Genomic DNA, 60,948 nt, shown 5'->3' on the forward strand with positions numbered 1-60,948 from the left:
TGACTTTGGCTGGTCAAAAAATGGATTCTTTTTCGGAATTTTCAAGCATCTTCTTTTGCGTATTGAACCCACAAGCTGTGAGATAACCATTACATATATCGGGTGCATATTGGAGAAATACAATTGGTGATAAAAAAAACAACAAAAAAGTAATTGACGAGCAAAGGTTTAGAGGCATGAAATATTATCGTGCTTAGGCAATATTTGCTTTGACTAAAATTGATGCTAAAGAGGGAGTTATTGCAAATTTATCTTTAAAATACAACTAAGTAAAAAAATTTACGAATAACAATCTTGCCACTTCGAATTTTTTGTTGTTGAATTTCCATAAAAATGGTGAAAAGTAACATCACTATTCACTCAAAATACACATTTGGAGACACAACCTGGTTATATTTAATACTAAAAAAAATGTTTACAAGATTTTACTAGCTGTTTAAGACACTTTAAAATAGTTGTATAGTTGTATGCAACTTTCTACAAAGTAACTTTTTTTCAGACTTACAATCAATTGACCTTCAATGATTCGATGGATTGCCTACTATCGAGGCAAGGATCTAGCAAACAAAAAGGTTAGAAGATACAAAGGCTCTGATCAATTGACTATAATTGAGATGGCTTGATTGTTTAGGGTATATAGGAGTCAAGAGCCTTAAACAAAAATATGACAAGTTGTAAATGTCCAATGATAAAGTTACATTTGTCAACTCAGTACTTTTTATATTTATTAGACAAACAGTTGTGTGAATTAAAAATAACATATCAACTTAGTAATTGTGAAATTTATCATAAAAATGGTTATGTATATGGTAGACTGTGAGTGGTGAAAAAAAAGTGCTACAATTATTGCAAATCAGAAAGTCTGTAATCCTATCTTGTATTAATTTGGGCATCAAGGATAATGAGCACTCAATTATCAAAAATTTTGTTTGGGCATTTCTTTTTGTTTCTATTGAGATTGCTCTTGAAATTTTCTTTCACGTCTAAGTCTTAGAAGAATGTAAGCCTATAAATTTTTTCAAGGTATGATAGAACATAGGGGTGAATATTGATGAATAATGTGGGGGTTAGTTGTTTTTCAGTGAGAATTTTATATGGTATGCGTTTTCAAGAAGATTCTTAATGGAATTTTCAACAACTAGTTTTTACTTCTACACTGATCCTGATAATGTTTATAAGCATTGTTCTTGTATAGAACTAACTGAGATTTTGCTCGTTGTGTGGTACAATTTATTATTAGTTTTCTCTAATATTTCAATAATTTTTGTCAAAAATCTTCTAGTTTAATTAGTTGTCATCTCATAATATTTCCAACAAAGATATCCAAGGTTTAAATCCCCGGCCCGGCCCGAACTATTGATGTATTAAAAAAAATATTTCAATAATTTTCCTTGTAAAAAATTGCAATATTTGGTTATTTTATAGACAAAATAGAAAAATACTAAGAGTAATGTAGTAATTTTATCATACTATATATGTGTGTGTTTACAAATTTAAAATTGCATGATATAGTGGCTAGTATTGGTAGGCATGTTTCATGCCTACTAAAAAAATGCAAATATCTTTCAATTATTATTATTATTTTTACATTCTTGATTGTGTATTACTAAATTTATTTTTCTTTTTCTTTTTTGTTGGACATTGTTTCAATTGTTGTAAAAACAACTAAATTTGAGTAAGAATACCATATTTTAAATAAATTGTTTCTCACATAAAGAAATTTTAAAAAGGAATTGTTTCTAATATTGTAGGGACACGTTTCGCGACGAACCGCAGTAGAGTTGGGTTCGCACGTGAAAGGGCCCAAACAATATCATTTGTAGAGAGTGGATTCGAAAGGCTAGGCCTTAGTTACCCAGTGGTGGTTCTGGTGGTGTTCATATGTGATTTAAGCGCTTTCACCCTTGGAGCCTTTCTTCTGGAGGTAGACTGGGAGCCTTTTTTTTCTTGGCCAGTCGTCCCCGCCCCCCCTCTATATTATTTATTTTTTCTTTTATACTAGTCTGCATTCATTTTCCTTCGTCCACGTGTAGGGTCGACATTTCCAAGACTGATACTTGTCCTGTCAATCCCAACCCAAAGTTGTTGGGAGTGGTTAATAAAGTTAAAGGATAAGGCTCTGTTAGGCGCAGAGATATGCATAGGGAAGATGGTCAAGGCAGCCTTTCCTAGATATTTTAGATTTCCCTTCAAACATGTCCCTTTACCGTTTTGCCCCTCTTCTTGGTGGATCTTTGGGTCAGCCGAGGACTGCACTGTCCTCGGCTGCTTCTCCGGGCCAATTGGGCCTTATTATTCTTGAGCTCGGGCCATGACCTATTTCGGCTTAGGCCTTTGAACTCTCCATCAGCAAGTGGGCCTAGCCCATCAATTATTGGACCCCACAATAGCCCCTCAAAACCCTGCTGTCCGACATCATGGTTGGAGAGGGGGGTTTTGGTAATACCGAGTCTTTATTATGGCTCATTTAATTCATCCCTTGACTGGTGCTGGCGAATCTTCACCTGCCCAGGGAATGTACCGGCCTACAAGACGTTTCCCTTGATTTGCGCACGATGCGTTTATGCCGTTTGGTTATCTGAAGCGCGTCTTTAATGTCTTCCCTTTACGAGGCCTCCCAGATTCAACGGTTTTTGATGGCGTGGGGGAATGAAACGGACGCATTCATGTTTGCAGATTTCCTTGGAGATCTGAACGTATTATGTACTCTTTTCCTCGTCCCCTATATAAAGAGAGAAGACAAAAGCTTACTTTCTCATACCTGAGTCCTTCAGATTCCTCCCAGAGTCCACTTCTTCTCTCTGGTTATACCTTATTCGATAGAAAGTTCACCACAGTAGTCAGCCATGAATAGACCACTTCATTCCCAAAAACACCATGTCCTAATAAAGCTCGAGATGGCTCGGTCAGGACAAGGATGGCGGAGACTCAAGATTTGTCTCCCCTTCCTTTTAGCCAAAATCCGAAGCAGGGACTCGTCACATCTCACTTTCGGTGTGACCGAGTCAAAGACATCCATTATCACCACCCTCCGCTCTGCCATGAGCATATCTAACATGGCACCAGTGTGTTAGGAGTCAGGACTGGGGCAGGGACTAAGTGCCCCTGCTTCTTCCTCTCTTCGTTCACTGGCGCCTCCTTCTGCCTCTCTTTCTTCTTCTTTCTACCACCAGATCCATCCTGGTGCTTTTCATTTTCCCTCTTTTGCTCCTTTTTCTTTCTTTTCATCTCTTCCCTCTTCTTCTCCTCCTTCTTCTGCTCATGTCCTCCATCTTCCTCATTCATCTCCTCCATCCTCTTCTTCCTTTGCGCTCCTTGATGACAAGAGCTTACTGAAGTGCTTCCATGTGTTCCAATTCTTCTTCCTTCTCCTTCATCTTTTTCCTAAAAAGGTTCTTCTCCTGATATGAGCAGTACTGAGGCAGAGATTGTAGAGACTTTGAAGGCGAGTTTAAAAGACACCTGACTGTTTACTTATCTGTATTGCGGATGCTATTGTTGCTTTGGCAGTTCATCTTTTGTATAGGCTTGTTTAAGCCCTTCTTTGTACGTTGTAATAATTTTTCATATTAATAAAAGTTGCTGTTACCTTATTTCGCATGTTAAGTTTTTATGTTTTTACGAGTTTACAAACGCTGCTCGGCACCATAATATAGCATTTGACTCAATGATAACTAAGGCTAAAATGTTTGCTAATAAAAAGGTGTCACCATAACTTTAATAAAATTATTTAAAATAGCAAAGCCGACCAGTGAGGAACGAAACTCATCTTAAAATTAGCCAAGATGAGGACTAAGTGCTCGATACGGTGTAGGAAGTAACTATCCGAGGACATGTCACTCGCCAAATGGACAGTTTCCTTAGGTTAATGAAAGTTGGGTCGTTTCGCCATCTTCTTGACACACTGGCTTTAACCTTTACAGTATTTGAGCCGAGGACCTTCCCCATTCGAGTAGTCGGTTTCCCACAAGGCTTGAGTCCGAGGACTTCGTAACGCCTGGGTTCTGTCTAAAACTTAGATTTTTTCTCAGTACTTGGTTTCCCCATAGGCTTGAGTCCGAGGACTATGCAAGTCCTAGATTCTGTCCAAAACTTTTTGGGTTCAGTTTCTCCCTTTCCTCAGATATTTCACGAGGTGCCGAGCAGGAAGTTGTCCTCGGCAACGGTTATTCCTCGGCGTGGGCCATTGCCCCTGGGCCCCCATGCAGAACAGGCCTGGGCCGCGAATTCACTTGGCCCACAACTTAAAGGGTATTTATGTAGTTTTTGGTTACTCAGTACTTTTTGGTGTCCCAATGTTCGAGGTGCACCTTCCAGAGACTCCTTTAATCCCCTGGTTGCAAGTGGCGTTGGAGATTGAGCCAAAGCCATCTTGTCTGTAGCGTTCCTTGGGACGCTGCGTGAATTAAATGCCACCACCTTATCTCTTTAAATAAATAGGAGAGAAAGTTACTTCACCTTCGCACCAATTCTTCAGTTTTCTCCCAAATCACAGCTCCTATACTCAGTGCTGTCCCCCCTTAGCACAACATGTTTGAGGCGAGGGTTGGGAAGAAGGAACTCTCTCCGCCACGGAAGCGCCATGCCCTCATGAGACTCAAAATAGTGAGGTATGGGCACAGGAAGCATAAGTTCAAGAGAATACTCCATTTCGATCGAGGGGAAAGGATGTCTCTCCTCCTTTTAGTCAAAATCCGAAGCAGGTTCTGTTCATGCCAGAATTTTGGTGTGTCAGAAGAAAGATTCTCCGTCATCAGCGCCTCTGCCTTGTGGCGGGCAAATATTTAGAGAAAGCCCCTCAACTTCCAACTCCCTGCACCTTTCCTTCAGCGGTGTCAGGCTCAAGTTGGGTCTCTTTTGCTGTTTGAGTTGTGGGCATGTGAAAGCATTGAGGAAGAACAAGGTCTTGGAGCTGTAGCCAACCTCTCCTCTGATCTACTTCCTCGGCTTTATCTTATTCTCTTGTATCTTCCTTTCTTTTTGGTTATGTAGTGAGCTTTGACACAAATTGATTCCAGCTTTTCATTGTACGCTGTACTATTTCTTTGTTTTAGTAAAAAGAAAAAAATGGAAATTTCTTTGCTTGTTTTGAATACTGTTCCTTTGACAACACTACTTTGTGAATGGGTGTGCTCCATGTGTGTGTTTCTCCTCGGCGGTATTTAAAGCAAGAACTCTTGAAACACAATCCAACTAATTCTAATTTACCGACACTATCAAGCATAATAATAATACCTCATAGTAAGTTAAACTTAGGAAACTAACCGAGATAACGGTTGAACGTTCTGTAATAAGTGCGAGAACACTGTCTGAGAACGACAAATTCTAAATAATTCACCGAGAGAGTGACCGAGCATTGCATGACTTCGATTATGCTTTTGGAAACACGTTACTCCATTCCGTACTGGTCCCTTTGGTGTTGAGGATCCGAGGGCAAACTAGAGAATCCATGTAACATAGTTTTTCCTTTTAAGTAGTTGGTTTCCCCAGAGGCTTGGGTCCGAGGACCATACAAGGCCTTGGTTCTGTCCAAAACTTGTATTCTCTTTTTAAGTAGTTGGTTTCCCCAGAGGCTTGGGTCCGAGGACCATACAAGGCCTTGGTTCTGTCCAAAACTTGTATTGTCTTTGTAAGTAGTTGGTTTCCCCAGAGGCTTGGGTCCGAGGACCATACAAGGCCTTGGTTCTGTCCAAAACTTGTATTCTCTTTTTAAGTAGTTGGTTTCCCCAGAGGCTTGGGTCCGAGGACCATACAAGGCCTTGGTTCTGTCCAAAACTTGTATTGTCTTTGTAAGTAGTTGGTTTCCCCAGAGGCTTGGGTCCGAGGACCATACAAGGCCTTGGTTCTGTCCAAAACTTGTATTGTCTTTGTAAGTAGTTGGTTTCCCCAGAGGCTTGGGTCCGAGGACCATACAAGGCCTTGGTTCTGTCCAAAACTTGTATTCTCTTTTTAAGTAGTTGGTTTCCCCAGAGGCTTGGGTCTGAGGACCATACAAGGCCTTGGTTCTGTCCAAAACTTGTATTCTCTTTTTAAGTAGTTGGTTTCCCCAGAGGCTTGGGTCCGAGGACCATACAAGGCCTTGGTTCTGTCCAAAACTTGTATTGTCTTTGTAAGTAGTTGGTTTCCCCAGAGGCTTGGGTCCGAGGACCATACAAGGCCTTAGTTCTGTCCAAAACTTGTATTCTCTTTTTAAGTAGTTGGTTTCCCCAAAGGCTTGGGTCCGAGGACCATACAAGGCCTTGGTTCTGTCCAAAACTTGTATTGTCTTTGTAAGTAGTTGGTTTCCCTAGAGGCTTGGGTCCGAGGACCATACAAGGCCTTGGTTCTGTCCAAAACTTGTATTGTTCTTTATTTATTTATCTTCCGGAGGTTTAGCTCCTCGAACAAGGTGGGGGAAGCCAGCCTGATGTTTGAAGCCCCTAGACTTGCCCATGCCATTGACACTGTGAGACGTAGCCCCTAGTGGGAACTTATGTTGGAATAGCAACAATGTGTCGCCGGTCATAAAGGCACCCTCATAGACCCTTGTTCGACAGAAGCTCAACTTCACCACCGCTCGAGCTAACGCGCAAGCCTTCCCCACAGACGGCGCCAATTGTAGGGACACGTTTCGCGACGAACCGCAGTAGAGTTGGGTTCGCACGTGAAAGGGCCCAAACAATATCATTTGTAGAGAGTGGATTCGAAAGGCTAGGCCTTAGTTACCCAGTGGTGGTTCTGGTGGTGTTCATATGTGATTTAAGCGCTTTCACCCTTGGAGCCTTTCTTCTGGAGGTAGACTGGGAGCCTTTTTTTTCTTGGCCAGTTGTCCCCGCCCCCCCTCTATATTATTTATTTTTTCTTTTATACTAGTCTGCATTCATTTTCCTTCGTTCACGTGTAGGGTCGACATTTCCAAGACTGATACTTGTCCTGTCAATCCCAACCCAAAGTTGTTGGGAGTGGTTAATAAAGTTAAAGGATAAGACTCTGTTAGGCGCAGAGATATGCATGGGGAAGATGGTCAAGGCAGCCTTTCCTAGATATTTTAGATTTCCCTTCAAGCATGTCCCTTTACCGTTTTGCCCCTCTTCTTGGTGGATCTTTGGGTCAGCCGAGGACTGCACTGTCCTCGGCTGCTTCTCCGGGCCAATTGGGCCTTATTATTCTTCAGCTCGGGCCATGACCTTTTTCGGCTTAGGCCTTTGAACTCTCCATCAGCAAGTGGGCCTGGCCCATCAATTATTGGACCCCACAAATATAAATCTTAGAAAAATGATATTAAAATTTCATTATATTACACATGCACACACATATATTACATATCACTGAAAGGGGCTAGGAAATTTAAAAAATTAAGATTAATTTTAGTGAATTTACAAATATTTCATTTTACTTGTTGTCTAAGAAATTAATTATGAGGAAGAATGTTATAATCTAAATTTATTATTATTATTCCAACTAAAAATTATTTCTTATATAGATTTTGTAAAAATAATAATATAAATTCATTTAATATAAATAATTAATGCACAACTATAAGTAATTAATATATAAATTTACTCTATTAGCTATTCAATGAACTAATACTTTGATATAAATGCAAAAATTGTTGAAGTAAAAGCCTAAATAAAGAGAATATCAAGAAATGCGCCACATTGCACAACCTCATGCTCTCCAACATGAGGTTTCTGCTTTTACATACTTACATACATACATACATACATACATATATACATATATATATATATATATATGTAAGAACCAAGTACAAGAACTCTGGGCCTTAGATCCCTTGGGCTCACAATTTATTTGTAGTGGGTTTAAAGATTTCCTACAATGGGTCGTTCTCGGCAGAGAGACTCAAAGCAACACTCAGTTGAAAATGCTCTCTCCTTGACTATTTTCTCTCAATCTTTCTGAACCCCTTCTTCTCCCAACTTTCCTCTATTTATAGCCAAGGTTAGTGGGGAGACCATGATTATGTTCATCGTTAGTGCTATTGAAGGTCCAGTATTATCTGGTTAAAGTGGCTGTTTTAGGTGAGAGGGCGGTGCAGCATTTATGATCTTGGAACTTGGCTCCATTTTCACCGATTATATTCGGCGACTCACGTTCCCGTGCATATCATGACCTTCCCGGGTATTGACTCATGCGCTCTACCGAGAAATGTTAACCGGTCAACCTCGGGAGCTTAATAACCAAAACTTGTTTTTGGCCCTAAGGCAGTTTTAAGAAAGGCATAAGGTAACGGGAACTATCTGCTGGGCCTGCGCCCAAGGCTGGTATGGGCTTGGGCCCGGGGCCTAGATGGGTCTGGGCCCAAGGCCTGTATGGGCTTTGGGAGCTCGGTGCCGTACAATAGCCCCCCCTTGATTCATACTCGGTTGCCGAGGAGAATCAAGGAACTGCCTGGGCTTCTTGACCTCGGGAATCTTTTAGTCTGGGACTTCTGGCTGTCATTTCTCATTAATAGCCATCTCAAAAGACGCGCCGTTTCGCGGCGCCAGGCGCAGACGTCATTATTGCCTGACGGTTCGTGAACCGAAGCGGTGCGCAAATCGGTTACGCTTGGCATTTGCTGGGTCGCTCGTTCGCTGTGCCCATTTATTGTTTGATCAAGCGTTTCATCTTTCCCCATTTCTTCTGGCTCTATAAATAGTTCTTCTCCAAACGTCACTCCATTTTTCCTTTGCCTCTGATTTTTAGCGCCTACTCTCTGCCGACCACATTTCTGTGTGCTTGCTTGCTCAGCGTTCTTTCCCTCCTTAGAACCCAACGTAAGTCTCTTTTTCCCTTCCTTTTCCTTCAGCTTTGTTTCTTTGATTTTATTCTTGTAGTTTTAGGCTTTGTAGATGGGTTATTCTTACCTTCTAGATACCCCGGCTGCTTTGGCCAACTTTAAGAGTAAATTTAGTATCCCCCGTGACGTGGACGTGGCTTACTGCCACGAGAGTGATATGGAACTCCACCGAGGGCATGGTACAGCCTTCTTTCCTTTGATGTCTATCTTAGAAGGTGGGGTTAGGTTCCCGGTAGATCCCCTCCTGATAAGCACACTTACCTACTATGGGCTGTGCCCCGACCAGCTTCCCCCCAATTTTTACCGGGTAGTTAGTTGTGTCGGCCAGTTAAACCATACCTTTAACTTACAACTAGATCACCATGATATTAACCAAATGTACAGCCTTTGTGGGAGCAAGTCCACAAATTACTACTTAAAGACAAGGGATGCTCGGGTACGGCTGATATCGTGCCTACCCGATTCGAACAGGAACTCCGCCGGGGAGTTTGTCAGGGTGCGCGGCAATTGGTTTGCCGGGGAGATCCCTTGCCCCCTCACACGGCGTGAAGTGGGTTCGTACCTTCCCCTTCTTGTAGTTGTTTAAGTAAAAGAAAATCTTTTATCGTTAGAAGCTAACGTGTTATTTGTTCTTCTGCAGACGGCAAAGTGTTTACTCAGGACCTTAGAGCCGTCCACGTCAAGGACTTAAACTTCGTCCTTCGTTCCGAGATCTTCGTGCACTGGGACGGGCAACTCCGGGCCTCACACCTGATCCTCGGCGTGGAACCGGTTTACTCCACTTGGCAATCATTCAAGCAGGCGTTGTTAGTTGACAGCCCCCTGCTCTCGTACATAGATGTCCGGTACGTGAACTTCTTGCCGCCGAAGCTTACAACCGGGGAAGCGAGGGAATTTGGTAGGCGGTTCACTACCGCGGACGAATTAGTTCCCCTTCGAGACGATTCCGCGGAGCAAGTATCCCGGCGCCTTAGAGAGAGAGCCCACGAAGCTATACAACAAGGGGACCAAGCCCAAGAGCAGGCCCATCCCGAGGATCCACCCGCCGAGCATCAACAGCAAGTGACAGACGCGGCTAACCTGCTAGCTGAAGCGATCCAGCCCGGTGCAAGCATGGTGGCAAGGCGAATAATGACCCTAGACAGGTTCGTGCCTGGTGCCCGGCCGACCAACCAGCCCCCGCCTACCCAAGGTCGGGGTCCAGTTTCTCAACCTCCTCCAACCTCGCAGTCCGGACGTGCCCGGAAAAAACAGAAAGTGGCCGAGCCACATTCCACGGCTCCGGGGGACGCCGCTGTCCGGACTCCTCCCCGACCAACAGGGGGGATTGTCATCCGTGAGCCGCAGACCGAAGCCGGCACGGGGGGCGCATCCTCCTCCCAAGTGGCTCCGGCGTGGGAGCCGAAGTTCCTTCTGGATGGCAAACCATTGCCCTCAACGGCCTCTGTTCGGATATGGGATAAGGGCGAGGGCGGCCGCATTGCCCAAACCTTGGCCGGAGCTCTCCAACTTCCCGAGGACGTGCACGCTTTTGAGGACGGGTCCGAGGAGTCCGTGGGGCGCCGGTTAGAGTGGCACGCCATTGCGGTAATTCTTTTGTCTATTTGCTCCATGTAAATTTCCTTTTGCCGCTTTGCTAACCTTCACGCTTGCTAGGCCGCTCAACTAGCTCACATCGTGGCTGCCCGGGCACGGGAGCTTGACGAGGAAAATGAGCGCGAGAAGGTGGCGCGGGAGGCAGCAGTAAAAACGGCCAAGGAAAAGGCCAAGATTGCTGAGTCTGCCGAGAATAAGACTGCTGCCGCGGAGAAGTTCCGAGCATCTGCCGAACAAAGGTGTACTGACCTCCTGGCCAGGCAAAATGAGACGGAACTTAAACTGGCCCAAGCCCTCAGTCTCAACACTTCTCATGTCGAGGAGATAGCTAATCTCAGGGCGGGCTTGGCGGCCGCGGAGCAGAAGTGGTACGACGTGGGCTTTGCCGACGCCGAGAACTCCGCAGAGCCGGTGGTGGCTCGGGCTCGGCATATGGGTTTCGAGGCCGGGTGGTTTGCTGCTCTTCAAGCAATGGGAGTTCCTGAAGACTCGCCGCTGAGAGACCCCGGCCAGATTCCATTTCCGAGTCCTTTACCTGCCGTCCAGAACGCCCCGGCTGCTCTAGATGAGGAGGAGACGGCCAGCATGAGGGAGTTGGTTGAGCAAATAGACTCTCATGCTGAGCCCGAGGAACTGGAGGCTACGAGCACACCGACCGTGCAGGAGCTTCTTGACGAGGCCCAGCCTTTCTCCCTGATCGTCCAACAGGAAGTGCCACCACCGACTCAACCCCCTAGTTGATTTTATTTTAGCTTATTTTTATTTCGTTTTTATTTGCCTATGTCACCGAGATGTGGTGATTGAACCGTTGTTTTATTTTATTGGTTTTATTTGCCTATGTCACCGGGCTGTGGTGACTGAACAATTGCTTTTACTCTTTTAATTGGAAGTCCGTTTTCTTTTCCTGTTTCAATTTTGTTGAATTATATCCGTTTGTGCTCTGCTTGAATCACACCAATGCTATGGCCGCTTAATAGAATGTACCCCCGAGAACCTATTGTGCGGAGCTGTGAGTAGTTTTGAGAGCGCTATTTGGACTTATTTTTTGTAAAAAGGGTTAAGTTTTTATCAGGTTTTGGTTGAACCGAGAATTGAGTTTCTGTCCTTCGAGCATTTGTTTGCAAAGTTTCCGTTTGTCCGGATGTTTGATTTTAACCGAGAATCAATTTTTTTTTTTTTTTTTTTTTTTTTTTGCCCTCATAGATTTAATTACAGGGTTCACACATGCTCGGTGATTTTGACCGAGTCGAAAGTCAGGTTTCTACCCTTAGGGTTTTTGTTTGTAAGGTTTTCACCTGCTCGGGGATATTGATCTAGCCGAGGGTCAGGTTTCTGTCCTTAGGATTTTGTTCGTAAGGCTTTCACCTGCTCGGCGATATTGATCGAGCCGAGGGTCAGGTTTCTGTCCTTAGGATTTTGTTTGTAAGGTTTTCACCTGCTCGGCGATATTGATCGAGCCGAGGGTCAGGTTTCTGTCCTTAGGATTTTGTTTGTAAGGTTTTCACCTGCTCGGCGATATTGATCGAGCCGAGGGTCAGGTTTCTGTCCTTAGGATTTTGTTTGTAAGGTTTTCACCTGCTCGGCGATATTGATCGAGCCGAGGGTCAGGTTTCTGTCCTTAGGATTTTGTTTGTAAGGTTTTCACCTGCTCGGCGATATTGATCGAGCCGAGGGTCAGGTTTCTGTCCTTAGGTTCTGCTGGCGATTCTCTTGGTGTGCGGCTACAGGGTAAAAAACAGCAAAGACAAAAGAAAATTCATCATACTCTTAATCTTCATAGAATACAAGTTTCGGCTTACATCGATGGTTACGCGTAGAACTTCTTCAGGTTGTTGGCGTTCCATGGTCGGGGGAGGGGCCTCTCGTCCAGGTCTTCCAAGTAGTAAGCCCCTGCCCCTGCGATGGCTGTGACTCTGTATGGTCCCTCCCAACTCTGAGCAAGCTTCCCTGCAGCCACGTCCCGCATGTTCCCTACTACCCTTCTTAACACCAATTCCCCGGCACTGAATTCCCTGGTCCTTACATTTCGGTTGTACCTTTGCGCTAGCTTCTGCTGATACTCGGCAAGACGTACGGTCGCAGCCTCCCTGCATTCTTCTAGCCAATCCAACTGCTCCATCATAAGGTTGGCGTTTTGTACAGGGTCAAACCCGACGACCCGCGCACTGCATAAGCTCACCTCGGTCGGTATCACTGCTTCTGCTCCGTATGCCAGAGAAAATGGGGTTTCCCCCGTGGATCTCCTGGGGGTCGTGCGGTAGGCCCACAAGACACTGGGTAGCTCTTCTGCCCACCTTCCTTTCGCTCCATCCAACCTTCTCTTGAGCCCGTTCAAAATAGTCTTGTTTACTGCTTCAGCTTGGCCGTTGCTCTGGGGGTATGCCGGGGTTGAATACTTGTTCTTGATGCCGAGCTCGCTGCAAAAGGTCCGAAAAGCGTTGCTGTCGAACTGTAGCCCGTTGTCTGTCACTAGTGAATTCGGCACCCCAAACCTTGTAACTATGTTTTTCCACACAAACTTTTTCACGTCGGTATCCCGGATATTGGCCAAGGCTTCAGCTTCGGCCCACTTTGTGAAGTAATCTACGGCCACCAGTACAAAACGGCGGTTCCCCGTTGCTCGGGGGAATGGCCCGAGGATGTCAAGCCCCCATTGTGCAAATGGCCACGGGCTGCTGACAGGATTTAGATGTCCGGCAGGCTGATGTATCATTGGGGCGTGTCTTTAACATTGTTCGCAACTCCGAACGTATTCGGCGGCGTCCTTCTGCATCCGTGGCCACCAAAACCCCTGCGTCATTGCTCTGTGTGCTAAAGATCGTCCCCCGGCATGCCCGCCGCATACTCCTTCATGAAGCTCGGCTAGAAGCTCCTTAACTTTTTCAGGATGCAGGCACAAGAGGTAAGGGCCCGCGAAGGACCTTCTGTACAACTTTCGGTCCGAAGACAACCAGTACCTGGGAGCCATTCGTCGAATCTTATTGGCCTCGGCCCCATCCTCTGGAACTTTATCTTCGGAAAGAAAGTCTATGATCGGGTTCATCCAGCATGGTCCGGCCACCGCCACCTGCGCAACCTCTACTCCGGCCCGGTCGAGGGCAGTCTCCACACAGATGCTTGGTTCCCTTACAAGTTCAATCGTGATAAGCCTCGGGGTGTCCTCGGTAGCCGATGAGGCTAACGTGGCAAGAGAGTCAGCATGCTTGTTCTGCGACCGGGCCACCTGGGATATCTTCACCGTTCCAAACTGACCGATAATCTGCTTTGCCGTACTTAAATAAGCTTTCATTCGAGGATCCCGAGCCTCGAAGTCCCCGGTAATCTGATAAACAACTAGCCGAGAGTCTGAGTAGATTTCTACGTCCCTGGCGCCCAGATGCAATACTGCCCTTAGTCCGGCCAATAGGGCCTCATATTCGACTTCGTTGTTCGAGGCTTTGAACCCCAATCTGAAGGAATGTTCCAGTCGCATACCCTCAGGGGTGATTATGACAATACCAGCCCCGGCTCCCATAGCGTTTGATGCGCCGTCCACAAATAATCTCCACGGGCGAATCTCCGCACTACAGATTACCTGGCCTTCATTCTTAGGTGTGAATTCCGCGATGAAATCAGCGAGAATCTGCCCTTTCACCGAGCTTCTAGGTCGGTATCTTATGTCAAACGATCCCAATCGAGTCCCCCATTTAGCGATTCGCCCTGTGAAATCGGATCTCTTCAACAGTGATTGTAATGGATACTCGGTGAGGACGTACACTGTGTGTGCCTGGAAGTAGTGTGGTAACTTCCTCGTGGCGTGTACCAAGGCCAGAACCAACTTTTCAAGAGGCAGGTACCTTGTCTCGGCATCGACCAAGGTCTTGCTTACGTAATACACCGGTATTTGCACTCCCCGGTCCCTTAGTAATACAGCACTTACGGTATGATTGGTGACTGCGAGGTACATAAACAGATCCTCACCGGGCTCCGGGGCCGTCAACCTCGGCGCCTTTGCCAAATACTCCTTTAGTTCTCGAAAAGCTTCATCGCAGCTCTCGTCCCACTGAAACCCCTTCCACTTTTTCAGAAGCTGATAGAATGGCCGGCAGCGATCGGCAAACTTGGAGATAAACCGGTTCAGGGCGGCCAACATCCCGGTGAGCACCTGCACCTCCTTAGGGTTGCCCGGTGGTTCTAGGCGATTGATTGCCTCTATTTGGTCGAGGTTAGCCTCTATTCCTCGAGTGGAGATCAGATAACCCAGGAACTTGCCAGCCCCCACTCCGAAAGTGCACTTTTCGGCATTGAGGCGCAGCCTGTGTTGCCGTAGTATCTCGAATACTCCCCGAAGGTCTTCAGTATGCAGCGACTCTTTTCTGCTCTTTACCACCATGTCGTCGATATAAACTTCAACCGTGCAACCAATTTTCTCCCGGAACATCCTTGTCATCATACGCTGGTAGGTGGCCCCGGCATTCTTCAATCCAAACGGCATGACCTCGTAGTGATAGTTTGCGTTCGGGGATATAAACGCTGTCTTCTCTCGGTCCTCGGGTGCTAAGGCAATCTGGTGGTAGCCTTGGAAGGCGTCCAGGAAACTCATTCTCGGGTGCCCGTACGTGGCGTCCACCAACTGATCAATCTTGGGCATCGGGAACGGATCCTTAGGACATGCTCTGTTTAAATCGGTGAAGTCCACGCAAACTCTCCATTTGCCACTCTTCTTCTTTACTACGACAGTGTTTGCTAGCCATCTCGGGAAGAACACTTCCTTTATGGCCCCGGCTTCCTTCAGTCGCTGGACCTCCAGGTTTACTGCATCGACGTGCTCCTTTGATGCTCTCCTCGGCTTCTGCTTTTTCGGAGGAAATGATGGGTCCACATTGAGTTTGTGAACAATGAACTCGGGGTCTACGCCGGGCACTTCATACGGGTTCCACGCGAAGACATCCATGTTCTGCAACAGGAACAACAACATCTCTACCCTTTCCCGGTCATTCATGCTCGTACCTATCTGGAAGTATTTGTCACTATCTGGGAGAATTCTTACCTTCAGCACTTCCTCGGCAACGTCCGCCCCCTTTTCCTGGGGTATCTGTAATTGCTATGCAGTCTCTTTCTCGGCGTGCTCAGCTTGGCCGAGCTGTTCCTTTTCCCACTGGACCGCGGCTACGAGGCATTGCTTCGCCACCTGCTAATTCCCCCTTACCTCTACAACTCCGTACTCAGTAGGAAATTTTACTTTCACGTGAAGGGTGGACGGAACAGCCCCCATGGCGTGAATCCACGGCCTCCCCAGGATTGCGGTGTAAGGTGCGAACGATCGGACTACTATGAACGTAACTACAACTTCCTTGCCCTCCATGTCTACTAGGAGTGAGATTTGCCCCTCGGGAATCACAATTCTCCCGTCAAACGAGACCAATGGCGTGTTATACTTTGCCAAATCCTGGGTTTTCAACCCGAGCCCTTCGAAGAGGTCCGGGTACATGACGTCAGCCCCGCTACCCTGATCAATCATCACCCTCTTCACCAGGAACCCGCCTATCCGGGCGGTCACCACCAAAGCGTCGTCGTGTGGTTGGATGGTTCCTTCGAAATCATCTTCTCCGAACGAGATGTCTAGCCTTCCGACTCTCTTTTGCTTCTTGGATGATTCTCCCTCCGCACAAGCCATTGTCATCACCATCCTCGCCGCTGCTACCCCTCTCGGTGCGGCATGAATGACGTTGATTACCCCCCGGGGTGGTGGAAGGGGATTCCTTCTCTGTGGTGCGCCCTGCTCGGTCTCCCGGTCAGTGGAATCTGCTACAAACTCTTTCAGGTGCCCTGCCTTCACTAACTGCCCGAGATGATCTTTCAATACCCTACACTGCTCGGTGGTGTGCCCCTTGTCTCTGTGATAAGTGCAGTATAGGCTTTGGTTCCTCCGAGATGGGTCGCCCCCCATTTTGTTCGGCCATCTGAAGAATGGCTCGTTCCTTATCCTTTCCAGTATCTTGTGCACGGGCTCTTTAAACAGCACATTAACCCCTTCGACCTGCATCTCTGGTTCCTGCATTCTGAACTCCCTTTTCGGCTTCGGCGGCAAGATGCTTTGCCGAGATCGCCCCGAAAAAGGGGCTTTCCCCCTGCTTTGCAGCCGGTCATCCTCCAGGCATTTGTATTCCTCTATGCGTCTCATCAGTTGCCTCATGTTCTCCGGGGGTCTTCTTGTCAACGACTCCCGTAGTTCAGAATCCTCGGGGAGCCCCATCCTGAAGGTGCTAGCCGCAATTTTCTCGTTTCCCCCACCAATCTCATTGTAGAGTTCCCAGTATCGGCTGGCATAACTCCGAAGGGTTTCCCCGACCCTCATTTTCATGGAAAGCAACGCGTCGACCGGTTGTTGCACTCGGCTACATGTTACGAACCTGCTGCCGAACTCCTGAATCAGCTCGGCGAAGCTGTGTATAGAGCCTTTCCGCAACCCATTGAACCACCTCAGTGCGGTAGAGCCGAGACTAGAGGGGAATACCTTACACATCAATGCGTCGTTGTGCGCATGCAACGACATCATGTGGATGTAATGACTGACATGCTCCACGGGGTCTGTCCTCCCCTCATAGGAATTGAATGGTGGACGCGTGAATCTACTTGGCATGGGTGCCCGTTCAATCTCATCAGAGAATGGAGACCGGGCCGCCATCCGCAAGGCCCTGCTCATGGCGTCCATCGCGGCGTTGTGGTGCTGCCGCTCTTCTGGCGACTCTGACCCTTGGTTATCATATCCATGCGACCGGGAACGGTCCCGTCTGCGCCGAATATCCCGGGAATGACGACGTGACTCTTGAGAATGGGATCGGTCTCGGTGTTGTTGTGTAACAGATCGGCTGGAACCTTCCTCGCCACGGTTCCTCCTGGGTTGGGGGTTGCGGTTCCTTTCGTGGCGCCGACCCCTTGCTTCTAGCTCCAAGTCCATTACCAATCTGCGCAACCGCTCCAGCTCCCGGTCTCTATCATCATGTTGCCGATGTGCCGAGACGTTTGAAATCGTCCGGTGCGTTTGGTCCGATCCTTCTCCCAATCCGGACCTTTCCTCCCCTCTTGAATGCTCCCTATCCTCCAGCCGCTTCTGCCTTCTCTCCCTCCACGTCGATCCCCGAGAAGATCCTGCGGAATTGCTCGGAACGTGCCCTCTTGAATGCTCCTCAGACATCTTCTTTGCTTGAGTCTCACTCGAACCACAGCTTCGTAGGATGGCCCCACGGTGGGCGCCAATTGTAAGAACCAAGTACAAGAACTCTGGGCCTTAGATCCCTTGGGCTCACAATTTATTTGTAGTGGGTTTAAAGATTTCCTACAATGGATCGTTCTCGGCAGAGAGACTCAAAGCAACACTCAGTTGAAAATGCTCTCTCCTTGACTATTTTCTCTCAATCTTTCTGAACCCCTTCTTCTCCTAACTTTCCTCTATTTATAGCCAAGGTTAGTGGGGAGACCATGATTATGTTCATCGTTAGTGCTATTGAAGGTCCAGTATTATCTGGTTAAAGTGGCTGTTTTAGGTGAGAGGGCGGTGCAGCATTTATGATCTTGGAACTTGGCTCCATTTTCACCGATTATGTTCGGCGACTCACGTTCCCGTGCATATCATGACCTTCCCGGGTATTGACTCATGCGCTCTACCGAGAAATGTTAACCGGTCAACCCCGGGAGCTTAATAACCAAAACTTGTTTTTGGCCCTAAGGCAGTTTTAAGAAAGGCATAAGGTAACGGGAACTATCTGCTGGGCCTGCGCCCAAGGCTGGTATGGGCTTGGGCCCGGGGCCTAGATGGGTCTGGGCCCAAGGCTTGTATGGGCTTTGGGAGCTCGGTGCCGTACAATATATATATAAATCGTGTGGAAATAAATACTTATTTTGTAATTGTAATATAATGTATAATTTGTTCTCTAAATTTTTTTGTAGAAAATTTGTTCTTCCCAAAAATTAATCATACAATATCTATTGGGTCCAATTAGGTCTACTTCAATCCCATTCAGTCCAGCTAGGTTTACTTCGATCTAATTTGGTCCACTCAATCAATTTTGATCCCCTTCGGTCTATTTTGGACTAATTGAGCATTAAATTGATTCTTTTTGAAGGTTGTCTTTTCAAGTTTAGCTCAGAAATTCTTTTTTTTTTCCTTAATTTTTGGGTTAAAAATTGAAAAGTATGAAATTTTATTAAATTACATTTGAGCTAAACTCTTTAGTTTTGAGTTAAAAAATACAAACAAAATAGACATTAGAAATTAGAAATATGAGCCCTAAAAATGAAATAAAAATGATAAATATTCAAAAGCTCTATTTGGATTCAGTCCATTCTGTTTACTTTGGTTCTACTCAGTCGACATTGGTCCTATTTGGTCCACTACAGTCCTATTCAATCCAATTTGGTCCTATTTGTTCCTATTCAGTCCATTACGTCCACTTTAGTCCTAATTTATCCATTTGTTCCTATCTGGTCTACTTCAGTCCTATTCGGTCCACTTTTGTTCAGTTTCGTCCACCTTGTTCCCATTTGTTCCTATTCAGTCCATTACGTCCACTTTAGTCCTAATTTATCCATTTGTTCCTATCTGGTCTACTTCAGTCCTATTCGGTCCACTTTTGTTCAGTTTCGTCCACCTTGTTCCCATTCAATCCACTTCATTCCATTTGGTCCATTTGTGTCCACTACGATCCATTTTGGTCCACTTTGATCCATTTTTGTGCATTTACATATAGGAAAAAAAATATGTTTGGGTTGCACCTATTCTAAATCTAAATTTATTAAAAAAAATATAAATCTCAAACTTGTAATATCTAAAATCTTAAGCATAAAATTTATTGTTACTACATTTTTTTCTTTTTTTTGAGAAATTATTGTTACTACACTTTTGTTGAGTCATTTTAACATAGCATTTTATTTTACTTTGGTCCAACTAAATTTAAGTGAAAATCCTTCTAAACATGAAGGTTATGAATATACAAATCTAATCTTTAGGGCAATTGTGGGTTCTAGTTGAGTCATTTTAACATAGCATTTTATTTTACTTTGGTCCAACTAAATTTAAGTGAAAATCCTTCTAAACATGAAGGTTATGAATATACAAATCTAATCTTTAGGGCAATTGTGGGTTCTAGTTAGCTCAACTGGTAAAATCTCTGATAGTTGAATAAGAGATCTAGGATTCAATCCCCATCTACACCAAAAACCAATTAGTATCTTGGTCTGAGATTAAGAGCTATTATTAAGAGCGAACGCCATAGGTTGAAACTCTCTTAAAAAAAATCTTTAGAGCTGTTATTCATTTATTTTAAAGTCATTACTTTAAAATGAATTGCATGAGGTTAATTATACCTTCAAGCAACATATATGTGTGTGTGTGTGCGCGCGCGCGTGCATGCGTGCGTGCGTGTGTAAAATTTTTATTTGAATAAATTATTCAAATTCTTCATTCTCTTAAAAGAGATTATTATGATAATTAAAACTCATTACAAACTTATACTAAATATGTATAATTTATTCTCTAAATTTTATTGAACATAATTTGTTCTCCTTAAAACTTAAAAATTTTCAAAAAGTAATTTCCATCACTCTATTTTTACAAATATATAATTTTTAATTTTTTTTATTGAAATTATAATTTTCTTTTTTGAAATTGTCCAAATTCTTCTAACTATTTTTATTAAGCATTATATTTTCCTAGTTTATTTTTGTTAGGTTCTAAGGAATTAGAAATTAATGTATTAGAACTTCATTTTGTAATGTTGGCAAACCATGATCAAAATGTTTTTAGTCTTATTTAGACTTGCTCAAAGTATGTGTTTTTATATAAAGTTAGAATCGAGTTACTGCAGGATTTGTTGTGTAAATCTGTCTGGCTCGATTGATCGAGAATTAGACTCGATCGATCGAAAGTCGTGCGGATTGTTTTTTCTGCAGAATTTCCAACTCAGCCTAAGCCCGTTTGGCGTGTAGGGTTTTATGTTTTGTCTTAAGTGTAAAAGGGAAAACCCTAGCCACGTTTTAAGGTTGCTCTTTATGTTGTGTGTGTGAATCTTCTGGGAGATCTAGAGATGTTTGCCTTCACATACACTTAGGATTTCCAATCTCAAGATTGATGTTGAGAGCTTGGTGATCAATTCAGTTGCAGATTCAAGAGTTTAAAGATATACAAGCAGGAGTGTTTGTACATGCTAGGAATCCAAGAAAGAAGTAGTCCGTGGACTCGGAACTGTCACGTGGTCGTGGTATTAAGTTTCCTACTTAAGGTAGTAATAGAATGTTAGTGGTCTAAGTCGCTATTGTATAAACTTCAATTCTTTCATAGTGGTTTCATTTTACCTTGAGGATAGTTAGGTTAAATCCTCCCCAGGTTTTTTACCGGTTTGGTTTTCCTGGGTTATTACATTGTTGTGTTCTTTATTTTCCGTACTTTACAATAATATGATATATGTGTGTTAACCTAGATTTGATAATTTGACTAAGTAATCACTTGGCTTATTAACTAGGTTAATCTAGTTGTATTTTAAGGGGTCTAAAAATAAACAATTTTGGTACAATTAAAATTTTTAAGTATCAAAATTGTGGGGCCGGGAAATTTGAGGTCCTAGCCCACTTTACATTCAGGGCCCAAAACCCAGGCCAAGGGGCCCTATTGCCGAGGACGATCTCACGCTCAACACCTCACAAAACGCCTGAAGAAAAGGACAACTCAGTACAGGGACAGCACAAGGGAGAAAGCTGCCAACACCGTAGAATAGAGCCCTGCATCTGACAGGCCTATACTCTATACCATGCTATTTAACCTTTCCCAACTACCCCTAACCACTCTAATGTATGGGTTGATAGGACGAGTCTATACCCCAAAAAAGCAAAACTTACACGTGGACTCTAAATGGGAAGTAAAGACTAGTATAAAAGGGAAAGAAAGCCAAGGGAGAAGGGATCCCCAGGGGAGGAGGAAAAAGTCCTACAAAAAGGGAGAATGGGAAGAGTATGATGCTCCTCGGACGAAGTCCAAGGACTTAAACCCTCCAAACTGCATCGATGTAAGGCTTAGCTATTCAGGCCAAGCCTACCTTCGTATGGGCTTCCATAAACATCATGACCAAACCGCTCACCTGTGACCAAGGTCCTGCCTTTCAAGCCCACTCTCTACAAATCACATTGTTAGGGCCCTTTACATACGAGCCCAATGTCATTCTTGGGTTGTTAAATAATCGTGTCCCTACAAAAATTATTATTCAAATTTTCATTCTCTTAAGGAAATTATTATGATAATCAAAACTTATCATATAATTACAATTAATATTACTCAAATAATTGATAATACTATAAACTCAAATTTATATTTTCCCATTCTTAAGTGGGTACATCGAATTGGACCGAAGTGATTTGAAATAGACCAAATGGACTGCAGTGGGCCAAGTAAACCTATGTGGATCAAATAAATCGAAGTAGACTGAATAGATCGAATTAACTGAATTGGACTAAATGTAGGGAATTAACCCGAAATTCCCAAACCAGTGAGAAACAAAATACATAGAAAACACACGCTAAAGAAAAAAAATCTCACGCACAAAACAATATTTACGTAGTTTGGCAATTTGCCTACGTCCACGGAGTTGCAACGATTTCACTATTATTAAGGAAAAATACAAGTGCGGTAATACAGTGTTTCAGTTTCTCAAAAAACGACAACCAAAAAAAAAAAAAAAAAAAAAAAAACCCTAATCACCAAAACTATGTTTTCTACATCCTGCGCAGGCCCAAGCCTCCGCTCCATGGACTAAGCCTCAGAAAATCTCTTATTAAATACCACGCAATATTATTCGAATCGAGTCGGGTCGGGTCGTCAACCAAATCAAACATGACTAGCCTCCACAAAACCCAACACTAAAGTGAACCAAAATGGACCAAAGTGAACCAAATGGAACAAATAGACTGAATTGGACTGAATTGACCAAATGGACCAAATTGAACTAAAGTGGACTGAGGTGGACCAAAGTGAACTAAAGTAAACCGAATTGAGCCGAATAGATAAAGTGGCCAAAATAGATTGAAATGGACTGAATGTTGATTTATAATTAGCATAGTCTAAATTGTATTTTTATATAAACTCAAATTCTTACTTCCAAAATAATCAAGTATTAACTCAAACAAAAACCAAACCGAAACTAAGAGAGAGAGAGAGAGAGAGAGAGAGAGAGAGAGAGAGAGAGAGAGAGAGAGAGAGAGAGAGAGAGAGAGAGAGAGAGAGAGAGAGAGAGAGAGAGAGAGATACTACTTGTAATGGGGAAGTAAAAAATACAATACCAAAACATATGAACTCAAAATAGAGTTTTAAAAATCACAATTATTCATCAATATAAAGTAGAGTTGCAAGAAAGAATAAAAAATCAAGAGAGAGATAATAACCACTTTTTCAAGAGAGAATGTGAGAAAGAATAATGTGAAATTTATAGAAAATAATATGAGAATATATTTTTTTTGAAAGTAATAAATTATAAATTATCCAAGTCATGTTATGTTATGTAATAAAAAAACAACATTATATTCTTATATACTATCTTTATAATGTAATATGATAACATCTATGAAATCAAAGAGAAGAAAAAAGATAACAACTTAAAAACACAACCTAATCACATTAACCCAAAGTAGAGTTCCAAATAATACAAAAATTCATCAACCTAAAGTGGAGATGCAAGAAAAAAAATCCACCAAAAAATAAAAAACAAAATTTTGAGAGAGAGAAAGAGAAAGATATAACCTTTTGTGTGTGGGAAGACTATGTATAAAATGAGTGAGAGAAGTGTAAATTTGTAGTAAGAGGAGTGGAATAAGAAAATCCAAAACTAAAGGAAGATAAAAGGATAGAGGAAAAGTGATATTTAGGTAGATAATAGTGGGGAGATGAAAATGTAAAAGGAATTGGAAAAGTTTGGGAAAGTATAATAAGTTGGCAAATTAATAAGAAACAAAAAAAAGTCATAAAAAGAAAAGAAAAGAGAGAGAATGTTGGAAATTGATGGATGATGTAGCTCAGTAGGAGTATAGCAATAATAAATGCTACCCTTCAACTTTTAGTTATAATATAGAATATAGAATATAGAATATAGATATAGATGAATTTTATTTATTTTAGATGTTGGGATTTATTTTACACTAATTAGTTTAAATTATTTTTCTTTTTCATAATTTAAATTTGACAAAATTAGAATATTAGATCCAATATTTTTATTAGGCTTGAGAAAATAGCCCCAACCCAACTTGTAGGGATCAGGGTTGGGTTGAGTTTAGACTTGGAAGAATTGGACTTGGATCCAATAACCTATCTGGACTAGAATAAACCAAATAGAGTATGGATCATAAGAAGAGCTACCCATTTTAGTCGAATAAGTTTCTGATTCGAACTTGATCTAACACAAATTGGTCACTCATACTTGACCTGACCTGACCTGCTCATCAAGCCTTTATTTTCAAATTTTAGAATATTTTTTTTATTGATTCATTGTATATTTGTATACTAAAGTTATATTATATTTTCTATATTGTGGATGAAAATAATACTAATGACATTACTTGTCAACCTGACAGGAAATTCTCAAATACAAATGTTTCATGCGTTGAAGGTTAAAATTGAGTAGTTTTTTTCTTTAAGTTCAATATAGATTTTCTGCTTAATTATTTAATTTTCTCTTTAACTAGCGTGTTATATTTTATTATCAAAGCCGTATATATTGAATGAGTTAGATGAGTTTTTTTTGTTCTTTAAACTTTTTAGTTTATTTGCTTATGTATAACTTTTAAAAGCCTTATTATTCTTTTAAAGTACACTTAAAATTTTCCAACTTTCAACAAATAAGCTTTCAATGAAAAATTAATCCAAAAACACACTTAGTAGTTTTATAGATGGTATTAATCTTATATATCATGTTTAATATATAACACGTATATCTCTTTTATTTTCATTTCTTATTTTTTGGAATTAAATATTAGACTAGTAGACTATTACAATCAATTATTGGTTAATAAAGTTAAGGATTTATGTGTTATTTAACCTTTATCTTTTAGTTTTTTTTTTCTGTTTTTTTTTTTATTTTATAACTTTTATTGTATCAAAAGAAATATAAAGAAAAAAGGGTTAAAAAGTACGTCTTAAGGTTTTTTTTTTTAATGTGAAAAAATACAAATCATTTCGGATTGCCAAGACCACTCAAAATTCATATAAAAGTCATAAGAATAACAATCTACTTTAAATATTTTTTTTTTTTCATTTGAATTCCATCGATTCAACCCGTTTGTCAAGTATAAGTGGATTGAAAATAATTGACCTGTTTTATTTTTGTTTATTTATTTATAGACAAAGTTTAGTTATAAAATTTGTTATAGACTACAATTTTACTCAATATCTTTATTTATTTATTTATTGAAGGTGAATTTTGACAAATCCACTATTGGTGCATCTTTTTCTTATATACTCCATACTTGTAAAATTATTAGAAAATTGAAGATCAATAGTTATGTTATCAATAAATTGTTTAAATTGTAAGTTTTTGTAGTTTAAAATTATGAATAAAATATAAACTTATAGATCATATAATAAATAATATTCAATTGACAAAAAATTTAATATATGCATTAAGAGTGTAAAGAACATGTAATTTAACAGTTAAATTTTTAATATATATAATAACATTTATTTTATTTAGTAAAGTTATAGTCTAATACTATGTTTGGTTGGGTGGATTTTAGGAGGGATGGAAAATGTAAGAAGGAAAATAGAGTGGAAAATTGAGTTTTCCTCTGTTTGGGAATAAAAGGAAAACAGGGAGAGTGGAAGACCAGGGAGAAAATTTTCTCCCTGGGCCCACAAATTTTTTCCTCCCAAATCAGGAGGAAAAGCAATGGGGAAAACTGCACTGAGGTAGTTTTACAGTAATGCCCTCCTAAAAATTTTTTTTTTCAACGTGACCTGAATTTTTTTTTTTTTTTTTTTTTTTTTTTTTTTCTTTTCACGTGACCTGAAGCGTTCTCTTCTCTTTCCTTTTTTTTTTTCCACGTGACTTGAACGTTTTTTTTTTCTTTTTCAATGTGACCTGATCTAATTTTTACATTATAATAATAAAAATAATAATAATAATTTATATATATGATGTGATAAATTTAATATTATGTAAGAAGTACAAATAAATCTATTTCTTACATATTATGTAATAAGAGTATAATAGTTAATTTATATAAATTACATTTTTCATCATTCCCTTTTTTTCTTCAACCAAACAAAAGAGTTTTCCATCATCCTACTTTTCCACCCCTCCAACCAAACAAACAAGATGGAAAACTAAATATTTTCCATCCTCTCACTTTTTCACTTCCCCATCCAAACGGATCCTAAAACTATTACCAATTTTGTTATTAAACATGGTCATTTATTTACTTATTTTTGTTGTTTATTTAATATTAGGGGGCGGGCTCCCCTCCCATTATAATATCTCCAATTTTCTCATGTTTTTACACCAATGAAAGACACGTGGCAAGCAACAAATCCTAAGGGCATAAATAAGCCACATAATTTTCTCTCCCCTTTAACCCTTTTTCAGTTTTCAATAAAAATTTTCTGGGTTTACCTCAATCACCTGTTACGATAAATGATCCTGCAAAATCATATTTTGATGGTTTCCACTATCACAAAATGTTCAGCCACTCCAGACCCGTATCTAGGATGCTCAAGAACTCTTTCAAGAGCTTCAAAGTTTGATGGAACAACTTTTGTTGGAGAACAGAACAATGAATTGGGTCTTTGATTTGGGTTTTATTAGTTGTGATTTGAATGCGAAGGGAAAAGCCAATTAATTGGATAAATGAATAAAAAAAAATTAAGGAATAAAAGATTAGAAAAGAACATCATGGCTGCTTTCAAAGCTTTGAAGAAGGAGAGGAAGCTTTCAAAGCTTCCATGACTGATTCTTTCACAGCTTTCAAAGCATATTCAGAAGTCTCATGCCAAACCCACAACCCATCGGAACTCCCAAGGCCAGAAATCCATATCAAACCCGATGTCGCCGGAGGACCTCAATTTCACACGCCTCCACCAGAACGAGCCTCGATGCTCATGCTTATAGCGGCATAGCCATGAAACCCACCGTGTCAATCCAAACATCCATGGTTTCTTGTTTTGCTATGCCAATCTTAGCTGTGAAACCCACAGTTTTACTCCAAACCCATTGCCATCAAGTTCCGATCTGCCAATCTGGACACATCTAATGCTCAGGTGGGGATGTTGGGGAAAGATGCGAAGAAGAAGGATAGACAAAAAAGTGGTATTTGACGTGTGATTTTTTCTAACCGTAGGATTTGTTGCTTGCCACGTGTCTTTCTTTGGTGTAAAAACATGAGAGAACTGGAGATGTTATAACGGGACGTGGCAGCTTGCTCTGTTCCAGACTCGGCTTGCAAACTCTATAACCATTCACAAAACGACTTCGTTTTTCTCACCCCCAACAAATTTAACACAACGAAAATTTTCAATGCGTCAAACAAAAGCAAAATAGGAGGCTTATGCAAATTGGTCAATCTCACTGGTAATGATCTCTAGCTCCTCCTCTGACCCGTAACTATTTTTTGGATCCATCTTAGTTTCTTTATCTAATCAAGCACCTTTTTTTGTGTGTAAATTTTTGTTTTTGGGTAATATTGCATTTGAATTATTAATGTGCTAGAATGACTGAAATTCTTGGACTTTTTGGCAGATTTCCCAGGTGGGTTTTTTGAGTTTTTGGAGATTAGAGGATGGTTTTGGTGTTGGCCTTGGGGGATTTGCACGTACCCCATAGGGCACCTGATTTGCCTGCTAAGTTCAAGTCCATGCTTGTACCTGGCAAGATCCAGCACATCATTTGCCCTGGAAATCTTTGCATCAAAGTATGTTTAATTTCCTTGATCATGCTATTTCCTTTCTGGGTTTGTCTTATAATTTGCCGTAATGGGTTGTTTAGTAAGTTTTTTTTTTTGTTCCTGTGTTGGGTTTTTCTGTTTGTTTGCTGAGAAAATGTTGGGGGGGAATAAAAGAAAAGACTTTGGTTTAATGGGGGTCTTGGAAAACAAATGGGTTTACTCAATTGAGGCTAATGTAACTAGTTGACTTAGTTTTTTTTTTTTTTTGAATAGTTAGGCTCAAAGTTATGTTGCCCTGGAAATCTTTGCATCAAAGTATGTTCAATTTCTTTGATCATGCTATTTCCTTTCTGGGTTTGTCTTATAATTTGCTGGTATGGGTTGTTTAGTTAAGTTTTTTCCTGGGTTGGGTTTTTCTGTTTGTTTACTGAGAATGTTGGGGGGGAATAAAATAAAAGACTTTTGTTTAATGGGGGCTTGGAAAACAAATGGGTTTGCTCAATTGAGGCTAATGTAACTAGTTGACTTAGTTTTTTATTTTTTTTTGGAATAGTTAGGCCCAAAGTTATGTTCTATAATCCAAGGGAGCTAGATGGATGGTATGATTTTCGGTAAGAGTTATAAGCTACATAGTCCTTTCTGGAATTTTGTTAACTTGTGAAGGTATGCTTGATGGGTATAGTCAGAGGGTGTTTTGATGTCCTGTGGAAGTAGTAGAGTTGCTACTTGTAACTTTAGTGGGTGCTTTGTGCTTCTTGTTAGTATGTAGATGTATCTGTATATGTTTTTCCAACAGTTATTTAATTTAGGGCAGCGTTAGAATTGCTGTTAATGGCCTTAAATGATGAGGGATTGGGTGGGCAGGGGATGCCTTACTATTACGGCAGTGGCTTGTCTGTTTCAAATGCTACATAAGATAAAGTGTCTAACTCAAGCTTTTGTGAGATAGCCTGAAACTCTGTCTATGAATCACTTACGGATGTCGGAAACATGAAATTTGAAAATTCTTCTTTCCACCTACCTTAATCTCTCGCTATGTTTTGGCTGATGTTTGTGCATCTCATGTTTTCCAATAAAGTCTATATTAACCTTAATTGTTTTTTTTTTTTTTGATAAGTCTATATCAACCTTAATTGTGGGATATACAACTTTTCCCCCCTTAACAATTGATTGTGCTCTTCAGTTTCAATCACTTACCCTAAAAATGATTTTTTCATTTTCAATCAATTCACCTGTAGATCTCTTTTCGCAAGACATATTAAGTAATAGCATGTAGATTATGTATTGGACCTTGCAAATTAAACAACAGACTTTTAGAGCTGTCCAGTTTATATTGTAACCTGGTGTTCACTTTTGCCAATCTCTAGAATTTCTTCCTACCGGTTGATGGCAATTTTCCCTGGATGGGTTAATATTTTATTCCAAATATTCAGCCTTTTTTTAATATCTTGAAGTCTATTATTCTTTTGTTAGCCAATAAACTCTAGCTCAATTGACATCTCCTCTTATTATTAGAACAAGATGGAGGCTGAGATTGTAGGTTTAAGACCCCTGTGGTGCATCCGTGCATGTGTAAATTACAAATAAAAATAATAATATCCTTTTGTTAACAACTTTCCTACTCTTTTAGCTTGCAGTCTTGGCCTCTATTTTTTTGCGTCCAAGGTTCTTTGACATTTGGAACTTCTAAGGTTTAAAATATCCAAAGACGAATTTGAAATTTAAAGTAGTAATTTTATATCTAACACAACTTTGTTTGGGATTCAAAAGAGTTTGCAATTAAGTGTCATGCGCTTTCTGGTTTATCAAGTGGCATTTGTTTCAGGGAATAGGTGTTCTTCTGCCTCTTATAACATAACACTCCAGTTGAACTGATTGAAATATTCTGGAAGGTGTCAGTGTAGCATCTAGTTGGCTATGGGGTTCAAATATCTGAAAGTCTAGTTTTGAATTTTAACTTATTGCTTCATTTTCTTCATAGTGGATTCAGATTCTCTCTCTATGCATGCTGTGCATAAACACAGGGTACATCATTTGCGTTTGCGGTCTCCCAACCTAGAATCCTTGGTTATAAACCATCTTACCATATGAACTATGAATTTTGTTTCTAGATGTGATTGATTAGGACTAATAAATTATCATAGTCAGGCCAAGAGCCATATAGCTCAACTAGTTGGCACCTCCTGGCTTTGAAGCATAGACACTTCATTTTTGTGTTCCATATCCATGTCAAACACAAGACACACCTAGGGCAGTTCTGCATGTGTGTCCTAGGTGTGTCCCAACCATGTCCTTTAAAAAAAAAAAAAAAAAAAAATTTGCGGGACATGGCTAGGACACAGGAGGGACATGGGAACAAGAGGAATCAAATACCCTTTCAAAAAACAAGGATATTCACGCTCTAATAGTAACAGTGCATATGTTAATAAAAATAATAGTAACAGTGCATTTGAAGATTAATAAATATTCTTATTCTTGGTTTGTATTCTAATTTCTAAACATCCTTTAATAGTCATGAAATCACTTTATTATCCATTATTGCTCTTAAATTGATATATAATTAACATTATATGAAAATTAACAATATGTAGAAAATATAAATAAAAATATATTAAATAATTATTTAATAAGTGTGTCTTGCTGTACCCGTGTCCTATTTTTTCAAAAAATGTTGTGTCGCCATGTTGTACCTGTACCCATACCCATATCCGTGCTTGTGTCCAATGTCCGTGCTTCTTAGCCTCTTGGGTTTCTAATGGAGACATCTAGGGTTCAAATCACCCCTCTCCCATTGTAATTATTGAATTATGGGAAAAGTTATTGGATGCCCTAAGGGAATTGGTTTAGGAAATATTTTTAGAAGTATTTTATGGGAAAAGAAAAAAGTAACTGATTTTTTTTTTTTACAACTTTTTATATTTTTCATAAAAGTGGTATTAAAATTTTCTTAAATGGTACATTAACAAATGCCCTAAAGGCATCTGTGAACCGCAGCCTTGAATTATTAATAAGTTATTATAGTTAGAGTACTCTTAGTTTTATCTATTTTTGGGTACTTTGTGAATTCTGACTCATGCTCACTTGACTTGTTTTTTGTAGCATATGTTATTTCTCTTCTTCCCTTCTAGTCATGGTTGGCTAAAACTTGAATTGTGGCCCTGATTTGTAGATTTTCTCAAACATCTGTTGCTTTTTAATTTTTTATTTATTTATTTTTATTGGTAAGTTTCACATGCATCCATTGGGATTTTGAACCCATGACCTTACTCTTCATCCTGCTTAAGTATTAATCCATATATTTCTGCAACTGCTCTGCTTTATTTATTCAAGCCAGCTAACTATAGGGCATGTGAATTAAAAGTCATCTTGCCTGTACTTTTTTTTATACCTGTGTTATCTATAATTGGGCAGTGGCTCATAATTTTCCTATGATATTTCCAGGAAGTTCATGACTACTTGAAGACTCTTTGTCCTGACTTGCATATTACTAGAGGTGAATATGATGAAGAGATGCGCTATCCAGAGACCAAGACACTGACTATTGGGCAGTTTAAGCTGGGACTATGTCATGGTCATCAGGTTTGGTTCCCCTTGTCCTTCAGTGTTTTAAAATTTTTATTTGTATTTCTTAATTTTCTCAAAGAATGTTTAGTTAATTGACATGAATTCATTTATTTACGGTAATCTTTCTTGACCTTAAAGCATTATTGATTTCATTTTAATGAGCTTCTTGTTAAATTGAAACCAAATCACAAGAATGTTTACACTGAAGGGGGTATAATTGGCAGAAGTTTAGTGACTGGCACCCACTTTCTTATGAGGAGAAAAGGGGGGAAAAAAATTTGGGGGGTAGATCTTTCATCAGTGACCTCTTTGCAGCACCACAACAATTGTTTCTATATCTGGCTGATCTTGGTTGTGGTGAATTGATTAAACATGCTGATATCTAGAATGAAGAAATCAAATGCCCTTCCATGATGTTTAGATTCCTAACATTTATCTACCAGATCTCCCTAAAACCATACGTGCATTCCCTGCATATGGCTCACACCATTCGAGGTGGCCCAGCCCAGTATTCAGTTGCAAATCCTATAGCGAAATTCAGACTACTCTCTCTCTCTCTCTCTATATATATATATATATGTGTGTGTGTGTGTGTGTGTGTGTGTATGTATGTATGTATGTATGTTATAGGGATGGTTTCAACTTTCAAGTCACACCACTTAGTACTTTTCTATTTGATATGTTTTTTTAGCAAATCCACCATTGGATTATATTGTCACCCTTCTTGCTTGCAAATTATTGAGATGATCAAAGATCAAAAACTATCCCATCTATAAAATGTTTATATATTTTGTGTACTTTAAAATAATACTATTTAGAGATAATGGATTGGATTACGATACCATCTGATTAACACAAAATTTAGCATGCCTATTAAGATCAAAGAAAGCATATAGTCAAATTTGGGGGATTTTTAAAATATTAATCCAATAAAAAGTAATTAAGTGGTGTAATATTGACAGAGTTACAACAAGTATAACTTGATTTTGTGTATGTATGCCTCTTTTTGTATTAAGTTGACCAGCATATGTTCCAAAGGCTGAAATTTAAAATCTGTTATGGAGGATAAGTTGAGAATTAGTTGAATGCATTTGGAAATGTCCTGAAATTTCAGCTGGTAGTGATCACTTTATAATTTGATTTGATTTATCTGAAGGTTATTCCTTGGGGTGACCTAGACTCACTGGCCATGCTCCAGAGGCAGTTGGATGTAGACATTCTTGTAACAGGTCACACTCATCAGTTTACGGCTTATAAGCATGAAGGAGGTGTTGTCATAAACCCAGGGTCTGCAACTGGTGCCTACAGCAGCATCACCTATGATGTTAACCCTAGCTTTGTCCTCATGGACATCGATGGCCTACGAGTTGTGGTCTACGTTTATGAACTCATAGACGGAGAGGTTAAGGTTGACAAGATTGATTTTAAGAAGACAACCACTGCAAGTCATTGAAAACAATTTATGTTTTAGTGATTTAGACCTTTTCTTTCGGCTTCCTCTTTCTTTCTTTTTTTCTTTTCTTTTTTGCCACAAAACTTTCTTGGGATTTCTGAAAATCCAATCTGTTTGTGATATATGGTGATCACATTATTTGTTTCTGTATGATAGTGGAAATATTTACCTTTTTATTAGTATTGCCCATTTTGCATAAGCTGCTATACTTCTGATTTTTGTGATCCGTTCATGAACAAATTGTGAGGCTTCTTTTGGTTTTATATCTATAGGCCACAGAAAGTGAAGCTGAACATTTTGTGACTCGGTATTTGCTCCAACCTTATACCATCTTTCATGTTCTCCTTGAAAAAAATTGTACAGACATAATCATGAAGGCTTTATTGTGATTCCTCCTTTCAAAAGTAAAAATTTTATATTCAACCTGTCGTGTTTTATGTTGGTATGTCCTAAGACATGGTTACTATCAATAATCCATATTTGCAAAGTTCATGCTTTCTCTTTTTAAAAATTAGGGTAAAACTTAAGTAGGAATACCTTAGATGCAGTATATTAAGGTTTCCTATTAATTCAAAACCGAGTTATATTGACCAATAGAGTGGGTTAGTGCAATAATTACAATGAGATATGGGTTTAAATAAGGAGTTAAAACACAAGGAACAAGGAGGAAATGACATTGGAAAGCGGTTTCAAGAGATTGAGGAAAATGCGACACATGACCCACCACAACTGTTAATAACCATCTAAACTTCAAAAATAAATTAGACTCAAATTTAAAGATAGAGACATTTAACACATATTTTGTCAATTTATTCTTGTAATTTCTCCTCTATATCTATATAATATCTAAAAAATGAAGTATAACATTTATTAGTGCTACGCTCCTGTAGAGCCATATTATTGGAGCATTTTGGTCTATTTCGGCCCGCTTTAGTTTAGTTCGGTCCACTTTGGTCTATTCGGTCTAGTTTAGTCCATCTAGTCCACTTTAGTCCATTTCGATCCACTTTAGTCTATCTGGTCCATCACATTGGTTTCAAGTTACATTTGATGTAATTTTAAGCAAGGTTTACATCACTTGGTAATTTTTTATTGGATGCAAATTTTAATATATCCACTATTGGTTAAGATTCTCTTCTTATACTCTGCATACAAAATTTCATGATAATTAGAGATCGATAACAATGTTATCTATCGTGTGTTTAAATCTTAAATTTTTGTATTTAAAATTGTACATAAAAGATGAGTTTTTAGATTAAATAGTAAATGACATTTGATTAACACAAGTAGAGGTAAGGGGGGGGGGGGGGGGGGGGGGGGGGGGGAAGGATTGGCCCCCTGAACTCTTAAAATAATACTAGTATATTGAACTGAAATGTCTTATTTTTTCCCCCTACACAGAGGACAAAGAACACTAGCTTGTTTGACTTTTTTTCAATTATCACGACAGCTTTTCTTACCCTAATGCTAATAGACTTACAGAGTTATACACCTATTACAACTCTTATATAAAAATAATGGGTCCCACCTAGTAATGATAGATTAAAAAAAAAAAAAAAAAAAAACCCACTACTTTGCAGAATAGGAGTTAGAAGCAAAATAGAATTCTGAAAAAAGAAAAAAAAAGGTATAATATAATTTAAACAAACTACTTTTAAGCTAGGTGTGAAAAAATAAATTAAAGTTTATATTTATGTTAGATTATATATGACAATTACATTAGGATATAGTTGTTTATTTATTTTGTTATTAATATTAATTAATTTTTTACTTTTAATCTTGTTTTTTAATTTTGCCCTCCAACCTAAATTCCTGGCTTCGTCATTGGACACAAGACTTGGTATGCATAATCCAACGATGTGAGTTTTGAAATATTATTCTAATAAAAAGTTTTTAGGTAATGTAACATTACTTATAATTATATTAGGTATAACTTGAACTCAACTATATATATATATATAATTAGATGTGAATTTTGATAAATCCATCGTTAGATTATATTATTATCATATATTCTCTATACTTATAAAATTTAAAGATAATCAAAGATCAATAGCCATGTCATCAATCAATTATTTAAATTCAATTTTTTTGTAGTTTAAAATAATGCATAAAAGATGAGTTTATGAATCGAATGGTAAATTACATTTAATTAGCATGTATGTTAAGAACATATAGAACGTGTAATTCAATTGTTGGATTTTCAAAATATAAATTCAATAACAAGTTATTAAGTAATGTAACATTGCTTCACACCAAGTGTCACTTTAACCCAAAGTAAATTCTAACATATACATTATACAAATTATAATAAAAGTGTTTTCTTGAATATTTTAAACAATTTAGCATCTTAACAGAGTCAGCTAACAAAAATCAAGTAATAGGAAACAGAATCCCAAGAAAGGAACTCCTAATCCTGGTTAGAATCAAAGATCTGATTAAAAAGAAAGAGTAGTTCCGCAAGGACATCAAAATCTATTAGCAGTTATACAACGGTCACAAACCAACTCAAAGTCTATATCTTCAAAGCAACTCCTACTCCAAATAGAACTGAAATTCTTTATCTTCAAAACTACTCCTACTCCTACACAGACACACACACAAACACACCCAAAAAAAAAAAAAAAACTCTCTCAGACTTTTAAGAGCCTCTATTAGCCTTTGGTCATCTTTAATATCTCTTGCACTCTCTTGCTCTCTGGTTTTTTCTTCTCCTTTCTTCAAGATGTCTAGCACCACAATTTTCCACCATAGATGCGAGGCATGGCAACCCGAAAACTACATTGAACCCGAAAGTTGTTCACCATACCCTGAGTTTTTAATTGAATTGTATGCCAATTTTGAATCAATTGATGTACAAGGCCAGATTGCCACAAGCCCCACCAAATACAAATCATTCACTATGCAACGTGACCTATTGATAATGAACCAAAACTCATGGTTCATCTTGTCCAATAAGCTTTCTCAGATGGACGTGCCCTTCAATGTTCAGCCATCAACGATACAAAAGATTTCAACTGTTGCTCGTGAACTTGCTTGTGAGGCTGACAACATGCACCGCAAGACTATTCCAATGATGGTGGTTCTTACTGTTATACAAGGCTTTGATCAAGAACTTGAACTTTCTGAGGCTTTATGGGAATCCATGGATACCTGGGTGAATACAAGCTCGGTTTGTGGAAGAAAATCATTGGTTGAGAAATTGGAGAAGGTTAAAGTTGAAGATTTTGAAACACAATGCGTTATATGTATGGAAGATATTTTGATGGGGTTTGAAGCTACTCGTTTGCCTTGCTCTCATGTCTACCATGAAGATTGTATTGTGAGTTGGCTTAAGCAGAGTAACCTCTGTCCATTATGTCGGTTTCACATGCCAGTTGAATGTGTCTAATTAGCAAGAAATTTGTTTCTTTTTCCATCCTTCTGAATGTAGAATCCTCATACTTTTCAAGAAAAGAAATAGTTTGAATCTGTAAAAAGTAGAAAATTTTTCTGCCAGTTCAAGCTAAATGTAGTTGCCAAGTTTTTTTTTTTTTTTTTTTTTTTGGTTTGTTATAATTAATATTAGTTTTCTATTAATTCTTTATCTTTTATCTTTCTCCCATACTGTTTTGGAGGAAAATTATTATTCCATGGTTTTGGTGTTTCTGTTTGAAAAGCTAATAATGTAGGGGCTTAAATTGGTCCACAAGCAACTTTAGCTTTCGTTAGGTGCCAGGGCATTCACATCACTACTCACCACCACTTATTATATGATATAATCATATAATATACTTGAACAGAATTAGTTGTACCAGTTAATTTGGTGTCACAATTAGACTGGTGAGTGGTGATAGAATCAATTTGGGTAACGGTTGATGCAAGGCAAGTTATAATTCGTTTCTATTTTAATTATTGTACCTTTTTTGTCATCAAGTTCCCTAACCTAGAAATATTGCCAATCAAGGGAACAATCATCGATTCAACTAATCTTACTGTTGAGAAATTGTTAAAGAGAATTTATATTCATTTTTCATAAAATTAATGTATTTCCTATGGCTTTGGCTCAAATATCCCCTCAGAAGAGAGAGACAATTGAGTGTGAAACTAAGAGAAAAAGATTTTTGCTGGGGAGTTAGTGCAAAAAGAAAGATGACAAATTTTGGTTTTTATTTTGGTGTACAAATCAAGGACGAATTTGTTCTTTATCTTCTTATTGGCCTGAGATATTGACATTATTAATCAAAATATTTTTTGGGATTTGATTATATTTTTTGTTGAATTTTGTAATTCACATAAGACACATGATTAAATTGGTGAGTCCCCCGGTGGAGTATTTTGAGAGAAAATTATGTTTAGTAAAAGTTTACCATTATTTTGATATAAGCACGCAAGAATGGCTTTAGCTATGGAAATTATGATTATCTTGTTCATGGAAAATTTTCTTTGATTAAGACTTGCAAATTCCTCTTGGTGAAGAAGGAAGGCTAGTCTTTAGTGTGGGACAGAATAGAATGAAAATCTATCTTTGTAATGAAATAATTTGTACTCCTTGTTAAAGTAGTAATGTATTTATTGTCCACCAAAGAATAGAAATTGAAGTAATAGAAGTGCATAACAAGATATTGGCATGACTGAATCATTGATTTACTTTCTGATTGGGTTGAGATATTGGCATGATAATATTAGTCAAAACTTTTTGGTATTGTATTAAATTTTTTTGTTGAAGTTCTCAAATCATGTAATACTAGATTGTGACCCAACACTAACATCCACAGAACCTGTGGATCCTTGTGATCTTTAGTTGTTTTTAGCCACCAACCACTAGAGCATTCTAAATGATTAATGTTTATACAAAGTTGTTTGATAGCTCAACCTACCGGAAGAAAACAAAACAGAGCCATGTTCAGATGGCTTCTTAAGTAAGCAAGAACCTCAAATCCACATGATTAATTTTTTTTAAAAAAGGTATGAGATGAGAATTGAACAAAATTAGACTCGGTTTCAATAGTGCATGTTGCACGATTATGCAGAGTTCATTTATGAATTAAACAAGACTAGTTCTTAAGGACATCCACAATAAGAATATATGTCAAAATATCTGCACAATTTTTGTTATGGAAAACATCACAAAAAATGAAGAACCTGAGCAAAACATTCAAAAAATTTTCCCTTGAATGTTTAGAAGTTCTAGTGAGCTGTGAACCGATAGACCATAATATGCTTATAGGTCTCTCCCGGGTTGACAATCTGTGAAGGGAAGTTAGGGTGATTCACAGAGTCAGGGAACCCTTGTGTCTCCAAGCAAAGTGCAGCATGCTCCTTATAAATGTAACCACCTTTACCCTTCACATCATGCACCAAGTTACCAGTGTAAAGCTGCACTCCGGGTGCACTAGTCCACAGCTGCAGTCTTCTTCCAGATACACTATCATACACCTCTGCAGCCCTCCTAAAGTGCGCAGTACTGTTACCATCTAAGGCATAGTTAATGTCATATCCTTTAGGTAGCTCATTTATCCTGTCACCAATCTTATGGAGTTCGAGGAAATCAAATGGTGTTCCTTTGACGGGGGTCAATTCACCGGTGGGGATGAGTTCTTCATCAACTGGTGTAATATGGGATCCGAAAATCTGGAGTTCGTGTGAGAGGATATCACCACTATTGTGGCCGCCGAGATTCCAGTAAGCATGCTGGGCTAAATTCACTGGTGTGGCCTTGTTGTGAGCCTTGGCTTCAAATTTCACACCTAATTTGTTTGTATCAATGAGCATGTATGTCACTGCGACAGAAAGGGCACCAGGAAAGCCTGCAAAAGTTCAACACAAATCCCAGCAGTGGTGAGTTAAGAATGTAACAGTCAGGCCTTTTTCATGCTTCATTTTACAGTTTGGACAGAATTTTCAGATGAATTTTCCTCAAACCCATTATGTGACAACTCAAAAGACTATTCATGTGTATTTTTAGTCACATGGCCTACTATAAAGTCATGTGGCTTATCTATATGTTTTAATAAATTTTACTATCATTTAATACACTTGATGGTCTTATAAGTGACAAGTTAGAGAGCTGTTTGAAAAAAAAAAGTTTATCCAATATAGTTTTGATAGTAACAATTTAATCCATAAAGCTTTAGTAAATATCAAAAATATAGAGGATAAAAAAAATTAAAAAATTAAGAATAAGAAAAAGAGAGAAGAGATAAAGATATATTACCCTCTTCACCATCAGAACTTTCATAGGTGAATGTAATGTGACTATCCGGTTTGTAAGTCAATACAGACCATATAACATCACCATATCCTTTAGGACCACCTGATATCCAACATAATTATTTCAAATATCAGAAACTTATTACATTCCAGATAGGATTTATAGACTACAGAATAAATACAAGGATATGATGAATATACCATGGAGTATGTTCTTTCCTTCATTGGCAACCAAATTATAAGTGGTGCCATTCAAAGTAAATTTAGCTCCTCCAATTCTGTTAGCAACTCGTCCAACAACGGCTCCAAAGTAGGTTGTATCGTTCTGCAGATATCATTAGAAACTTTTTATCATTAGAGGCTAGCAAATTTTTTTTTTTGGTGGATAGTTCAATATTTGGGGGAGGAGATGTCTCCATTGAAAATATTTGATAATGTCAATTGAATTACAAGGCTCTTGACGGGCTAGCATTCTAATTTTTGATAATTCTTAGCCACAAAAAGTTTAGATTATCATTATTTTAGACTGTATGATCCTCTCTAGGGGGCCCATCTCCCAATATTAAGAATTTCAAATAGATTAAATCAAGAATCTTCCTATGATTCTAGTTTACTAGTTTCACATAAAGTATGATATTTTTCACTCTCTTTTTAACCAAATACCTATATATATTTAAATAATTTTGGTATTAAAATAATAAAATCTATCTTCGCAAGCAAAAGTTTCATTCTATTGCTGTTTTCAACTAATACATTGATGGCAGAGGGAAATAAAGGAAGTTGGATAAGTCCCACCTTGTAGCCATCAACTGAATCGAATCCAAGAACTACATCATCTAGTTTCCCTGATAAAATAAATCAAAATAACATTGATTTAGATAACAGAGTTAAAAAATAATAGTGCATAACAAAACAAAATCATAAAGGTTATAAAGCCAAAAGAGAGAGAGAGGAAAGAACAATTACACACCATTTCTATCAGGGAGAATAACAGAGTTAATAACTGCACCATAGTTGGTAAGCTTCACAGAGAAATCTCCCCTCTTCAATTCATAAAATCCGACTTCAACACCATTAACATTAGCCAATAAAAAGGCCAACACAACAAAGACACAAGAAAAAGTTACCGTACCCATTGTTGGTAAATAAATATAAAAAAAAAATTGTTAAAACAATTGGTATAACAATTTTTGACAACACAAGCTGAGAAGTGAGGATTTATATAGCAAAGAGAAGAGGAAGAAGATATTGAATTCTGGTACAAAACTACAAATGGTTATAATAATAGGCCTCTAGATAAGGATTTATCCTAAGAGAGTTAATTAGTTACCAGAATTCTAGGATACTTGCAGCCTAGCACTACTCATTGACTATTTTTTTCTTTCTCTTTTTCTTTTTTATTCATTTCCTATTTTTACAAGATAATGTTGATGGATTAGGAAAGAGTAAACTTGCAAGGCTGTAGTAGAAAAATAGAGAGAGAGATTAGAATTATTACAACCTATAAAATTTAGAGAGGTGCTACGTCCACAACATTTTTACAATAAATCATAGGTGGTTAATTGTTATTAGTTTAAATTTGAACCTAACACTAAGATTTCTTTTTTGTCCCAACAATAACAACCAATAACAACCTGTTACTTAGGATTTGTTGTAAAAATATTGTGAAAATATTATGAACATATCATTTATCTAAAACTTATGTTTATCTGTGAGAGTTGGAAATTGTGAAGTACATGAACAAATTTTGTGGTGGCACGTGGAATTATTATTTATCATTAATTATTCATCATTAATTTAATATACATCATGATACTAATTTTTCTTTTATAAGATAGGATATTAGGATAATATTCGGTTTTTAATGTATGCATGTGTAGAAAGTCACCCACACATCTTTGTGGTGTATTTATAGTATTTTAATCCATATCATAACATTTTTCAGATTTTGGTGTAAGCGTGATTTAAATCACAGATCTTTTTATTGATATAAATAATTAAATAACAAATTAAATAGTACTAGTATATTTTGGATAAAAAAAAAGAAACAAAGAAGTATATTTTGGTTAAATTGAGGTGTCGTCTGATAGTTTGACTTTATCAATTTGGTTAAAGTAGGTGGTTCCTACTTCCAAGTTTGATTTGGTCAGACAAGGAATCCGCTATATATAGGGACTCTATAATCTTCATAAATTATAGCCTTTGTTTTGTTTTTTTTTTTTTTTTTTTTTTTTTGAGAAACTAAATTACAGCCATTGTGAATAAAGGAAAACGTGGAGTTGCAGCTTTGAAGATATAACTCATTTAATAAAAAAACTCTTTTAAATTTTTTTTTTTAAGGGCCATTCCTCTCTTAATCAATAACCTCCTCTAAGATTCTTAAAAAAAAACCTCCTCTAAGAAAAAAAAATTATATATATAAAGGAAGAGAAATGTTAACAGATATTCTTGGGACATTAGTTAACAATTTATTTAAAGAAAATTTTTATGGGAAAAAAAAAAACAATTAATGTTTTGACAGTTTTTTTCATTTTTCATAAAAGTTGTGTTAAAACTTTCCTAAAATTGATTGTTAACCATTACCCAAAGGCACTTGTTAGTATCATCCATAAAGGAAATATAGAAGATATAACTCATTTTTAGTTGGATTTGAGATTATGTTAATGCATCTCATTCATTCCCCTATTAAACTCTTCATTGTCTTCAATTAATTTAACACAGCAAAAACCACATTATTTTATTTTATTTTACTTTAAATGCCAACTCACTACATAACATTTGTTGAAGACCTTCCTATTAAAAAAAAAAATTTGTTGATGACCTTATGGCTTATACAACATTATTTTTATTTTGTTACCCTTGCTTTTTGTTTAGTATTATCATCGACATATCACACACACACACACATAACTTTATATTAGATAATAGACTAAAATGCAAATTGTACCATCTAAATTTAGGTGAAATTCATTCCAGTTCTCTAACTTTATTTTCATTCAATTAAGTTTTCTAAGTTTCAAATTTATTCAATTTAGGCCTTCTATCCAATTTTGTTAAAAAATTTCCCTTAAAAAAATTATTTTCACATGAAAAAAAATCTATAAAATTAACAAAAATATATTATAGATTTTTATGTGAAATTTTTTTTCAAAAAACCTTTTTTCATTAGTTAAGTTCATATTTAATGGCAATTTTTCTAACGAAATTGGACAAAAGGCCTAAATTGATAACTTTGAAATTTAGAAAACTTAATGGAATGAAAGTCAAGTTTGAGAATTAAGATAAATTTCAGTCAAACTTAGAGAGTATACTTTGCATTTTAGCTTAGATAATATCATCACATATATAAGACAACTATTGTATTACACTAGTTGCAGATCAACGCGATACATGAAAATAAATAATTATTTTGAGATATGGTATAATGTATAATTTATTTACTCAATTTTATTGTAGGATAATTAGTTCTCCTTAAAAATAAAACAATTTCTAAAAGTAATTTCTATCTCTTTATTTTTATAAATATATAATTTTATTGTTTTTGGTGTTTTGATATATATATATATATATATATGTATGTATGTATATATGTATATATATATATATATATATATATAGAGAGAGAGAGAGAGAGAGGTTCAAGTTACACTTGTGGAGTTACACCATTTTTAAGCTGTAGATTCCTAAAAGATTGAATGGTTAAAAATAAAAAATTGTTATCCATTATTATATCATTACATATTTACCAAATTAATAGCATTCGCATTATTTCTCTCCTTATTAAATGCTTCTTGTGTCTCTTTTTCTGTCTCCTTATTAAGTTTTTCAATTTTCATTGTAATTCCTTTTTCTATGCAATTCCTTGTACATTTCCACCATCTCCATCTTTCTATACTTTCTTATTTTGGTTAGTTTTTTTCTTCCCTAAATAAAACCTATCACTTTCCTCATCCTTTTTAACAAAATGTTCAAGCAAAAATATTCATAGTAGTAGCTACAAATAGGATCAGACAACTACAACAAGACCACAAATTTCTTGAAAAGAACTTCTAATTATTTTTAGTTTAGGTACTTTGTATCTCGTGTTCCAATTTTACTTACTTGATTTTTTTAATCTTTTTTAAATGTTCATTGATTTGCAAACAACCTCATCACCTAAGATACAACTTGATTATCTTATCACTAAGGATAAACTTCTACAGACTTGGGACTTTTATTTGGTTTGGTTGCTGGATATGCTTTTATCTCTATCTCTTGTATTTGAACTCAAACTAGTATGATGATTAGTATCAGTAGAATCCTTAATAGGGCTCAAGTAATCGCAGCATAGACAATTATGTTTTTTATTTTGAAACTTTTCTTTGAAGAGTTGAGTTGTTATTCCATAAGATCAAAACAATGTAATTTGATATTTCTTAATTATCAAAACCATGGAAATGGTTGGTGGAGCTATTGGATTTGTATGTGTTAACGTGTATAGTGTTGTGGGCTTTAGGCCCAACTAGATTACTTGTATAGTACACATTCTTGTACTACACTCTTTCTTGTACTACACTCTTACTTGTACTGCACTCATATGTCTCCTATATAAAGACACTCATGTATATTCTTTCATTTGAGAAATACAATACAATTATTCAGTATTTCTAACATTATATTAGAGCCACTGCTCTAATCCTTTGGTGTGCCGCCACGACTCCAGTACATCAAAGACCACTACCTTGCCGCCACCACCACTTCCGCTTCTCCGATCAGACCACAGATTGCACCATCAGAAAGTAATCTCTTCGATTTGCCTTTCTGTGAAAATATCGTCTTCATTGGACCTTTCACGCACCTCCACGTGCTGCTACAATTCTCGGCGTTAATATCAAGTGCCACCACATGTCACCAATCCTCTTCACGCGCCGCCACGCGCTTCCACACGCCAAAACTCGGTCCGTTGATGTCATCAATTGCGCCACATTAGCCCTAGTGAAGAGTTGGAGCAGACAAGAGCTCCTATGTGAGATAGCAAAGAGAATTAGCTTCTTCTCTCTGTGTGCGCCATAGATAGGAAGCTAGAGTGTCCTAAAACTTTTGTCTAAATACAATAGGTTTTCTCTATATATTTGTGAGAGAACCAAGGATGTATTTGGGGTTTGGGTTTGTGTGAAAGTGTCTTTAAGCTATTGTTGTAATTTCCAAAACTATAGTGAAACTTTATTCTATCACCTCTCATGGACGTAGGCTTATTGCCGAACTATGTAAATTTCATTGTGTACTATTTTCTCTTCTTTATTCTTTAGCCTTGCATACATAGATTATTTCACAATGTTCACAACATACCCTTATTGATGAAAAGATGAAGGAGAGTCACTTTTTATGATTTGCTAATGTTTAGAGGAAAGCGATTAATGTAAAAGTGAGAAAGAGTGAGTTGATTCAAGTTCATAGAACAAGAAAAAAAAATGTAGAGGAAGAGCAAAACAACGTTAATAGAAATAGTAAAAAAATTACATATTGAAATAACAAGCCAAGAGTCTTATAACTCAATTGGTTGGCACCTCTTAATATCTCCCAAACATCAAGAGTTCAAATATCCCTTCCAATGTTGAATATACAAGTGTGAGTAGAAGTTTTATATGGAGGAATTTGAGAAATTAATTAAGATAATATAATTGAATCCAAATTTATAAACCTAAACTTTTGAGTTAAGTGAGACCTCCCCAATAAGTGGATGCAATGATTCACACGTGAAGTGGCGTCCCAATTTAACAAATTGAGACCTCACTTAATTTAATATCTTCCCTTCCTTTGAACTCAAACAAAGTTTCATGCATGCTATTTTACTCAATTCACACCTTTCCCTCTTGTTTTCTTTCTATCCTCTATCTTTGTTGGCATGTTCTAACTCTTCTTCCGCGGATCACTTTTCTTTGTTTTCTTTGTCCAATAGATCTTGAAGTAATTCAGTGAAGAACTTCTACTGCATTGACAATGTTAAAATCATTGATTACTTGAGAGATTGACGGATGAGAAAAGAAATTATGTTAATTTTTTTTTTTTTTTCTGTACACTGTTGCATCATATCCTGGTGTACTGAAACTCATACTGGCCATATTTGATGTCCCACAGACCACAGAACCAAAGCTTTTGTTTTGCAGGGCATTTTGAACTGCTGAATGCTAATCTTGATTTTTCTATTCATGGCTTTGAAATGCCACCTTGATTGCATGAAGAACCCTTAGCAATGAAGGGACAACAAATATAATTATATCAAAAAGAAAAAAGAGAAAAAAAAAAGGGTGAACTGCCGAGAAAATGCTTAATTACCATACAATGACTACATTTAAGCCACAAGGGGTAGTAATTGTTTGAAAATAAGATTGGTATCAAAGTAAATTGCAGGAATCACTGAACAATCATGTCAAAGAGTTGGATTGATGGGCCTCACGTGAAACCTTGATAAAAACATCCTCCATATTTGTGTCAGCCAAACCCCAAGCAAAAACAGTGAACTTGCTCTTTGCAGTCTCAACTGCTTGGAATACATCTGCAATTCTGACCTCACTTTTTGGTATCTCAAACTTCTGGGTTCCGGATAATTGGTATACCTTGTTGGCACTTGGTGAAAGATGTTGCACCATGTTCTCCACTTCTTCTTCATGATCCGAAGATGTTGTAATTGTAAACACATAAGACCCTCCATATCTAGCCTTCAGCTGTCAAAAACAGTATAAATCCCAATTATAAAGTGTTATGAAGAATCCACTTGTTCATTTGCAATTTTATAAGGGAAAAAAACAAAAACAAAAAACAAAAAAACTGCTAAACAGTTGTAGGCTTGTGGGATGTTAGAGCCCTTGAACTGTGACAAAGGTGGTTCAAACCATAGCAAGATACTCAAAGTCAAGATGACACAGGGAAGAGCATTGCATTGGTGGTACAAAAAGTCTCAAGAATGAATTTGAATGGGGAAAATGATGGCTGTCAGCTAGCCTAACTAGTAAAGTCTTTTGTCATTTAAGAACAGATTAGGAGCCCAGAAAAGAGGGGTTTAAGAGATAAGAGATGGCTACCTCCATGGATAGTGCTGACGGCTGAGCGCCCATTGGGAGGTAAATACAACATGTTGGTGTTATAAAAAACCCTCAAGCTTTGAAACAGGAATTTTGTAGCTTATACTAATTTGACTGTTGGTGCTGATTGTGACAATTGTTGTTGAGTACTTCAATACAAATCAAATTAATTCAGGATTTTTAGTCAGCAGTGCACATCCAGTTAGCTTGCTTGCTTTTCAATGCTTCTCAGATACTAAAACTATAATGCATTATTAAGTTTTTATCATATGCATCTTTCCATCTAGAGAGAAGTTAGATAAGTAAAGATCAACAACAGGAAAATCCATTGAGGACCACTAGCTCTGTTTGTGCATAACTTCACCCAAAAATAAAACTCTATGAAAACAAGTTATGTTATTATGGTACCTCTTTTGGGTTTCCTATGCACCGCAAGCTGCCATCAACAAAAAATCCTAATCGGTCACATAGAAACTCTGCCTCTTCCATTGAATGAGCTGAAACCATGTATACAAGTTTCATTAGTGATGGTATCAAGGAAAAAAATAAAGCCCTTATGCTGTTGTCTAGCAAGACAAGTTTAGATCCAATGGAACCATATAGTAGGGCAAGGAGGCCAACAGTTTTTATTTTTTATTTTTTATTAATCATTTACAAGCCTATAAAACAGCAGTTCCAAGTGTCTAAATGATACAGCATCAGCAATAATTGGTTTCTTTTATTTTTTTGGGGTGAGAGAGAGAGAGAACTTGTTAGAATGATAGCTCGATCTTGTTTTGCTTTCTTCACAACACTCCATAAGTTGTTCCTTGAAGCTGGATCTAATCCAGTACTTGGTTCATCCATGTAGACAACCTTGCAAAATTCCCAAGGATTACATCATAAACAACATAAGATAAATACCAAAATGGAATAAGCAGCAAAGTAAAGTGAAATAAAAATTAAGACATACTTTGGGATCCCCAAGGATTACATCATAAACAACATAAGATAAATACCAAAATGGAATAAGCAGCAAAGTAAAGTGAAATAAAAATTAAGACATACTTTGGGATCCCCAATTAATGAAATGGCTACACTTAGCCTCCTTTTCATACCACCGCTATATTTTCCAGCTTGTTTGTCAGAAACTCCTCCGTGAAATAGGTTGAGACTCTTAAGAGATTCTTCTACTGCCTGAAGACAGAGCAAAGGAATGGACAACAGAACTCAAAACATGTCATGTTGAAGATGACCAGAAAAATAATGCATTGTAGCAGCTTTATCATAATACTCTATTCTTGCTTTCTCTCCCTGTTTCACACACACTCACACACACACACACACATACACACACACAAACTAAGCTATCCATATACTGGACACAGCCATATACAGAGTCCACAAAATTACCTTCATTTTATGTCAGAGTTATCAAGACACCAACAAATTGATACTTAGCATAGCACCCATGACATCCCCCTGTCCCCCCCTCTTTCCTTTCCACTTTTCAAAAAATTGTAAAATTCACATTTCAAATTTAGCTTAACTAGTGCAATTATCATATATCAAGTCACTTTTCCTACCTTGAGCATTTGCAAGTAATAACAATCAGTCAAAACATATGGGGCCTCACTCAAATTCCAGTCGCAATGCTAGAATGCCCTCCCTCATGGATCTATGGCTCTCAATTACAAATGAACCTTCATTTAACAAACTAAGAGTGAAAGTAACATTGACTTACTTGTGTTAATGCAGAACCTCTAAGGTTCTTAAGTCTTCCATAAAATAGTAAATGCTCCCTCCCTGTTAGTGTTTCCCAAAGAAGGCTGTCATCCAAGGAGCAAAAAAATACATATATATAAGAAAATTGACGGACTTACAAATTCAAAGCAAACAAACCAAAATGGAAGTTTAAACTAAAAAAAGAAAACAAAAGGTTTCCTTGAAACAACAGGAGAATGATCTAGCTTACTCATCTTGCGGGCATACACCCATGCTGGTGTATATTTGATCCATATGAGTCCGTATATCAAGGCCTTGAACAAATGCAGTGCCAGAGGTTGGCTTTATAAGTCCAATCATCTGTCAACAGATGTGTGTTAACTCCTAAATATTGCTACAAAAGATGAATTAACTTCCCTAACAAAAGTGATTAAAACCCAGAATATTACCCCATGAAGCAAGACATCTTGGAATCAAATCCAAGAGAATATCAAGTACAAGTGTAACGACTCAAGGAAAAGCGCTAGTCACATCTGCGCTATATCTCAAAAGAATTAGTCACAATTGAGGCTTCTTGTAGTTATTAATAAAGCCCAGATCTAATATTAGGTAGATCTGGGCTTTATTAATAATTACAAGGAGTTTCAATTGTGACTAGTCCTTTTGAGGTATAGCGCAGATGTGGCTAGCGCTTTTCTTTGGGTCATTACATATGGTATCAGAGCCGGCCTGTCAATCCTGTGTGGGATCGGAGACACTACCCCACAAAGTGGGCCTTAATGAGGACGTTAGGGATTTAAGTGGGGGAGATTGTGATACCTCAATTTGATTGATTGTGTAATATGTGTGAGTGTGTGATGAGTCCCACATCAGGTATTTACTGGGTAGATTTGGGTTTTATTAACAACTACAAGGAGCCTTAATTGTGATTAGTCCTTTTGAGGTATAACACAGATATGGCTTGCGCTTTTTCTTGAGTCGTTACAACAAGCAAGTATAAAGTAAATGCCAAAGAGTCTCTAATTACAATTAAATAAATTTATTGCTACTTCCTAGTTTTTCAAGGTAAACTTTGTATCTTTAATCTATCCTCGACATTAAATAGTTCCTGTTTAGGATTCAAGAAAGGTAAATGCTTCAAAAGAAGCCCCTTTGAAAGTATTTTCTATTTGCTTCCACCAACAGGAAAACATGTATGCAAATTCCAAAAAATTTACATGACAGAATTTTGTATACTGACAATACTGATAAAAGAGGTTTTGCCTGCACCATTGGGACCAAGAACACCAAAGCATTCCCCTCGAGGCATAGCAAGATATAGTCCTTGCACTGCAAGTTTTTCAGGGTTTCCATCTCTTCCTGGGTATATCTTTTGGAGGTTGTCACAAACAATGGCATGGCTTGTGCTTGATTCATGGAGCAATTGGTCAACCTTCTCCCTCTGGAAATGGATAAATTTGAATTTATCATTAATGTGTATAACTGAGTTATGTCACTTCATTGAGTAAGACAGATTTCACAACAATTTCAGGGATTGTATAAGATACTCTTCCCAAAATTTCTATTCAATTAACAAAATTTTATTGCAACAGTCATCTCTATCACATGGTATGAACCTAGGGAAGGGGCAAGGATGGAAAAAAAATGAAGAGAACAAATTTCTGACCAAGGCATATAAAAAAAAAAATATATATATATATATATATATATATAAATAAAAAATAAAAACTCATCATGAGATTGAATTGACAAACAATCTGGAACTTTTTAATTTTTCAACCTTGTAAGATTCATCACCAACATTGGGTAGTAGTTTACCTTAAAACATTTTGCATTTGGTGGGTTGTCTTTCACATTCAAATTGTGAAAGAAAACTAACACATGGAGATGGAGTTCCAAAGGAAGAAAAGTTGACTTTTCTTGCTTTGAATTAAGAATTTGCAACTTTAGCATAGCTTTATTTTCCTTCCTAGGTGATAGGATATAAATTCCTTGTCTCCTTTGTTGTCTATGAAGTGAAGTATAGGTAGTCTTGAATGTATTCTATACATAGTCATTCCCACATATTATATCAAGCAATCCCGCAAGTGTGGCAAGAAAGCAAATGAAAGTGTAGGGAATAGAAAGCAATGAGTGAAATAGTGAATAGTAGCGTGTGTGTAATATTATAAGTACAGATAAAAATTCTTTTTATTGATAACTCTTTTGTGTATTCTACTTGAGTGTGATGAGATTTATTGCAAAGTATTTGATACTTTCTTCTTGAGTGTTAAATTTATTATTCTAACAAAACTTATATAGCAACAAATCTCAAGAAACCTATCTCCATGAGATCTAAGGCAATGCCTACCACACCTTGCAGATAAAACACAGGATCAAAAAATGATTATATCTTATATATACAGGTTTTATGACTATTTACTAAGTGCTAACAAAGCTCTTCAAAACTCTCTACTGTCGGTGGTGAGAAATTTAGTATATAAATTAGAAAAAAAAAGAGAAAGTTACCTCTTGGATAACATCAGCATTATCCATCTGAACATGAAGTCTAGAGTCCTCATGTTGTAAATTAGGCTTCCAAAAAAATGAGAGAGGATTCATTCGAGAATTTTGAGATTGCCTTCTTCCAACCCCACTTCCTAGTGACACAACTACATCCATACCATACGCAGCAAAAAGCACCACCAACCACTCCAGGGACATGATAATCAAGACCTCTTTCATCCCATTTTCACTATCATTTAAATCTTCCCACCGCATCCCACCTTCCAAGATAATATACTGTGCAAACTCATATATCCCACGATATAGAGAAAATCCTGGATATATCTCCATTACCATAACCCACATTTCTGCAACCAAAAATTAGCCTCAGAATGATTAGAGTTGGTGGAAAAGATTCTTGCAGAGGCTTGTAACAATGTAGACAACACTAAAAGAAAAATATCTAAGCTACCAAATAATTCAGTATGATTCAAAACCAACACACGATTCTACATGTTTTCTAAAGAAACTAAACCTAGTATATTACTCGAGTCAAACGAACAAATTCAACCTGAGCAGATGTCCACATTCCTCCACTCTCCTGAACATGGATGTTCAAACATTTACAGCTAATGCTAGTATTATGCAAAGATTCCACCTTGCCTCCACTATTGGCAGGAAATCCACATAGATGAGACTAAACTAGAGTGTCAAATATTTACATTTTTGCTATAGGTTTCAATTCTTAAAAGTAAAATAACTTTACTGAACTAGTTTAATGTGTAAGCCACTCCACTTCAATTCTATTTTCAAGAAAAAGAAAGTAGCATTGTTCTTGCCCCGATTAAGTATTGCCTAGCATAGGGATTTGATCATCCATTGGAACTCTGCCCCAACCATACAATTCATTTACAAAAGTTTTCAATACTTCTATGTTTTAACGGGTCTTCAAAAGGTACTAATGCATGATTTTTTAAAGAACCCATGCAAATCAGAAAATTTTCAGTTTAAAAGTTTTCATCAGTTCAATCTAACAGAAAGAGAAGCCTAGGGTTCTGATTGTCCATGCACTTTTATAACCTATATAAATATCTATTCACAAGCAACCCAAACGAAAAACAATTCTTTTAGACATTTTTATTGTCTCTGACAACAAAGGCTGCCTCTAATGTACAAAAGAGTGACAATCTGCAAGAAAATTCCTAGATATCAAGCTTTTTCTGTATAAGATTAATTATCTCCTCTAAAGGGCCATCAATTGAAAGATGAGCTTTCGCTAAAGAAAACATCGTGTTGAAGCCATAAAAATCAAAGGTATATTTATGAAGCCCTATGAATGAGATAATAGGTCTTCTTTCTCACAATTTCTGCCACTTACTTGGAAATGAGTTACTTTCAACAAAAGACTGGAAAAGAAATCTTGCTAAGAACCCTGTTCCAAAGACACATATGTATGCTACCACTGCAAGCATCAAATTTCAAACATGACCCTGTGTTAGTTAGTTAATCTTTTAATTGGATATAGAGATTTTACCCACCAATATAGTAAATCTCAAACCTGTAGCAGTCTTAACATTTGAAAACAATGTAGCTCCTAGAAAGGCGAATGAAATTTGTAAGTTTATATATATGAAATAAAAGACAAACTGAATGCCGAAGTCGTTCAATTGAAAAAATTGTAACCCTGCAATAGATATAACCTACATTTTAGCAACATTATAACAAATTAAAGGGGGAAAAAAAGCAAGTTTGTAATTGGCTTGCACTCTTACCTAGAAGTGCACCAGATGCTACAAAAATCAACATGTAAATTGAAGATACAAAAAGAAAGTAAAGGTAGGAAATCATCCAATAAGGCCAATCACCAAGCCCATGCATTTTCATCATGATTCTTAGTTTCCGTTGTTTCTCATAAACCAATGATTTCAAAGCAACCTACATTGTTAAGAAAAATGTTAAAAATATCTATAATCATGGAGGGTGAAATCTATAGCCAAAAAGTTTTTTAAAAAAAAAAAAAAATGAAAAAGAAAACAGATGTTAGATTCAATCATTAACCACACCTCTCAAGAAAGAAACATAAGATATTGTAACAAGGACCTCCAAGAAAAGGTTAATACATACCACTCAATGCCTGATCCTAGGATTGCAAGGAAATGTCACTGTAACACAGATAAACATAGATCTAGAGTTTGAATGATTTAGAATAGAAGAATTATTCTGGAAATTATGCTTCTCTTCTCCTCTCACATAGCATTATTGTTTTCACTACTTGACTTCACCGTGTACAGTAGCTTTGTATAAAGGCCTTCCTCCTCATGTGCAAAATTATGTGCACTGAAAATGATCAATTTGTCAACATGACCTCAGATATATCCAACTTGTAAAACAATTCTGAATCCATTTTTTTGCACTTTGAACCTTCCACACATACATCTTTCTTTTTATCGGTGCACATTCAGCTTTCCAGACTTGGAGTGGCATCAACATCAATATCATGTATTGTTGGTCATTTCCAAAACTAGAATATTACAGTATAAGTAGTCAACTAAAGTCTAAAAAATGCATCACCAAGTCCATCTTTTTAGAATTCCTAAGCATGAAACTTATCAAGTGAATTACGACTAATTAAGAAAAAAAGAAAAGAAAAAAGATCTAGCTGTTTATAGCATCTGCACATACAGGGGGGAAAAATCAAATTATGATCAACTAATGATCGGGCAGACAGGGCCTTTTTCCCGACTATAATTGGTAATGGGGTTTAATAGGTGCAAACTCTAACAACATTTGTAAGAAAAAGAAAACCTTATGCACAAGTCAAACAGTTATAATGCAAGTAACAAAAGGTCACAAACTTACAGGGAATAACTGTAGAACAACCCATGTGAAGAAGAGAGGACCTAAATAAGAAGCAAAATCCACGTGGGCAACCTGGTTTGTTTCTGGGTGCATGCCTTTGACAAACTCAAATAACATTTGTGTTCCAGGCCCTCGCTGAGAACGAAGGTAGGCATTGGATGCCTGTCAACAAGCATTACGACATTTCAGCAACTAGGATAGTTTGTCATTTGATGCAAACATTAGAATATATATTAATGACACAAAAAAATGTTCATGTACCTTTGTTAGGACTCTTAGTTGTTGGCTAATTCCATGACAAATTGCAATGTAAATTTTTATTCTTAACTCTATGTGTATTCATGTAACCCTGTGGGGTTTTATTTGTATTGGGTTTATGAGGTGAAGTGCTGCAAAATTTCACTTGTATGAAGTTGGTAGTGTCAAGCAAAAAGAGATACAAAAACAGAATTTGAAAATCAGTTGAACCTGAGAGTTTGGCTCTCTCTTGTACGTGCAGAGTTTTACAAACCAAAGACAATTTTGTTATTTTTTTCTCTGCTATTCTAATCCTTACCCTCACTATTTAAGATAACATTTCCTATGAATTTCTACACCCAATTCCCATCTGAAGCGCTAGAGAGAACCCATAAACCCTAGAGCTTAAACCCTTATCAATCTCTCTACCTTCTCCCTCTCTAATTGTCCAATTTCATGAGAGGAGATTAAAACCATCACACCCATTACAACCTTTAGAGTTTTGGTGTTGATTAGAGCTTGGGAATCATTGGAGCAAGCCCAGATTTGCCAAGAAGACTTGGAGATTGCAATTGGAGGCTCAACTGTGAATCCAAAGTCTAGTGAGAAGAAAGGATTCAAGGAATGGGTTGCTAGCAGGAGTCGGAGGCTTGAGTACATAGTTACAACTCAGCTTGGAGGGTTTTGTAAGTAATATGTACTGCAACTGTTCTCATTAATGGACTGTTTGGTGTTGTGACGGCCTAGAGAGGTTTTTCTACCCAATTCTCTGGTTTTCCTCTTCGTAAACACTTCAATGTTCTTGTGAGTGATTGATTTTCTGTGTTTGGGTTTGTTTTTGTGTTTTTCCATGCATGCTTATGTTAGTTGGTTAATCGATTAAACATTTGGGCTTAATTCCAATAGTTAGCTTAAATTTGACTAAGCTGTAAAATTCGGATCTAAATTGTTGGAACTGGATTAGTGCAATAAACAATCTTAATTCTTAAGGAAACCTTGTTTCTAATAGGAGTGCCATATTAGTCATGAAAAGTATAATTCCAAAACTAAGAAATAGTACAATCATGTTATAAAAAGATAATAGCATTTTATATCATTTTGTAGCCAAATCAGGGGGAATGATGTCCCTAATATGACATGACCAAGTAAACCACTAAAAGAAGCTCATTAAGTCAATTAAATGGTGCAGTGAAAATTGTAATTGTGCATTTTTCACAAATATGTATAGGACATGCTTCTCCTTGATGTAAACAAGAAGATAGTAGATACTATTTAGTGATGTAATTTTTTTGGTAGCCACCCCCACTGGAATGTGCTAAATACATGAGGTGGTAACAGTTAGATTTGGAGCAAGGTAGGGTTTATAAACCAATTCTATCAAATATTAGTCACATGTTAGTTGAACTGTACATGAAGGAATTTTAGAATTATGAAACCAACAAGGGGATTGTAATTTTTTTGCCTTTGGAATCAATGCCACTACATAGTTCAACTTGGCTGTACCGGTCCTGCTTTCTCTCTCCCCCCCCCCCCCCCCCCTATCATTCTTCAAATGTAGAAGACTCACACCACAAATTGTGGGTGGCAGTTTGATGTTTGCTTGATAAACCAGATTGGGTTAATGAGTCTAGTGTGATGTTTGCTTGATAAATCAGATTGGGACAATGTCTAAAAAGTAGTAGAGGTCATTTTTTGTAGCAAGAAAGAGTTAATTTTTGGAATTCAAAAAGGGACAAGCAATGAGCATTGCTTTCCCTTATATAGAATTTTAGGATCTGAAACCAAATGAATTACAGCAATGGCTATACACTAATACTAGGCCAAGCCTTTTGATAACTAGTCTTCTATGGAAGTATTGATTTTACATGTTTTGAAATCTAGTATGTATGATACTAAAATGGTAGTAGGATTATTAAGCTTTGCTTATAGGAGAGGAAAGGGAGAGGATTGAGAAGGGAAGAAGGAGATAATAGAGGATGGATGGTTCCAAAATTTGCTTGGTATGGAGAGAAAGAGGCTTTCACCATGTTTCATATTTCTTCATAATCTAATAACAATCTTAATCACATGCAAACATTCAATACAAAATGGAGCTAGGCAGAGCCCAAAACACAAAAGGATTTGGATCCTCTTCATTTCCAAGTGAAATGGAATGAGTTGGCACAATCTAGACCCTACATTTACTCCACTTTAAATCATAGCCATTAAATGGACACCAACAAATACTGGCATGACAAAAGAAATCAACAAATAATCAAGTTACATATACTTACCAGATTCACTGAGCGTGGAATATGAAGCAATAAATCACCATCATTGAGCGTTGAATTGTACCAGATGCTCACATCAAAATTTTCCTCATTCGAGTTTAGAAAATCATAGGCTGTGAAAATATCAAACCTTAAGTATTTCCTACTTATTTTCATTTGATTTTTGATAATTGAACTATAAGCCCACCTGAGGTAGCTGTAAAGTCAAGAGAAACGATTATTCCAAGAAAGATCAACAAGACTAACCTGCACTTATCTCATTAATCTTTCCATCTGGATTCCCTTCATAATAACCCTTATATAATTCATCATTTACCACAGTATAATCATTGCGCCATAAAACCAAACCTTTAACACATTGCACTGGATTCAAGACAAGGAAAATTAACAAAGAATTAGTATGTTTTGTGCAAACAACTTTCTGTCTCCGTGATTTGTGAGAGAGAGAGAGAGAGAGAGAGAGAGAGAGAGTGTGAATCTAACAACATTGTACTAAGTTGTTAACTTAGGCCTAGCATAGTTCACCCAGATTTAGATAAGACCCACTTCTAACAAAACAAACAAGCAATTCTCACACACCATAAGACAATTAGTCTAATTTGACTTTAGTAAAAAAAAACATCAAGGATAAAATACAAAGATGGTTCAATTATAGCAGAGTCTAACCATTAAAGTCTCAAAACACCAAAAAGAAGATTCCCTCATTAAACCTGCATGATATGAATCAATGAATCTGCTAACTTTTCATCCATCCTGCACTCTGCAGAGAGAGCAGTGGCCATGATTTTCTTTTCTAAAACATAATGTATGGTTAGTGGATGGAATTTTAGAAGATTAATAACTATTAAATGACTGTTTACTTTTCTCTTTTTTTCAAAAAGGAAATTGGAAGGGCTATACGTGAGAAGCACCTCTACTAATAATTGTTGCATGGAACTTTCATACATGAAATAAAGTTCTTGCTTGCTTCTCACTATTCTTGAAAATGCAGGCATGTTCTTTTGTGTCAAATTCATAAATAAAGCCATTTGCAAAGCACATGTACAGGTGTGGTTTGACATGGAAGGTAAAGATAAACTGTCTGCCTAATACAAACCACGTACAAAAAGCATTCATACTTTCAACGTACTTTCAATTTCAGATAAAGACTCGTTGTCTGTGCATTGATGTTGGACATTAGAGATTCCATAATATCCATAACCGTCAGAAATTAAATCTTGAGGTGGACTCCGTGGCGATCCCTATAAGGATTACAAAAGTCACAATAGCAGCAAAAAGCTACCAAGAAATCGAGAAGCAAAATAAACAATGTGCTAGTGATGACGGACATGAAATGAAGGTAAAAAGAAACAGAAAGAGGGACAAAAAAGAAGAGGAAAGACAACTTACCAGAACATTGCTAGCTAGACTAGCCAAGTCATGTTTCTTGAAACTAGCTGTAACTTGAGAGGTATTAAGAGAGTTTGTGATCATAGTCCCAGCCAAAACTATCAAAACAATCAGAGTAAGTTAAAGTAAGTTCGATCAAATCATTTATTAAAAAAAAAATTACATAATCCGATCAGGTGAAGCAATAAGCTATTTAAGTTAATTAAAACACATAAGTGTGAGTGCACACACTCACACAAGTAATCAGTTATTTATGTTAATTAAAACACATGTGTGCATGCATACACACACTGAGGTAGAGAGAAGGGTATACTTTCTCCAAGAGATTGATTATCCCCTGTGAGAAGAATAGTTGCAGGACAAGAACGATTCCTCCTGCATGACTCATCTGGCAAGTCGTTAAATGGCAAAAAATCAGTTCTGACTGCACTATAGGAATAATGGGGTAGTTGTAACAGTGGAGGAAATGCTGGAATCTGAGGAATGGGACAACTAGAATTGGTTTTTGGGTCACATTGTTTGGCCGTTTCATTATGGACCATTTTATTATAGTAATGTTGGAGGACAGCAATTAGTATGCAGAGCAAAGCAGGATAGCAAATGAGAAAAATATTTGTCTTCATATTTCGTTTCTGCAAAACACAAAAGATGAAAATATTAGCTGAGCACCAACAAAATTAACCCCAAAAAAAAAAAGTTTTTGAAGTTTTGAAGATATAGATTGATAAAAGAAAAGGCACAAACGAATTGGAACATGGGTTTCTAACTTCTAAAGGGCCCAATGCCAAAAAAAAATTGATCCAGTTCCAACAACAACAGGCAGATGTTATTGTACAATGCAAAGCCTAGAAACATATCTATGATAATTTATAAGTTTCATTAGTAACATATTAGCTTTATACAACACTACCCATCAACTATTGAAATATATGTCTATGAAATACATAATTGAGAACTAGTCATAAAATAAAGGGAAGTAACTCTTACACACACTTGTTTTTAACTGAAATCACTCACAATTTCAGTTAAAAACAAGCGTGTGTATATGGTGTGTGTAATAACTATTACATGAGCATATCATATAACATAATCGTGGCCTACGGGTTTTAGTACTCCTATTTTTGCTTGCATTAGGAGACTAAAAGTCAAGAGTCATGTCTTAAGAAAAAGAAGGTAGTGCAAAGTTTGCAAACCGTGATTCTTCTTTTATTCAAGACACACACAGATTAATTGGGGTTTTCTCTAGCTAGGCGGGTTCTTTGAGTAATCATAGAGAATTGAAGTCTTCAGAGTGCAAATCTTACTGTGTTCTTGGTTTCAATAGGTTCTAATTTTTTGTATTTGTGTGTGTGGTGAGTTTGTATTTTTTCTTAGAGAGGTTCTGTATTGTATTTTTCCAACTCAAGTTTTGGGATTTTGAATCCTAGATGTCATGGACATACCAGAAGGTAGGAAGTGTCAACTAGTTGAGTTACAAGACTTTTAAATATAAAGTTAAATATTATAATATCTATTTGATTATAGTGGATTGGTCGGATATTTTTTCCTGTGATTGTTTTCCTCTATACTACAAGTTTTTCCACATAAATTTGGTGTGCTCTTATGCAATTGATTTTCTCGGTGCTTACATGCTTTTTTTTTTTTCTCTGTTACTTAGGGTTCATAATTCACACACACATGATAATTTGGCCAAACAAAATAGTGTGAAAGCTTCCGTTGTCCCAATTAGCACGACTGTCGTTAAAAGAAAGCCAATAAATTTTACCAAAATAAACCAATGATCAACAAATCAAGGGGAGAAAAAAAATAAATAAATAAAAATTTGAGAGCACTTTTGAAAAATCAATGAAATTTGAATTGCCTCATTTTTTTAATTACAATTTTATCATTTTTACATGGATAGCAGCCTGGTAATAAAAACCTCAATTGTTGACTTTTCATGATATATTTAAATACATGTTACCAAGAAATATATTTGATAAGTTAAACTTTTTCAAAGGTTTCATTTAACATAATGGATCATAGTCATAGCTTCTAAATTCTTTACTACCAATTCATGCATACTATTATCATATATATTAAATAAATAAATAAAAAACCAATGCATGCATACTTAATGTTCAAATGAATATGGGAGCACAAATTCAACCTTAATCAATCCCTACCCAAATAAGAAGATGTGTGTATCTGTATATTGAGAGAGAGAGAGAGAGAGAGAGGACCTGGAAGGTTAAGTTCTTTCTGAGCAAAGCATTGGCCTGAGTCCAGAAGTTTGCAGGACCATGTGATGGACCAGCCATTTCAAAGCACCCAAAAGTCAATATGAGCGTCAAATCCTTTTGAAGCTTTTCTCTATTCTTCTATCAATCCAAAACAAAAAAGCTCAGCCTCTTCCTTCCATGAGTTATGGTTTATACTTACATGGGTTATGTCTGTTTGCTCTTCCTATTTGGCTATATGGGTTATCTCTCGTTTCTCAAAAAAAAATATGGGTTATCTCTCTCACTTGATATATGGGTTGACTTTTTAGTGTTTAATATTGTTTTGTCTTACGTATCTAATGCACCTATGTTTGCGTTGAGTGATACCACAACTTTTAGTAAATAGAGCTTAAAAACTAATGTGAGGACAAATATTTTAGGACAAAAAAACTATTTTTTAGGCTTCTCTCATAAGATTTTAGTCATGTGGTTACTTGATTAAAAAACACACTTTCATCTCATAAGAAAAAAAAAAAAAAATCACATTACAGAATCTTAAAATGGGAACTTAAGGAATAACACCTAAGTACTGTACCGAAGTCTTACTCAATATTTTATAGGATACTACAAATTTTTCTTTCTCTTATCATTTTAGGTGGTAACTAGTGAGAAATTTAAACGGAAAATGCTAAAAGTAATATAATTTTAGGTGGTAACTAGTGAGAAATTTAAACGGAAAATGCTAAAGTAATATAAATTTTACTATGGTATATAAATTTATGATGATTGGTGACTCGTTAGTTTACAAGTTCCATATAATAAAATTTGTGATATCATTAGCATCATTTTTATATTTTATTTTACTTTTTATAAATAAATAAAAACCTTTATTAAAGGGGAATGGGCAATTACCATATATAATGTCCCTATGCAAGGCCGATCGGATTCTTCAAAGCACCCAAAAGCGATATATAATTACTCACTCCATATATAATTGATGCCTCTATGCAACATCCAAAACCTAGTTTGGATTGGAAGAAAGCGAATTGTTGAAACTTGAATAAAGCACCCAAAAGCCATCATGGCTTTGCAGAGTGGCTTACCTCTTCTTCAAAGACATTAATAATTATACCTAACCATCTTTAAGTACTTTGTAAAGGCACGTGTAAAAAAATAAAAAAATAAAAAAAAATCTGTGATGCATATTTTCCAATAAGAATTTATAATATATTTATTTACACACATAAATTCATTATAATTAATTAGGTTTTACATGTCAAGAGTTTTGTATTTTTTTTTTTTGAGAGAGTTTCAACCTATGACGTCCATTTCTAATGATATCTCTTTATCATCAGACCAAGACACCAATCAGTTTTTGGTGTAGGCGGGAATTGAACCTCAGATATCTTATACAATCATTAAAAACTTTACCAGTTGAGCTAACTGGAACCCACAAGAGTTTTGTATTTCAACTAGTACTTTTGAATGTGAAAAAAAAATGATATTCTTCGTTTGTTTTGAATTGGAGAGAGTCTAATTTATAGTAAAGATTTGGTAGTTTACAAATTTTAGAGTAAATGTAATAACATGTCATTCAAAAATAATTATTATCCTTTTTTTTTACATAATAAAATTTTGAACAACATGACATTATTTACCTCTTTGAATTCATGAAAGTTAAATTTCAATAAGCTTTCTTCATTTTGAAAGAAACTGATAGGATCTTGATCCATTTTTACTATCTAGCAAGTGATAGGAGATTAGAAGATGATAATGTTGTCCAAGGAACTCAAGTATGCTGCCTCAAATGAGATCAATTAAACTTTATAGTTATACCATATAAGATTAAGTTTATTCGTTTCTTTCTTTCAATTAAAATAACCAAAATACAAAAACCCTTTATTGCTCCCTTGTGGTAGGAAGTTACCTAGGATTAGGATATTCTCTCTTTCTTAGGCTCAATATTGTCTTTCAAAGCAAATGATTGATTTTTAAATTATGTAGTATTAGAATTTTCTCAATTTTGACATAAATTTTAATAAAGTGATATCAATACACTTTTTTATATTCACAAAAAATGAAATTTAATTAGGAAATGGTCCATTTCTATTAACCACCAAAAAAAAAAAAAAAAGTGCCTTGTACTCATTATCTCATTGTTTTAATCAATCGTAGTATTTTTTTTTTTTTACTCGTACGAAGAGAAGAATATGTAAATTGAAAATACTTCTCAGAAAAGCTTTTCAGAAAAGTTTCAAATAAGCTT

The 60,948-nt window shown here is 37.1% G+C and overlaps 4 protein-coding genes across 5 annotated transcripts; 2 read left to right on the forward strand and 2 right to left on the reverse strand.

Moving 5' to 3' along the window:
* Positions 1–26,788: 26,788 nt before the first annotated feature.
* Positions 26,789–32,484, forward strand: LOC126702027 (vacuolar protein sorting-associated protein 29). Its single transcript, XM_050400626.1, has 4 exons — positions 26,789–26,955; positions 27,124–27,295; positions 30,710–30,847; positions 31,989–32,484. Exons 2-4 carry the CDS (start codon positions 27,164–27,166, stop codon positions 32,283–32,285), a joined length of 567 nt encoding a protein of 188 aa, XP_050256583.1. The 5' UTR covers positions 26,789–26,955; positions 27,124–27,163; the 3' UTR covers positions 32,286–32,484.
* Positions 32,485–35,010: 2,526 nt separating this feature from the next.
* On the forward strand, positions 35,011–35,676 carry LOC126704169 (probable E3 ubiquitin-protein ligase RHC2A). The gene has a single exon (XM_050403193.1). The coding sequence runs from the start codon at positions 35,011–35,013 to the stop codon at positions 35,674–35,676; it is 666 nt and encodes a 221-aa protein (XP_050259150.1).
* A 1,591-nt stretch (positions 35,677–37,267) lies between these two features.
* Positions 37,268–39,672, reverse strand: LOC126703485 (uncharacterized). Its single transcript, XM_050402447.1, has 5 exons — positions 39,448–39,672; positions 39,273–39,322; positions 38,679–38,802; positions 38,482–38,580; positions 37,268–38,074 (listed from the first exon to the last, which is right to left on the reverse strand). The coding sequence occupies exons 1-5, from the start codon at positions 39,611–39,613 to the stop codon at positions 37,455–37,457; spliced, it is 1,059 nt and encodes a 352-aa protein (XP_050258404.1). The 5' UTR covers positions 39,614–39,672; the 3' UTR covers positions 37,268–37,454.
* A 5,098-nt stretch (positions 39,673–44,770) lies between these two features.
* On the reverse strand, positions 44,771–58,971 carry LOC126702644 (ABC transporter A family member 12-like). Of its 2 annotated transcripts, none has more exons than XM_050401408.1 (18): positions 58,704–58,971; positions 56,771–57,113; positions 56,482–56,579; positions 56,222–56,333; positions 55,339–55,455; positions 55,096–55,205; positions 52,586–52,747; positions 51,499–51,661; positions 51,285–51,320; positions 51,105–51,188; positions 49,751–50,094; positions 48,483–48,683; positions 47,493–47,602; positions 47,262–47,346; positions 46,586–46,714; positions 46,288–46,393; positions 45,947–46,035; positions 44,771–45,181 (listed from the first exon to the last, which is right to left on the reverse strand). In XM_050401408.1, the coding sequence occupies exons 1-18, from the start codon at positions 58,779–58,781 to the stop codon at positions 44,882–44,884; spliced, it is 2,667 nt and encodes an 888-aa protein (XP_050257365.1). In that variant the 5' UTR covers positions 58,782–58,971; the 3' UTR covers positions 44,771–44,881. The 2 variants fall into 2 exon arrangements, with proteins under 2 accessions (XP_050257365.1, XP_050257364.1); XM_050401407.1 differs by having other exon boundaries at positions 51,285–51,410.
* Between the last annotated feature and the right edge of the window lie 1,977 nt (positions 58,972–60,948).

This window comes from Quercus robur, chromosome 10 (assembly GCF_932294415.1).
Source record: "Quercus robur chromosome 10, dhQueRobu3.1, whole genome shotgun sequence".
Taxonomy (NCBI): domain Eukaryota; kingdom Viridiplantae; phylum Streptophyta; class Magnoliopsida; order Fagales; family Fagaceae; genus Quercus; species Quercus robur.

What these genes read in the sequence shown, in the direction of transcription:
- LOC126703485 (XM_050402447.1), bottom strand. Translation starts at nt 39,613, where the DNA reads ATGGGTACGGTAACTTTTTCTTGTGTCTTTGTTGTGTTGGCCTTTTTA. An exon ending in TATTCTCCCTGATAGAAATG is followed by an intron (nt 39,323 to 39,447) that starts GTGTGTAATTGT and finishes TTATTTTATCAG; the next exon opens with GGAAACTAGATGATGTAGTT. An exon ending in ATTCAGTTGATGGCTACAAG is followed by an intron (nt 38,803 to 39,272) that starts GTGGGACTTATC and finishes TGATATCTGCAG; the next exon opens with AACGATACAACCTACTTTGG.
- LOC126702644 (XM_050401407.1), bottom strand. Translation starts at nt 58,781, where the DNA reads ATGGCTGGTCCATCACATGGTCCTGCAAACTTCTGGACTCAGGCCAAT. An exon ending in GTCTTTATCTGAAATTGAAA is followed by an intron (nt 55,456 to 56,221) that starts GTACGTTGAAAG and finishes TCTTGAATCCAG; the next exon opens with TGCAATGTGTTAAAGGTTTG. An exon ending in AAATGTTAAGACTGCTACAG is followed by an intron (nt 51,189 to 51,284) that starts GTTTGAGATTTA and finishes TGATGCTTGCAG; the next exon opens with TGGTAGCATACATATGTGTC.
- LOC126704169 (XM_050403193.1), top strand. Translation starts at nt 35,011, where the DNA reads ATGTCTAGCACCACAATTTTCCACCATAGATGCGAGGCATGGCAACCC.
- LOC126702027 (XM_050400626.1), top strand. Translation starts at nt 27,164, where the DNA reads ATGGTTTTGGTGTTGGCCTTGGGGGATTTGCACGTACCCCATAGGGCA. An exon ending in CTGGAAATCTTTGCATCAAA is followed by an intron (nt 27,296 to 30,709) that starts GTATGTTTAATT and finishes TGATATTTCCAG; the next exon opens with GAAGTTCATGACTACTTGAA. An exon ending in GACTATGTCATGGTCATCAG is followed by an intron (nt 30,848 to 31,988) that starts GTTTGGTTCCCC and finishes ATTTATCTGAAG; the next exon opens with GTTATTCCTTGGGGTGACCT.